Genomic DNA, 72089 nt, shown 5'->3' with positions numbered 1-72089 from the left:
GGCTGAGGGGATATCACAACACACTAGGAGAGGGAAAGACAAACTCCAGCTATAGACTATAGGCCTACTAAAATGAAATGACCTCACAAAGAGCTCACTTGTGTTCCACTGGAGGGGAGGGGATGTCTGTTACTGGCTGAGGGGATATCACAACACACTACGACAGGGAAAGACGAACTCCAGCTAGAGACTATAGACCTACTAAAATGAAATGACCCCAGAAAGAGCCCACCTGAGTTCCACTGGAGGGGAAGGGAGGTCTCTTACTGACTGAAGGGATATCACAACACACTAGGAGAGGGAAAGAAGAACTCCAGTTATAGACTATAGACCTACTAAAATGAAATGACCTCAGAAAGAGCTCACCTGAGTTCCAGTGGGGGTGAGGGGAGGTCTGTTACTGGCTGATGGGATATCACAACACACTAGGAGAGGGAAAGACGAACTCCACCTAGAGACTATAGACGTACTAAAATGAAAGGACCTCACAAAGAGCTCACCTGAGTTCCACTGGAGGGGAGGGGATGTCTGCTACTGGCTGAGGGGATATCACAACACACTAGGAGAGGAAAAGACGAACTCCAGCTATAGACTATAGACCTACTAAAATGTAATGACCTCAGAAAGAGCTCACCTGAGTTCCACTGGACGGGAATGGATGTCTCTTACTGGCTGAAGGGATATCACAACACACTAGGAGAGGGAAAGACGAACTCCAGCTTGAGAATATCGACCTGCTAAAATGAAATGACATAACAAAGAGCTCACCTGAGTTCCAGTGGAGGTGAGGGGAGGTCTGTTACTGGCTGAGGGGATATCACAACACACTAGGAGAGGGAAAGACGAACTCCAGCTAGAGACTATAGACCTACTAAAATGAAATGACATCACAAAGACTTCACCTGAGTTCCACTGGAGGTGAGGGGATGTCTGTTACTGGCTGAGGGGATATCACAACAAACTAAGAGAGAGGGAAAGACGAACTCCAGCTATAGACTATACACCTACTAAAATGAAATGACCTCAGAAACAGCTCACCTGAGTTCCAGTGGAAGTGAGGGGTTGTCTGTTACTGGCTGAGGGGATATCACAACACACTAGGAGAGGGAAAGACGAACTCCAGCTAGAGACTATAGACCTACTAAAATGAAATGACATCACAAAGAGCTCACCTGAGTTCCAATGAAGGTGAGGGGAAGTCTGTTACTGGCTGAGGGGATATCACAACACACTAGGAGAGGGAAAGACAAACTCCAGCTATAGACTATAGGCCTACTAAAATGAAATGACCTCACAAAGAGCTCACTTGTGTTCCACTGGAGGGGAGGGGATGTCTGTTACTGGCTGAGGGGATATCACAAAACACTTGGAGAGGGAAAGACAAACTCCAGCTAGAGACTATAGACCTACTAAAATGAAATGACCCCAGAAAGAGCCCACCTGAGTTCCACTGGAGGGGAAGGGAGGTCTCTTACTGACTGAAGGGACATCACAACACACTAGGAGAGGGAAAGAAGAACTCCAGTTATAGACTATAGGCCTACTAAAACGAAATGACCTCACAAAGAGCTCACTTGAGTTCCACTGGAGGAGAGGAGATGTCTGTTACTGGCTGAGGGGATATCACAAAACACTTGGAGAGGGAAAGACGAATTCCAGCTAGAGACTATAGACCTACTAAAATGAAATGACCCCAGAAAGAGCTCACCTGAGTTCCACTGGACGGGAATGGATGTCTCTTACTGGCTGAAGGGATATCACAACACACTAGGAGAGGGAAAGACGAACTCCAGCTAGAGACTATAGACGTACTAAAATGAAATGACCTCAGAAAGAGCTTACCAAAGTTCTACTGGAGGGGAGGGGATGTCTGTTACTGGCTTAGGTGATATCACAACACACTAGGAGAGGGAAAGACGAACTCCAGGTATAGACTATAGACCTACTAAATTGAAATGACCTCAGAAAGAGCTCACCTGAGTTCCAGTGGAGGTGAGGGGAGGTCTGTTACTGGCTGAGGGGATATCACAACACACTAGGAGAGTGAAAGACGAACTCCAGCTAGAGACTATAGACCTACTAAAATGAAATGACATCACAAAGAGCTCACCTGAGTTCTACTGGAGGGGAGGGGATGTCTGTTACGGGCTGAGGTGATATCACAACACACTAGGAGAGGAAAAGACGAACTCCAGCTTGAGCCTATGAACCTACTAAAATGAAATGACATCACAAAGAGCTCACCTGAGTTCCACTGGAGAGGTGGGGATGTCTGCTACTGGCTGAGGGGATATCACAAAACACTAGGAGAGGAAAAGACGAACTCCAGCTAGAGCCTATAGACCTACTAAAATGAAATGAGATCACAAAGAGCTCACCTGAGTTCCAGTGGAGGGGAGGGGATGTCTGCTACTGGCTGAGGGGATATCACAAAACACTAGGAGAGGAAAAGACGAACTCCAGCTAGGGCCTATAAAGGTAAAGGTATCCCCTGTGCAAGCACCGAGTCATGTCTGACCCTTGGGGTGACGCCCTCTAGCGTTTTCATGGCAGACTCAATACAGGGTGGTTTGCCAGTGCCTTCCCCAGTCATGACCGTTTACCCCCCAGCAGCAAGCTGGGTACTCATTTTACCGACCTCGGAAGGATGGAAGGCTGAGTCAACCTTGAGCCGGCTGCTGGGATCGAACTCCCAACCTCATGAGCAAAGCTTTCAGGCGGCTGCCTTACCACTCTGCGCCACAAGAGGCTCCAGAGGCTCTGCGCCACAAGAACTCCAGTTATAGACTATAGGCCTACTAAAACGAAATGACCTCACAAAGAGCTCACTTGAGTTCCACTGGAGGAGAGGAGATGTCTGTTACTGGCTGAGGGGATATCACAAAACACTTGGAGAGGGAAAGACGAATTCCAGCTAGAGACTATAGACCTACTAAAATGAAATGACCCCAGAAAGAGCTCACCTGAGTTCCAGTGGACGGGAATGGATGTCTCTTACTGGCTGAAGGGATATCACAACACACTAGGAGAGGGAAAGACGAACTCCAGCTAGAGACTATAGACGTACTAAAATGAAATGACCTCAGAAAGAGCTTACCAAAGTTCTACTGGAGGGGAGGGGATGTCTGTTACTGGCTTAGGTGATATCACAACACACTAGGAGAGGGAAAGACGAACTCCAGGTATAGACTATAGACCTACTAAATTGAAATGACCTCAGAAAGAGCTCACCTGAGTTCCAGTGGAGGTGAGGGGAGGTCTGTTACTGGCTGAGGGGATATCACAACACACTAGGAGAGTGAAAGACGAACTCCAGCTAGAGACTATAGACCTACTAAAATGAAATGACATCACAAAGAGCTCACCTGAGTTCTACTGGAGGGGAGGGGATGTCTGTTACAGGCTGAGGTGATATCACAACACACTAGGAGAGGAAAAGACGAACTCCAGCTTGAGCCTATAGACCTACTAAAATGTAATGACCTCAGAAAGAGCTTACCAGAGTTCTACTGGAGGGGAGGGGTTGTCTGTTACTGGCTGAGGGGATATCACAACACACTAGGAGAGGAAAAGACGAACTCCAGCTATAGACTATAGACCTACTAAAATGAAATGTCCTCAGAAAGAGCTCACCTGAGTTCCACTGGTGGGGAGGGGAGGTCTGTTACTGGCTGAGGGTATATCACAAACAAACTAGGAGAGGGAAAGACGAACTCCAGCTAGTGTCTATAGACCTACTAAAATGAAAGGACCTCACAAAGAGCTCACCTGAGTTCCACTGGAGGTGAGGGGAAGTCTGTTACTGGCTGAGGGGATATCACAACACACTAGGAGAGGGAAAGACGAACTCCAGCTAGAGAATATCGACCTGCTAAAATGAAATGACATAACAAAGAGCTCACCTGAGTTCCAGTGGAGGTGAGGGGAGGTCTGTTACTGGCTGAGGGGATATCACAACACACTAGGAGAGGGAAAGACGAACTCCAGCTAGAGACTATAGACCTACTAAAATGAAATGACATCACAAAGAGCTCACCTGAGTTCCACTGGAGGTGAGGGGATGTCTGTTACTGGCTGAGGGGATATCACCACAAACTAAGAGAGAGGGAAAGACGAACTCCAGCTATAGACTATACACCTACTAAAATGAAATGACCTCAGAAACAGCTCACCTGAGTTCCACTGGAAGTGAGGGGCTGTCTGTTACTGGCTGAGGGGATATCACAACACACTAGGAGAGGGAAAGACGAACTCCAGCTAGAGACTATAGACCTACTAAAATGAAATGACATCACAAAGAGCTCACCTGAGTTCCAATGGAGGTGAGGGGAAGTCTGTTACTGGCTGAGGGGATATCACAACACACTAGGAGAGGGAAAGACAAACTCCAGCTATAGACTATAGGCCTACTAAAATGAAATGACCTCACAAAGAGCTCACTTGTGTTCCACTGGAGGGGAGGGGATGTCTGTTACTGGCTGAGGGGATATCACAACACACTACGACAGGGAAAGACGAACTCCAGCTAGAGACTATAGACCTACTAAAATGAAATGACCCCAGAAAGAGCCCACCTGAGTTCCACTGGAGGGGAAGGGAGGTCTCTTACTGACTGAAGGGACATCACAACACACTAGGAGAGGGAAAGAAGAACTCCAGTTATAGACTATAGGCCTACTAAAACCAAATGACCTCACAAAGAGCTCACTTGAGTTCCACTGGAGGAGAGGAGATGTCTGTTACTGGCTGAGGGGATATCACAAAACACTTGGAGAGGGAAAGACGAATTCCAGCTAGAGACTATAGACCTACTAAAATGAAATGACCCCAGAAAGAGCTCACCTGAGTTCCACTGGACGGGAATGGATGTCTCTTACTGGCTGAAGGGATATCACAACACACTAGGAGAGGGAAAGACGAACTCCAGCTAGAGACTATAGACGTACTAAAATGAAATGACCTCAGAAAGAGCTTACCAAAGTTCTACTGGAGGGGAGGGGATGTCTGTTACTGGCTTAGGTGATATCACAACACACTAGGAGAGGGAAAGACGAATTCCAGCTAGAGACTATAGACCTACTAAAATGAAATGACCCCAGAAAGAGCTCACCTGAGTTCCACTGGACGGAAATGGATGTCTCTTACTGGCTGAAGGGATATCACAACACACTAGGAGAGGGAAAGACGAACTCCAGCTAGAGACTATAGACGTACTAAAATGAAATGACCTCAGAAAGAGCTTACCAAAGTTCTACTGGAGGGGAGGGGATGTCTGTTACTGGCTTAGGTGATATCACAACACACTAGGAGAGGGAAAGACGAACTCCAGGTATAGACTATAGACCTACTAAATTGAAATGACCTCAGAAAGAGCTCACCTGAGTTCCAGTGGAGGTGAGGGGAGGTCTGTTACTGGCTGAGGGGATATCACAACACACTAGGAGAGTGAAAGACGAACTCCAGCTAGAGACTATAGACCTACTAAAATGAAATGACATCACAAAGAGCTCACCTGAGTTCTACTGGAGGGGAGGGGATGTCTGTTACGGGCTGAGGTGATATCACAACACACTAGGAGAGGAAAAGACGAACTCCAGCTTGAGCCTATGAACCTACTAAAATGAAATGACATCACAAAGAGCTCACCTGAGTTCCACTGGAGAGGTGGGGATGTCTGCTACTGGCTGAGGGGATATCACAAAACACTAGGAGAGGAAAAGACGAACTCCAGCTAGAGCCTATAGACCTACTAAAATGAAATGAGATCACAAAGAGCTCACCTGAGTTCCAGTGGAGGGGAGGGGATGTCTGCTACTGGCTGAGGGGATATCACAAAACACTAGGAGAGGAAAAGACGAACTCCAGCTAGGGCCTATAAAGGTAAAGGTATCCCCTGTGCAAGCACCGAGTCATGTCTGACCCTTGGGGTGACGCCCTCTAGCGTTTTCATGGCAGACTCAATACAGGGTGGTTTGCCAGTGCCTTCCCCAGTCATGACCGTTTACCCCCCAGCAGCAAGCTGGGTACTCATTTTACCGACCTCGGAAGGATGGAAGGCTGAGTCAACCTTGAGCCGGCTGCTGGGATCGAACTCCCAACCTCATGAGCAAAGCTTTCAGGCGGCTGCCTTACCACTCTGCGCCACAAGAGGCTCCAGAGGCTCTGCGCCACAAGAACTCCAGTTATAGACTATAGGCCTACTAAAACGAAATGACCTCACAAAGAGCTCACTTGAGTTCCACTGGAGGAGAGGAGATGTCTGTTACTGGCTGAGGGGATATCACAAAACACTTGGAGAGGGAAAGACGAATTCCAGCTAGAGACTATAGACCTACTAAAATGAAATGACCCCAGAAAGAGCTCACCTGAGTTCCAGTGGACGGGAATGGATGTCTCTTACTGGCTGAAGGGATATCACAACACACTAGGAGAGGGAAAGACGAACTCCAGCTAGAGACTATAGACCTACTAAAATGAAAGGACCTCACAAAGAGCTCACCTGAGTTCCACTGGAGGTGAGGGGAAGTCTGTTACTGGCTGAGGGGATATCACAACACACTAGGAGAGGGAAAGACGAACTCCAGCTAGAGAATATCGACCTGCTAAAATGAAATGACATAACAAAGAGCTCACCTGAGTTCCAGTGGAGGTGAGGGGAGGTCTGTTACTGGCTGAGGGGATATCACAACACACTAGGAGAGGGAAAGACGAACTCCAGCTAGAGACTATAGACCTACTAAAATGAAATGACATCACAAAGAGCTCACCTGAGTTCCACTGGAGGTGAGGGGATGTCTGTTACTGGCTGAGGGGATATCACCACAAACTAAGAGAGAGGGAAAGACGAACTCCAGCTATAGACTATACACCTACTAAAATGAAATGACCTCAGAAACAGCTCACCTGAGTTCCACTGGAAGTGAGGGGCTGTCTGTTACTGGCTGAGGGGATATCACAACACACTAGGAGAGGGAAAGACGAACTCCAGCTAGAGACTATAGACCTACTAAAATGAAATGACATCACAAAGAGCTCACCTGAGTTCCAATGGAGGTGAGGGGAAGTCTGTTACTGGCTGAGGGGATATCACAACACACTAGGAGAGGGAAAGACAAACTCCAGCTATAGACTATAGGCCTACTAAAATGAAATGACCTCACAAAGAGCTCACTTGTGTTCCACTGGAGGGGAGGGGATGTCTGTTACTGGCTGAGGGGATATCACAACACACTACGACAGGGAAAGACGAACTCCAGCTAGAGACTATAGACCTACTAAAATGAAATGACCCCAGAAAGAGCCCACCTGAGTTCCACTGGAGGGGAAGGGAGGTCTCTTACTGACTGAAGGGACATCACAACACACTAGGAGAGGGAAAGAAGAACTCCAGTTATAGACTATAGGCCTACTAAAACCAAATGACCTCACAAAGAGCTCACTTGAGTTCCACTGGAGGAGAGGAGATGTCTGTTACTGGCTGAGGGGATATCACAAAACACTTGGAGAGGGAAAGACGAATTCCAGCTAGAGACTATAGACCTACTAAAATGAAATGACCCCAGAAAGAGCTCACCTGAGTTCCACTGGACGGGAATGGATGTCTCTTACTGGCTGAAGGGATATCACAACACACTAGGAGAGGGAAAGACGAACTCCAGCTAGAGACTATAGACGTACTAAAATGAAATGACCTCAGAAAGAGCTTACCAAAGTTCTACTGGAGGGGAGGGGATGTCTGTTACTGGCTTAGGTGATATCACAACACACTAGGAGAGGGAAAGACGAATTCCAGCTAGAGACTATAGACCTACTAAAATGAAATGACCCCAGAAAGAGCTCACCTGAGTTCCACTGGACGGAAATGGATGTCTCTTACTGGCTGAAGGGATATCACAACACACTAGGAGAGGGAAAGACGAACTCCAGCTAGAGACTATAGACGTACTAAAATGAAATGACCTCAGAAAGAGCTTACCAAAGTTCTACTGGAGGGGAGGGGATGTCTGTTACTGGCTTAGGTGATATCACAACACACTAGGAGAGGGAAAGACGAACTCCAGGTATAGACTATAGACCTACTAAATTGAAATGACCTCAGAAAGAGCTCACCTGAGTTCCAGTGGAGGTGAGGGGAGGTCTGTTACTGGCTGAGGGGATATCACAACACACTAGGAGAGTGAAAGACGAACTCCAGCTAGAGACTATAGACCTACTAAAATGAAATGACATCACAAAGAGCTCACCTGAGTTCTACTGGAGGGGAGGGGATGTCTGTTACGGGCTGAGGTGATATCACAACACACTAGGAGAGGAAAAGACGAACTCCAGCTTGAGCCTATGAACCTACTAAAATGAAATGACATCACAAAGAGCTCACCTGAGTTCCACTGGAGAGGTGGGGATGTCTGCTACTGGCTGAGGGGATATCACAAAACACTAGGAGAGGAAAAGACGAACTCCAGCTAGAGCCTATAGACCTACTAAAATGAAATGAGATCACAAAGAGCTCACCTGAGTTCCAGTGGAGGGGAGGGGATGTCTGCTACTGGCTGAGGGGATATCACAAAACACTAGGAGAGGAAAAGACGAACTCCAGCTAGGGCCTATAAAGGTAAAGGTATCCCCTGTGCAAGCACCGAGTCATGTCTGACCCTTGGGGTGACGCCCTCTAGCGTTTTCATGGCAGACTCAATACAGGGTGGTTTGCCAGTGCCTTCCCCAGTCATGACCGTTTACCCCCCAGCAGCAAGCTGGGTACTCATTTTACCGACCTCGGAAGGATGGAAGGCTGAGTCAACCTTGAGCCGGCTGCTGGGATCGAACTCCCAACCTCATGAGCAAAGCTTTCAGGCGGCTGCCTTACCACTCTGCGCCACAAGAGGCTCCAGAGGCTCTGCGCCACAAGAACTCCAGTTATAGACTATAGGCCTACTAAAACGAAATGACCTCACAAAGAGCTCACTTGAGTTCCACTGGAGGAGAGGAGATGTCTGTTACTGGCTGAGGGGATATCACAAAACACTTGGAGAGGGAAAGACGAATTCCAGCTAGAGACTATAGACCTACTAAAATGAAATGACCCCAGAAAGAGCTCACCTGAGTTCCAGTGGACGGGAATGGATGTCTCTTACTGGCTGAAGGGATATCACAACACACTAGGAGAGGGAAAGACGAACTCCAGCTAGAGACTATAGACGTACTAAAATGAAAAGACCTCAGAAAGAGCTTACCAAAGTTCTACTGGAGGGGAGGGGATGTCTGTTACTGGCTTAGGTGATATCACAACACACTAGGAGAGGGAAAGACGAACTCCAGGTATAGACTATAGACCTACTAAATTGAAATGACCTCAGAAAGAGCTCACCTGAGTTCCAGTGGAGGTGAGGGGAGGTCTGTTACTGGCTGAGGGGATATCACAACACACTAGGAGAGTGAAAGACGAACTCCAGCTAGAGACTATAGACCTACTAAAATGAAATGACATCACAAAGAGCTCACCTGAGTTCTACTGGAGGGGAGGGGATGTCTGTTACGGGCTTAGGTGATATCACAACACACTAGGAGAGGAAAAGACGAACTCCAGCTTGAGCCTATAGACCTACTAAAATGTAATGACCTCAGAAAGAGCTTACCAGAGTTCTACTGGAGGGGAGGGGTTGTCTGTTACTGGCTGAGGTGATATCACAACACACTAGGAGAGGAAAAGACGAACTCCAGCTATAGACTATAGACCTACTAAAATGAAATGTCCTCAGAAAGAGCTCACCTGAGTTCCACTGGTGGGGAGGGGAGGTCTGTTACTGGCTGAGGGTATATCACAAACAAACTAGGAGAGGGAAAGACGAACTCCAGCTAGTGTCTATAGACCTACTAAAATGAAAGGACCTCACAAAGAGCTCACCTGAGTTCCACTGGTGGGGAGGGGAGGTCTGTTACTGGCTGAGGGTATATCACAAACAAACTAGGAGAGGGAAAGACGAACTCCAGCTAGTGTCTATAGACCTACTAAAATGAAAGGACCTCACAAAGAGCTCACCTGAGTTCCACTGGAGGTGAGGGGAAGTCTGTTACTGGCTGAGGGGATATCACAACACACTAGGAGAGGGAAAGACGAACTCCAGCTAGAGAATATCGACCTGCTAAAATGAAATGACATAACAAAGAGCTCACCTGAGTTCCAGTGGAGGTGAGGGGAGGTCTGTTACTGGCTGAGGGGATATCACAACACACTAGGAGAGGGAAAGACGAACTCCAGCTAGAGACTATAGACCTACTAAAATGAAATGACATCACAAAGAGCTCACCTGAGTTCTACTGGAGGTGAGGGGATGTCTGTTACTGGCTGAGGGGATATCACCACAAACTAAGAGAGAGGGAAAGACGAACTCCAGCTATAGACTATACACCTACTAAAATGAAATGACCTCAGAAACAGCTCACCTGAGTTCCACTGGAAGTGAGGGGCTGTCTGTTACTGGCTGAGGGGATATCACAACACACTAGGAGAGGGAAAGACGAACTCCAGCTAGAGACTATAGACCTACTAAAATGAAATGACATCACAAAGAGCTCACCTGAGTTCCAATGGAGGTGAGGGGAAGTCTGTTACTGGCTGAGGGGATATCACAACACACTAGGAGAGGGAAAGACAAACTCCAGCTATAGACTATAGGCCTACTAAAATGAAATGACCTCACAAAGAGCTCACTTGTGTTCCACTGGAGGGGAGGGGATGTCTGTTACTGGCTGAGGGGATATCACAACACACTACGACAGGGAAAGACGAACTCCAGCTAGAGACTATAGACCTACTAAAATGAAATGACCCCAGAAAGAGCCCACCTGAGTTCCACTGGAGGGGAAGGGAGGTCTCTTACTGACTGAAGGGACATCACAACACACTAGGAGAGGGAAAGAAGAACTCCAGTTATAGACTATAGGCCTACTAAAACCAAATGACCTCACAAAGAGCTCACTTGAGTTCCACTGGAGGAGAGGAGATGTCTGTTACTGGCTGAGGGGATATCACAAAACACTTGGAGAGGGAAAGACGAATTCCAGCTAGAGACTATAGACCTACTAAAATGAAATGACCCCAGAAAGAGCTCACCTGAGTTCCACTGGACGGGAATGGATGTCTCTTACTGGCTGAAGGGATATCACAACACACTAGGAGAGGGAAAGACGAACTCCAGCTAGAGACTATAGACGTACTAAAATGAAATGACCTCAGAAAGAGCTTACCAAAGTTCTACTGGAGGGGAGGGGATGTCTGTTACTGGCTTAGGTGATATCACAACACACTAGGAGAGGGAAAGACGAATTCCAGCTAGAGACTATAGACCTACTAAAATGAAATGACCCCAGAAAGAGCTCACCTGAGTTCCACTGGACGGAAATGGATGTCTCTTACTGGCTGAAGGGATATCACAACACACTAGGAGAGGGAAAGACGAACTCCAGCTAGAGACTATAGACGTACTAAAATGAAATGACCTCAGAAAGAGCTTACCAAAGTTCTACTGGAGGGGAGGGGATGTCTGTTACTGGCTTAGGTGATATCACAACACACTAGGAGAGGGAAAGACGAACTCCAGGTATAGACTATAGACCTACTAAATTGAAATGACCTCAGAAAGAGCTCACCTGAGTTCCAGTGGAGGTGAGGGGAGGTCTGTTACTGGCTGAGGGGATATCACAACACACTAGGAGAGTGAAAGACGAACTCCAGCTAGAGACTATAGACCTACTAAAATGAAATGACATCACAAAGAGCTCACCTGAGTTCTACTGGAGGGGAGGGGATGTCTGTTACGGGCTGAGGTGATATCACAACACACTAGGAGAGGAAAAGACGAACTCCAGCTTGAGCCTATGAACCTACTAAAATGAAATGACATCACAAAGAGCTCACCTGAGTTCCACTGGAGAGGTGGGGATGTCTGCTACTGGCTGAGGGGATATCACAAAACACTAGGAGAGGAAAAGACGAACTCCAGCTAGAGCCTATAGACCTACTAAAATGAAATGACATCACAAAGAGCTCACCTGAGTTCCAGTGGAGGGGAGGGGATGTCTGCTACTGGCTGAGGGGATATCACAAAACACTAGGCGAGGAAAAGACGAACTCCAGCTAGAGCCTATAGACCTACTAAAATGTAATGACCTCAGAAAGAGCTTACCAGAGTTCTACTGGAGGGGATGGGTTGTCTGTTACTGGCTGAGGTGATATCACAACACACTAGGAGAGGGAAAGACGAAATCCAGCTATAGACTATAGACCTACTAAAATGAAATGACCCCAGAAAGAGCTCACCTGAGTTCCACTGGACGGGAATGGATGTCTCTTACTGGCTGAAGGGATATCACAACACACTAGGAGAGGGAAAGACGAACTCCACCTAGAGACTATAGACGTACTAAAATGAAAGGACCTCAGAAAGAGCTCACCTGAGTTCCAGTGGAGGGGAGGGGATGTCTGTTACTGGCTGAGGGGATATCACAACACACTAGGAGAGGGAAAGACGAATTCTAGCTAGAGAATATAGACCTGCTAAAATGAAATGACATAACAAAGAGCTCACCTGAGTTCCACTGGAGGTGAGGGGATGTCTGTTACTGGCTGAGGGGATATCACAACACACTAGGAGAGGGAAAGACGAATTCCAGCTAGAGAAGATAGACCAACTAAAATGTAATGACCTCAGAAAGAGCTTACCAGAGTTCTACTGGAGGGGAGGGGTTGTCTGTTCCTTGCTGAGGTGATATCACAACACACTAGGAGAGGGAAAGACGAAATCCAGCTATAGACTATAGACCTACTAAAATGAAATGACCTCAGAAAGAGCTCACCTGAGTTCCACTGGTGGGGAGGGGAGGTCTGTTACTGGCTGAGGGTATATCACAAACAAACTAGGAGAGGGAAAGACGAACTCCAGCTAGAGTCTATAGGCCTACTAAAATGAAAGGACCTCACAAAGAGCTCACTTGAGTTCCACTGGAGGTGAGGGGAAGTCTGTTACTGGCTGAGGGGATATCACAACACACTAGGAGAGGGAAAGACGAACTCCAGCTAGAGACTATAGACCTACTAAAATGAAATGACGCCAGAAAGAGCTCACCTGAGTTCCACTGGAGGGGAAGGGATGTCTCTTACTGGCTGAGGGGATATCACAACACACTAGGAGAGGGAAAGACGAACTCCAGCTAGAGAATATCGACCTGCTAAAATGAAATGACATAACAAAGAGCTCACCTGAGTTCCAGTGGAGGTGAGGGGAGGTCTGTTACTGCCTGAGTGGATATCACAACACACTAGGAGAGGGAAAGACGAACTCCAGCTAGAGACTATAGACCTACTAAAATGAAATGACATCACAAAGAGCTCACCTGAGTTCCACTGGAGGTGAGGGGATGTCTGTTACTGGCTGAGGGGATATCGCAACAAACTGAGAGGGAAATACGAACTCCAGCTATAGACTATACACCTACTAAAATGAAATGACCTCAGAAAGAGCTCACCTGAGTTCCACTGGTCAGAAGGGGAGGTCTGTTACTGGCTGAGGGTATATCACAACAAACTAGGAGAGGGAAAGACGAACTCCAGCTAGAGAATATAGACCTGCTAAAATGAAATGACATAACAAAGAGCTCACCTGAGTTCCACTGGAGGTGAGGGGATGTCTGTTACTGGCTGAGGGGATATCACAACAAACTAAGAGAGAGGGAAAGACGAACTCCAGCTATAGACTATAGACCTACTAAAATGAAATGACCTCAGAAAGAGCTCACCTGAGTTCCACTGGTGGGGAGGGGAGGTCTGTTACTGGCTGAGGGGATATCACAACACACTAGGAGAGGTAAAGACGAACTCCAGCTAGAGACTATAGACCTACTAAAATGAAATGACATCACAAAGAGCTCACCTGAGTTCCACTGGAGGTGAGTGGAGGTCTGTTACTGGCTGAGGGGATATCACAACACACTAGGAGAGGTAAAGACGAACTCCAGCTAGAGACTATAGACCTACTAAAATGAAATGACCCCAGAAAGAGCTCACCTGAGTTCCACTGGAGGGGAAGGGATGTCTCTTACTGGCTGAGGGGATATCACAACACACTAGGAGAGGGAAAGACGAACTCCAGCTAGAGAATATCGACCTGCTAAAATGAAATGACATAACAAAGAGCTCACCTGAGTTCCAGTGGAGGTGAGGGGATGTCTGTTACTGGCTGAGGGGATATCACAACACACTAGGAGAGGGAAAGACGAATTCCAGCTAGAGAATATAGACCTACTAAAATGTAATGACCTCAGAAAGAGCTTACCAGAGTTCTACTGGAGGGGAGGGGTTGTCTGTTACTGGCTGAGGTGATATCACAACACACTAGGAGAGGGAAAGACGAAATCCAGCTATAGACTATAGACCTACTAAAATGAAATGACCTCAGAAAGAGCTCACCTGAGTTCCACTGGTGGGGAGGGGAGGTCTGTTACTGGCTGAGGGTATATCACAAAAAAACTAGGAGAGGGAAAGACGAACTCCAGCTAGAGTCTATAGGCCTACTAAAATGAAAGGACCTCACAAAGAGCTCACCTGAGTTCCACTGGAGGTGAGGGGAAGTCTGTTACTGGCTGAGGGGATATCACAACACACTAGGAGAGGGAAAGACGAACTCCAGCTAGAGACTATAGACCTACTAAAATGACATGACGCCAGAAAGAGCTCACCTGAGTTCCACTGGAGGGGAAGGGATGTCTCTTACTGGCTGAGGGGATATCACAACACACTAGGAGAGGGAAAGACGAACTCCAGCTAGAGAATATCGACCTGCTAAAATGAAATGACATCACAAAGAGCTCACCTGAGTTCCACTGGAGGTGAGGGGATGTCTGTTACTGGCTGAGGGGATATCGCAACAAACTGAGAGGGAAATACGAACTCCAGCTATAGACTATACACCTACTAAAATGAAATGACCTCAGAAAGAGCTCACCTGAGTTCCACTGGTCAGAAGGGGAGGTCTGTTACTGGCTGAGGGTATATCACAACAAACTAGGAGAGGGAAAGACGAACTCCAGCTAGAGAATATAGACCTGCTAAAATGAAATGACATAACAAAGAGCTCACCTGAGTTCCACTGGAGGTGAGGGGATGTCTGTTACTGGCTGAGGGGATATCACAACAAACTAAGAGAGAGGGAAAGACGAACTCCAGCTATAGACTATAGACCTACTAAAATGAAATGACCTCAGAAAGAGCTCACCTGAGTTCCACTGGTGGGGAGGGGAGGTCTGTTACTGGCTGAGGGTATATCACAAACAAACTAGGAGAGGGAAAGACGAACTCCATCTAGAGTCTATAGACCTACTAAAATGAAAGGACCTCACAAAGAGCTCACCTGAGTTCCACTGGAGGTGAGGGGAAGTCTGTTACTGGCTGAGGGGATATCACAACACACTAGGAGAGGTAAAGACGAACTCCAGCTAGAGACTATAGACCTACTAAAATGAAATGACATCACAAAGAGCTCACCAGAGTTCCACTGGAGGTGAGTGGAGGTCTGTTACTGGCTGAGGGGATATCACAACACACTAGGAGAGGTAAAGACGAACTCCAGCTAGAGACTATAGACCTACTAAAATGAAATGACCCCAGAAAGAGCTCACCTGAGTTCCACTGGAGGGGAAGGGATGTCTCTTACTGGCTGAGGGGATATCACAACACACTAGGAGAGGGAAAGACGAACTCCAGCTAGAGAATATCGACCTGCTAAAATGAAATGACATAACAAAGAGCTCACCTGAGTTCCAGTGGAGGTGAGGGGAGGTCTGTTACTGCCTGAGTGGATATCACAACACACTAGGAGAGGGAAAGACGAACTCCAGCTAAAGACTATAGACCTACTAAAATGAAATGACATCACAAAGAGCTCACCTGAGTTCCACTGGAGGTGAGGGGATGTCTGTTACTGGCTGAGGGGATATCACAACAAACTGAGAGGGAAAGACGAACTCCAGCTATAGACTATAAACCTACTAAAATGAAATGACCTCAGAAACAGCTCACCTGAGTTCCAGTGGAGGTGAGGGGAGGTCTGTTACTGGCTGAGGGGATATCACAACAAACTAATAGAGAGGGAAAGACGAACTCCAGCTAGAGAATATAGACCTGCTAAAATGAAATGACATAACAAAGAGCTCACCTGAGTTCCACTGGAGGTGAGGGGATGTCTGTTACTGGCTGAGGGGATATCACAACAAACTAAGAGAGAGGGAAAGACGAACTCCAGCTATAGACTATAGACCTACTAAAATGAAATGACCTCAGAAAGAGCTCACCTGAGTTCCACTGGTGGGGAGGGGAGGTCTGTTACTGGCTGAGGGTATATCACAAACAAACTAGGAGAGGGAAAGACGAACTCCATCTAGAGTCTATAGACCTACTAAAATGAAAGGACCTCACAAAGAGCTCACCTGAGTTCCACTGGAGGTGAGGGGAAGTCTGTTACTGGCTGAGGGGATATCACAACACACTAGGAGAGGGAAAGACGAACTCCAGCTAGAGACTATAGACCTACTAAAATGAAATGACCCCAGAAAGAGCTCACCTAAGTTCCACTGGAGGGGAAGGGATGTCTCTTACTGGCTGAGGGGATATCACAACACACTAGGAGAGGGAAAGACGAACTCCAGATAGAGAATATCGACCTGCTAAAATGAAATGACATAACAAAGAGCTCACCTGAGTTCCAGTGGAGTTGAGGGGAGGTCTGTTACTGGCTGAGGGGATATCACAACACACTAGGAGAGGTAAAGACGAACTCCAGCTAGAGACTATAGACCTACTAAAATGAAATGACATCACAAAGAGCTTACCTGAGTTCCACTGGAGGTGAGGGGAGGTCTGTTACTGCCTGAGTGGATATCACAACACACTAGGAGAGGAAAAGACGAACTCCAGCTAGAGCCTATGAACCTACTAAAATGAAATGACATCACAAAGAGCTTACCAGAGTTCTACTGGAGGGGAGGGGATGTCTGTTACTGGCTGCGGTGATATCACAACACACTAGGAGAGGGAAAGACGAAATCCAGCTAGAGACTATAGACCTACTAAAATGAAATGACCCCAGAAAGAGCTCACCTGAGTTCCACTGGAGGGGAAGGGATGTCTCTTACTGGCTGAGGGGATATCACAACACACTAGGAGAGGGAAAGACGAACTCCAGCTAGAGAATATCGACCTGCTAAAATGAAATGACATAACAAAGAGCTCACCTGAGTTCCAGTGGAGGTGAGGGGAGGTCTGTTACTGCCTGAGTGGATATCACAACACACTAGGAGAGGGAAAGACGAACTCCAGCTAGAGACTATAGACCTACTAAAATGAAATGACATCACAAAGAGCTCACCTGAGTTCCACTGGAGGTGAGGGGATGTCTGTTACTGGCTGAGGGGATATCACAACAAACTAGGAGAGGGAAAGACGAACTCCAGCTAGAGACTATAGACCTACTAAAATGAAATGACCTCAGAAAGAGCTCACCTGAGTTCCACTGGAGGGGAGGGGATGTCTGTTACTGGTTGAGGGGATATCACAACACACTACGACAGGGAAAGACGAACTCCAGCTAGAGCTTATAGACCTACTAAAATGAAATGACCCAAGAAAGAGCCCACCTGAGTTCCACTGGAGGGGAAGGGAGGTCTCTTACTGGCTGAAGGGACATCACAACACACTAGGAGAGGGAATGAAGAACTCCAGCTATAGACTATAGGCCTACTAAAACGAAATGACCTCACAAAGAGCTCACTTGAGTTCCACTGGAGGGGAGGGGATGTCTGTTACTGCCTGAGGGGATATCACAAAACACTTGGAGAGGGAAAGACGAATTCCAGCTAGAGACTATAGACCTATTAAAATGAAATGACCCCAGAAAGAGCTCACCTGAGTTCCACTGGACGGGAATGGATGTCTCTTACTGCCTAAAGGGATATCACAACACACTAGGAGAGGGAAAGACGAACTCCAGCTAGAGACTATAGACGTACTAAAATGAAATGACATCACAAAGAGCTCACCTGAGTTCCACTGGAGGGGAGGGGATGTCTGCTACTGGCTGAAGAGATATCACAACACACTAGGAGAGGGAAAGACGAACTGCAGCTAGAGCCTATAGACCTACTAAAATGAAATGACATCACAAAGAGCTCACCTGAGTTCCACTGGAGGGGAGGGGATGTCTGCTACTGGCTGAGGGGATATCACAAAACACTAGGAGAGGAAAAGACGAACTCCAGCTAGAGCCTATAGACCTACTAAAATGTAATGACCTCAGAAAGAGCTTACCAGAGTTCTACTGGAGGGGAGGGGATGTCTGTTACTGGCTGCGGTGATATCACAACACACTAGGAGAGGGAAAGACGAAATCCAGCTAGAGACTATAGACCTACTAAAATGAAATGACCCCAGAAAGAGCTCACCTGAGTTCCACTGGAGGGGAAGGGATGTCTCTTACTGGCTGAGGGGATATCACAACACACTAGGAGAGGGAAAGACGAACTCCAGCTAGAGAATATCGACCTGCTAAAATGAAATGACATAACAAAGAGCTCACCTGAGTTCCAGTGGAGGTGAGGGGAGGTCTGTTACTGCCTGAGTGGATATCACAACACACTAGGAGAGGGAAAGACGAACTCCAGCTAGAGACTATAGACCTACTAAAATGAAATGACATCACAAAGAGCTCACCTGAGTTCCACTGGAGGTGAGGGGATGTCTGTTACTGGCTGAGGGGATATCACAACAAACTAGGAGAGGGAAAGACGAACTCCAGCTAGAGACTATAGACCTACTAAAATGAAATGACCTCAGAAAGAGCTCACCTGAGTTCCACTGGAGGGGAGGGGATGTCTGTTACTGGTTGAGGGGATATCACAACACACTACGACAGGGAAAGACGAACTCCAGCTAGAGCTTATAGACCTACTAAAATGAAATGACCCAAGAAAGAGCCCACCTGAGTTCCACTGGAGGGGAAGGGAGGTCTCTTACTGGCTGAAGGGACATCACAACACACTAGGAGAGGGAATGAAGAACTCCAGCTATAGACTATAGGCCTACTAAAACGAAATGACCTCACAAAGAGCTCACTTGAGTTCCACTGGAGGGGAGGGGATGTCTGTTACTGCCTGAGGGGATATCACAAAACACTTGGAGAGGGAAAGACGAATTCCAGCTAGAGACTATAGACCTATTAAAATGAAATGACCCCAGAAAGAGCTCACCTGAGTTCCACTGGACGGGAATGGATGTCTCTTACTGGCTAAAGGGATATCACAACACACTAGGAGAGGGAAAGACGAACTCCAGCTAGAGACTATAGACGTACTAAAATGAAATGACATCACAAAGAGCTCACCTGAGTTCCACTGGAGGGGAGGGGATGTCTGCTACTGGCTGAAGAGATATCACAACACACTAGGAGAGGGAAAGACGAACTGCAGCTAGAGCCTATAGACCTACTAAAATGAAATGACATCACAAAGAGCTCACCTGAGTTCCACTGGAGGGGAGGGGATGTCTGCTACTGGCTGAGGGGATATCACAAAACACTAGGAGAGGAAAAGACGAACACCAGCTAGAGCCTATAGACCTACTAAAATGTAATGACCTCAGAAAGAGCTTACCAGAGTTCTACTGGAGGGGAGGGGATGTCTGTTACTGGCTGCGGTGATATCACAACACACTAGGAGAGGGAAAGACGAAATCCAGCTAGAGACTATAGACCTACTAAAATGAAATGACCCCAGAAAGAGCTCACCTGAGTTCCACTGGAGGGGAAGGGATGTCTCTTACTGGCTGAGGGGATATCACAACACACTAGGAGAGGGAAAGACGAACTCCAGCTAGAGAATATCGACCTGCTAAAATGAAATGACATAACAAAGAGCTCACCTGAGTTCCAGTGGAGGTGAGGGGAGGTCTGTTACTGCCTGAGTGGATATCACAACACACTAGGAGAGGGAAAGACGAACTCCAGCTAGAGACTATAGACCTACTAAAATGAAATGACATCACAAAGAGCTCACCTGAGTTCCACTGGAGGTGAGGGGATGTCTGTTACTGGCTGAGGGGATATCACAACAAACTAGGAGAGGGAAAGACGAACTCCAGCTAGAGACTATAGACCTACTAAAATGAAATGACCTCAGAAAGAGCTCACCTGAGTTCCACTGGTGGGGAGGGGAGGTCTGTTACTGGCTGAGGATATATCACAAACAAACTAGGAGAGGGAAAGACGAACTCCAGCTAGAGTCTATAGACCTACTAAAATGAAAGGACCTCACAAAGAGCTCACCTGAGTTCCACTGGAGGTGAGGGGAAGTCTGTTACTGGCTGAGGGGATATCACAACACACTAGGAGAGGTAAAGACGAACTCCAGCTAGAGACTATAGACCTACTAAAATGAAATGACATCACAAAGAGCTCACCTGAGTTCCACTGGAGGTGAGTGGAGGTCTGTTACTGGCTGAGGGGATATCACAACACACTAGGAGAGGTAAAGACGAACTCCAGCTAGAGACTATAGACCTACTAAAATGAAATGACCCCAGAAAGAGCTCACCTGAGTTCCACTGGAGGGGAAGGGATGTCTCTTACTGGCTGAGGGGATATCACAACACACTAGGAGAGGGAAAGACGAACTCCAGCTAGAGAATATCGACCTGCTAAAATGAAATGACATAACAAAGAGCTCACCTGAGTTCCAGTGGAGGTGAGGGGAGGTCTGTTACTGCCTGAGTGGATATCACAACACACTAGGAGAGGGAAAGACGAACTCCAGCTAGAGACTATAGACCTACTAAAATGAAATGACATCACAAAGAGCTCACCTGAGTTCCAGTGGAGGTGAGGGGAGGTCTGTTACTGGCTGAGGGGATATCACAACAAACTAAAAGAGAGGGAAAGACGAACTCCAGCTATAGACTATAGACCTACTAAAATGAAATGACCTCAGAAAGAGCTCACCTGAGTTCCACTGGTCAGGAGGGGAGGTCTGTTACTGGCTGAGGGTATATCACAACAAACTAGGAGAGGGAAAGACGAACTCCAGCTAGAGAATATAGACCTGCTAAAATGAAATGACATAACAAAGAGCTCACCTGAGTTCCACTGGAGGTGAGGGGATGTCTGTTACTGGCTGAGGGGATATCACAACAAACTAAGAGAGAGGGAAAGACGAACTCCAGCTATAGACTATAGACCTACTAAAATGAAATGACCTCAGAAAGAACTCACCTGAGTTCCACTGGTGGGGAGGGGAGGTCTGTTACTGGCTGAGGGTATATCACAAACAAACTAGGAGAGGGAAAGACGAACTCCATCTAGAGTCTATAGACCTACTAAAATGAAAGGACCTCACAAAGAGCTCACCTGAGTTCCACTGGAGGTGAGGGGAAGTCTGTTACTGGCTGAGGGGATATCACAACACACTAGGAGAGGGAAAGACGAACTCCAGCTAGAGACTATAGACCTACTAAAATGAAATGACCCCAGAAAGAGCTCACCTAAGTTCCACTGGAGGGGAAGGGATGTCTCTTACTGGCTGAGGGGATATCACAACACACTAGGAGAGGGAAAGACGAACTCCAGATAGAGAATATCGACCTGCTAAAATGAAATGACATAACAAAGAGCTCACCTGAGTTCCAGTGGAGGTGAGGGGAGGTCTGTTACTGGCTGAGGGGATATCACAACACACTAGGAGAGGTAAAGACGAACTCCAGCTAGAGACTATAGACCTACTAAAATGAAATGACATCACAAAGAGCTTACCTGAGTTCCACTGGAGGGGAGGGGATGTCTGTTACGGGCTGAGGTGATATCACAACACACTAGGAGAGGAAAAGACGAACTCCAGCTAGAGCCTATGAACCTACTAAAATGAAATGACATCACAAAGAGCTCACCTGAGTTCCACTGGAGGGGAGGGGATGTCTGTTACTGGTTGAGGGGATATCACAACACACTACGACAGGGAAAGACGAACTCCAGCTAGAGCTTATAGACCTACTAAAATGAAATGACCCAAGAAAGAGCCCACCTGAGTTCCACTGGAGGGGAAGGGAGGTCTCTTACTGGCTGAAGGGACATCACAACACACTAGGAGAGGGAATGAAGAACTCCAGCTATAGACTATAGGCCTACTAAAATGAAATGACCTCACAAAGAGCTCACTTGAGTTCCACTGGAGGGGAGGGGATGTCTGTTACTGGCTGAGGAGATATCACAAAACACTAGGAGAGGAAAAGACGAACTCCAGCTAGAGCCTATAGACCTACTAAAATGTAATGACCTCAGAAAGAGCTTACCAGAGTTCTACTGGAGGGGAGGGGTTGTCTGTTACTGGCTGCGGTGATATCACAACACACTAGGAGAGGGAAAGACGAAATCCAGATAGAGTCTATAGACCTACTAAAATGAAATGACCCCAGAAAGAGCTCACCTGAGTTCCACTGGAGGGGAAGGGATGTCTCTTACTGGCTGAGGGGATATCACAACACAATAGGAGAGGGAAAGACGAACTCCAGCTAGAGAATATCGACCTGCTAAAATGAAATGACATAACAAAGAGCTCACCTGAGTTCCAGTGGAGGTGAGGGGAGGTCTGTTACTGCCTGAGTGGATATCACAACACACTAGGAGAGGGAAAGACGAACTCCAGCTAGAGACTATAGACCTACTAAAATGAAATGACATCACAAAGAGCTCACCTGAATTCCACTGGAGGTGAGGGGATGTCTGTTACTGGCTGAGGGGATATCACAACAAACTAGGAGAGGGAAAGACGAACTCCAGCTATAGACTAGAGACCTACTAAAATGAAATGACCTCAGAAAGAGCTCACCTGAGTTCCACTGGTGGGGAGGGGAGTTCTGTTACTGGCTGAGGGTATATCACAAACAAACTAGGAGAGGGAAAGACGAACTCCATCTAGAGTCTATAGACCTACTAAAATGAAAGGACCTCACAAAGAGCTCACCTGAGTTCCACTGGAGGTGAGGGGAAGTCTGTTACTGGCTGAGGGGATATCACAACACACTAGGAGAGGGAAAGACGAACTCCAGCTAGAGACTATAGACCTACTAAAATGAAATGACCCCAGAAAGAGCTCACCTGAGTTCCACTGGAGGGGAAGGGATGTCTCTTACTGGCTGAGGGGATATCACAACACACTAGGAGAGGGAAAGACAAACTCCAGCTAGAGAATATCGACCTGCTAAAATGAAATGACATAACAAAGAGCTCACCTGAGTTCCAGTGGAGGTGAGGGGAGGTCTGTTACTGGCTGAGGGGATATCACAACACACTAGGAGAGGGAAAGACGAACTCCAGCTAGAGACTATAGACCTACTAAAATGAAATGACATCACAAAGAGCTCACCTGAGTTCCACTGGAGGGGAGGGGATGTCTGTTACGGGCTGAGGAGATATCAGAACACACTAGGAGAGCGAAAGACGAACTCCAGCTAGAGACTATAGACCTACTAAAATGAAATGACATAACAAAGAGCTCACTTGTGTTCCAGTGGAGGAGAGGGGATGACTGTTACTGGCTGAGGTGATATCACAACACACTAGGAGAGGGAAAGACGAACTCCAGCTAGAGACTATAGACCTACAAAAATGAAATGACATCACAAAGAGCTCACCTGAGTTCCTCTGGAGGGGAGGGGATGTCTGTTACTGGCTGAGGGGATATCACAACACACTAGGAGAGGGAAAGACGAACTCCAGCTATAGACTATAGACCTACTAAAATGAAATGACCTCAGAAAGAGCTCACCTGAGTTCCACTGGTGGTGAGGGGATGTCTGTTACTGGCTTAGGGGATATCACAACAAACTAAGAGAGAGGGAAAGACAAACTCCAGCTAGAGACTATAGACCTACTAAAATGAAATGACATAACAAAGAGATCACCTGAGTTCCACTGGAGGTGACGGGATGTCTATTACTGGCTGAGGGGATATCACAACACACTAGGAGAGGGGAAGACGAACTCCAGCTAGAGACTGTAGACCTACTGAAATGAAATGACATCACAAAGAGTTCACCTGAGTTCCACTGAAGGGGAGGGGATGTCTGTTACTGGCTGAGGGGATATCACAACACACTAGGAGAGGGAAAGACGAACTCCAGCTAGAGACTCTAGACCTACTAAAATGAAATGACATAACAAAGAGCTCACTTGTGTTCCAGTGGAGGAGAGGGGATGTCTGTTACTGGCTGAGGTGGTATCACAACACAATAGGAGAGGGGAAGACGAACTCCAGCTAGGGACTATAGACCTACAAGAATGATATGACCCCAGAAAGAGCTTACCTGAGTTCTACGGGAGGGGAGGGGATGTCTGTTACTGGCTGAGGTGATATCACAACACACTAGGAGATGGAAAGACGAACTCCAGCTATAGACTATAGACCTACTAAAATGAAATGACATCACAAAGAGCTCACCTGAGTAAAACTGAAGGGGAAGGGATGTCTGTTACTGGCTGAGAGGATATTACAAAACACTAGGAGCGGGAAAGACGAACTCCAGCTAGAGCCTATAGACCTACTAAAATGTAATGACATCACAAAGAGCTCACCTAAGTTCCACTGGAGGGGAGGGAATGTCTGTTACTGGCTGAGGTGATATCACAACACACTAGGAGATGGAAAGACGAACTCCAGCTATAGACTATAGACCTACTAAAATGAAATGACATCACAAAGAGCTCAATTGAGTTCCAGTGGAGGAGAGGGGATGTCTGTTACTGGCTGAGGTGATATCACAACACACTAGGAGAGGGGAAGACGAATTCCAGCTAGAGACTATAGACCTACTAAAATGAAATGACATCACAAAGAGCTCACTTGAGTTCTAGTGGAGGAGAGGGGATATCTGTTACTGGCTGAGGAGATATCACAACACACTAGGAGAGGGGAAGACGAAATCCAGCTAGAGACTATAGACCTACTAAAATGTAATGACCTCAGAAAGAGCTTACCTGAGTTCTACTGGAGGGGAGGGGATGTCTGTTACTGGCTGAGGTGATATCACAACACACTAGGAGAGGGGAAGACGAACTCCAGCTAGAGACTATAGACCTACTAAAATGTAATGACCTCAGAAAGAGCTTACCTGAGTTCCACTGGAGGGGAAGGGATGTCTGTTACTGGCTGAGATGATATCACAACACACTAGGAGAGGGGAAGACGAACTCCAGCTAGAGACTATAGACCTACTAAAATGTAATGACCTCAGAAAGAGCTTACCTGAGTTCTACTGGAGGGGAGGGGATGTCTGTTACTGGCTGAGGTGATATCACAACACACTAGGAGAGGGAAAGACGAACTCCATCTATAGACTATAGACCTACTAAAATGAAATGATATCACAAAGAGCTCACTTGAGTTCCAGTGGAGGAGAGGGTATGTCTGTTACTGGCTGAGGGGTTATCACAACACACTAGGAGAGGGGGAGACGAACTCCAGCTACAGACTATAGACCTACTAAAATGTAATGACCTCAGAAAAATCTTACCTGAGTTCTACTGGAGGGGAGGGGATGTCTGTTACTGGCTGAGGTGATATCACAACACACTAGGAGAGAAAAAGAGGAACTCCAGCTAGAGACTATAGACCTACTAAAATGAAATGACATCACAAAGAGCTCACCTGAGTTCCACTGGAGGGGAGGGGATGTGTGTTACTGGCTCAGGTGATATCACAACACACTAGGAGAGGGGAAGACGAACTCCAGCTAGAGACTATAGACCTACTAAAATGAAATGACATCACAAAGAGCTCACTTGAGTTCTAGTGGAGGAGAGGGGATGTCTGTTACTGGCTGAGGTGATATCACAACACACTAGGAGAGGGGAAGACGAACTCCAGCTAGAGACTATAGACCTACTAAAATGTAATGACCTCAGAAAGAGCTTACCTGAGTTCTACTGGAGGGGAAGGGATGTCTGTTACTGGCTGAGGTGATATCACAACACACTAGGAGAGGGGAAGACGAACTCCAGCTAGAGACTATAGACCTACTAAAATGTAATGACCTCAGAAAGAGCTTACCTGAGTTCCACTGGAGGGGAGGGGATGTCTGTTACTGGCTGAGGTGATAACACAACACACTAGGAGAGGGGAAGACGAACTTCAGCTAGCGACTATAGACCTACTAAAATGTAATGACCTCAGAAAGAGCTTACCTGAGTTCTACTGGAGGGGAGGGGATGTCTGTTACTGGCTGAGGTGATATCACAACACACTAGGAGAGGGAAAGACGAACTCCAGCTATAGACTATAGACCTACTAAAATGAAATGATATCACAAAGAGCTCACCTGAGTTCCACTGGAGGGGCGGGGATGTCTGTTACTGGCTGAGGGGATATCACAACAAACTAAGAGAGAGGGAAAGACTAACTCCACCTATAGACTATAGACCTACTAAAATGAAATGACATCACAAAGAGCTCACCTGAGTTCTACTGGAGGGGAGGGGATGTCTGTTACTGGCTGAGGTGATATCACAACACACTAGGAGAGGGAAAGACGAACTCCATCTATAGACTATAGACCTACTAAAATGAAATGATATCACAAAGAGCTCACCTGAGTTCCACTGGAGGGGCGGGGATGTCTGTTACTGGCTGAGGCGATATCACAACAAACTAAGAGAGAGGGAAAGACGAACTCCACCTATAGACTATAGACCTACTAAAATGAAATGACCTCAGAATGAGCTCACCTGAGTTCCACTGGAGGTGAGTGGAGGTCTGTTACTGGCTGAGGGGATATCACAACAAACTAAGAGAGAGGGAAAGAGGAACTCCAGCTAGAGACTATAGACCTACTAAAATGAAATGACATCACAAAGAGCTCACTTGAGTTCCAGTGGAGGTGAGGGGATGTCTGTTACTGGCTGAGGTGATATCACAACACACTAGGAGAGGTTAAGACGAACTCCAGCTAGAGACTATAGACCTACTAAAATGGAATGACATCACAAAGAGCTCACCTGAGTTCCACTGGAGGGGAGGGTATGTCTGTTACTGGCTAAGGGGATATCACAACACACTAGGAGAGGGGAAGACGAACTCCAGCTAGAGACTTGTAGACCTACTGAAATGAAATGACATCACAAAGAGTTCACCTGAGTTCCACTGAAGGGGAGGGGATGTCTTTTACTGGCTGAGGTGATATCACAACACACTAGGAGATGGAAAGACGAACTCCAGCTAGAGACTATAGACCTACTAAAATGAAATGACATTACAAAGCGCTCACTTGTGTTCCAGTGGAGGAGAGGGGATGTCTGTTACTGGCTGAGGGGATATCACAACACTCTAGGAGAGGGAAAGAAGAACTCCAGCTAGAGACTATAGGCCTACTAAAATGAAATGACATAACAAAGAGCTCACTTGAGTTCCAGTGGAGGAGAGGGGATGTCTGTTACTGGCTGAGGTGATATCACAACACATTAGGAGAGGGGAAGACGAACTCCAGCTAGAGACTATAGACCTACTAAAATGAAACGACATCACAAAGAGCTCACCTGAGTTCCACTGGAGGGGAGGGGATGTCTGCTACTTGCTGAGGGGATATCACAACACACTAGGAGAGGGAAAGACGAACTCCAGCTAGAGACTATAGACCTACTAAAATGAAATGACCTCAGAAAGAGCTCACCTGAGTTCCACTGGAGATGAGGGGAGGTCTGTTACTGGCTGAGGGGATATCACAACAAACTAAGGGAGAGGGAAAGACGAACTCCAGCTATAGACTATAGACCTACTAAAATGAAATAACCTCAGAAAGATCTCACCTGAGTTCCACTGGAGGTGACGGGAGGTCTCTTACGGGCTGAAGGGATATCACAACATACCCTGAGAGGGAAAGACGAACTCCAGCTAGAGAATATAGACCTACTAAAATGAAATGACATCACAAAGAGCTCACCTGAATAACACTGAATGGGAGGGGATGTCTGTTACTGGCTGAGGGGATATCACAACACACTAGGAGAGGGAAGGACGAACTCCAGCTAGAGACTATAGACCTACTAAAATGAAATGACATTACAAAGCGCTCACCTGAGTAAAACTGAAGGGGAAGGGATGTCTGTTACTGGCTGAGAGGATATTACAAAACACTAGGAGCGGGAAAGACGAACTCCAGCTAGAGCCTATAGACCTACTAAAATGTAATGACTTCACAAAGAGCTCACCTAAGTTCCACTGGAGGGGAGGGAATGTCTGTTACTGGCTGAGGTGATATCACAACACACTAGGAGATGGAAAGACGAACTCCAGCTATAGACTATAGACCTACTAAAATGAAATGACATCACAAAGAGCTCAATTGAGTTCCAGTGGAGGAGAGGGGATGTCTGTTACTGGCTGAGGTGATATCACAACACACTAGGAGAGGGGAAGACGAATTCCAGCTAGAGACTATAGACCTACTAAAATGAAATGACATCACAAAGAGCTCACTTGAGTTCTAGTAGAGGAGAGGGGATATCTGTTACTGGCTGAGGAGATATCACAACACACTAGGAGAGGGGAAGACGAACTCCAGCTAGAGACTATAGACCTACTAAAATGTAATGACCTCAGAAAGAGCTTACCTGAGTTCTACTGGAGGGGAGGGGATGTCTGTTACTGGCTGAGGTGATATCACAACACACTAGGAGAGGGGAAGACGAACTCCAGCTAGAGACTATAGACCTACTAAAATGTAATGACCTCAGAAAGAGCTTACCTGAGTTCCACTGGAGGGGAAGGGATGTCTGTTACTGGCTGAGGTGATATCACAACACACTAGGAGAGGGGAAGACGAACTCCAGCTAGAGACTATAGACCTACTAAAATGTAATGACCTCAGAAAGAGCTCACCTGAGTTCCACTGGTGGTGAGGGGATGTCTGTTACTGGCTTAGGGGATATCACAACAAACTAAGAGAGAGGGAAAGACGAACTCCATCTATAGACTATAGACCTACTAAAATGAAATGACATAACAAAGAGATCACCTGAGTTCCACTGGAGGTGACGGGATGTCTATTACTGGCTGAGGGGATATCACAACACACTAGGAGAGGGGAAGACGAACTCCAGCTAGAGACTGTAGACCTACTGAAATGAAATGACATCACAAAGAGTTCACCTGAGTTCCACTGAAGGGGAGGGGATGTCTGTTACTGTCTGAGGGGATATCACAACACACTAGGAGAGGGAAAGACGAACTCCAGCTAGAGACTATAGACCTACTAAAATGAAATGACATAACAAAGAGCTCACTTGTGTTCCAGTGGAGGAGAGGGGATGTCTGTTACTGGCTGAGGTGATATCACAACACACTAGGAGAGGGGAAGACGAACTCCAGCTAGAGAATATAGACCTGCTAAAATAAAATGACATAACAAAGAGCTCACCTGAGTTCCACTGGAGGGGAGGGGATGTCTGTTACTGGCTTAGGTGATATCACAACCCACTAGGAGAGGGAAAGACAAACTCCAGCTAGAGACTATAGACCTACTAAAATGAAATGACATCACAAAGAGCTCACCTGAGTTCCACTGGAGGGGAGGGGATGTCTGTTACGGGCTGAGGAGATATCAGAACACACTAGGAGAGCGAAAGACGAACTCCAGCTAGAGACTATAGACCTACTAAAATGAAATGACATAACAAAGAGCTCACTTGTGTTCCAGTGGAGGAGAGGGGATGACTGTTACTGCCTGAGGTGATATCACAACACACTAGGAGAGGGAAAGACGAACTCCAGCTAGAGACTATAGACCTACAAAAATGAAATGATATCACAAAGAGCTCACCTGAGTTCCACTGGAGGGGCGGGGATGTCTGTTACTGGCTGAGGGGGTATCACAACAAACTAAGAGAGAGGGAAAGACGAACTCCACTTATAGACTATAGACCTACTAAAATGAAATGACCTCAGAATGAGCTCACCTGAGTTCCACTGGAGGTGAGTGGAGGTCTGTTACTGGCTGAGGGGATATCACAACAAACTAAGAGAGAGGGAAAGAGGAACTCCAGCTAGAGACTATAGACCTACTAAAATGAAATGACATCACAAAGAGCTCACTTGAGTTCCAGTGGAGGTGAGGGGATGTCTGTTACTGGCTGAGGTGATATCACAACACACTAGGAGAGGTTAAGACGAACTCCAGCTAGAGACTATAGACCTACTAAAATGGAATGACATCACAAAGAGCTCACCTGAGTTCCACTGGAGGGGAGGGTATGTCTGTTACTGGCTAAGGGGATATCACAACACACTAGGAGAGGGGAAGACGAACTCCAGCTAGAGACTTGTAGACCTACTGAAATGAAATGACATCACAAAGAGTTCACCTGAGTTCCACTGAAGGGGAGGGGATGTCTTTTACTGGCTGAGGGGATATCACAACACACTAGGAGAGGGAAAGACGAACTCCAGCTAGAGACTATAGACCTACTAAAATGAAATGACATTACAAAGCGCTCACTTGTGTTCCAGTGGAGGAGAGGGGATGTCTGTTACTGGCTGAGGGGATATCACAACACTCTAGGAGAGGGAAAGAAGAACTCCAGCTAGAGACTATAGGCCTACTAAAATGAAATGACATAACAAAGAGCTCACTTGAGTTCCAGTGGAGGAGAGGGGATGTCTGTTACTGGCTGAGGTGATATCACAACACACTAGGAGAGGGGAAGACGAACTCCAGCTAGAGACTATAGACCTACTAAAATGAAACGACATCACAAAGAGCTCACCTGAGTTCCACTGGAGATGAGGGGAGGTCTGTTACTGGCTGAGGGGATATCACAACAAACTAAGGGAGAGGGAAAGACGAACTCCAGCTAGAGACTATAGACCTACTAAAATGAAATGACCTCAGAAAGATCTCACCTGAGTTCCACTGGAGGTGACGGGAGGTCTGTTACTGTCTGAGGGGATATCACAACACACTCGGAGAGGGAAAGACGAACTCCAGCTAGAGACTATAGGCCTACTAAAATGAAATGATCTCACTAAGAGCTCACTTGAGTTCCACTGGAGGGGAGGGGATGTCTGTTACTGGCTGAAGGTATATCACAACACACTAGGATAGAGGAAGACTAACTCCAGCTAGAGACTATAGACCTACTAAAATGTAATGACCTAAGAAAGAGCTCACCTGAGTTCCACTGGAGGGGAGGGGATGTCTGCTACTGGCTGAGGGGATATCACAAAAAACAGAGTTGCACTTACCTGTAACTGTTGTTCATCGAGTGGTCTTCTGTGCAGTCACACATGGGTTCTGCGGAATCGCAGGCCTGCCACGGAGAGGAACTCGCAAGCTTTTATACATATAAAATTCTAGAAGCTCCCAAGAGTGCTCACCCCTGGGTGAGGGTGACTTTCTCGCCCAAAGTCACATGATATGGGAGGGGTTAGCACTCTCCCCTCAGTTCTCCTTCCTGCCGCCGGAACAGGCAAATCAATCCATTATCAGCGGCCCACAGCAGGGAAGGAGGGAGGGTTGTGTGACTGCACAGAAGACCACTCGATGAACAACAGTTACAGGTAAGTGCAACCCTGTTTTCATCTTCGTGGCTTCTGTGCAGTCCCACATGAGACTAGCAAGATCACGCACCCTGGAGGTGGGTGTGGGCTTACATAGCAGAAAATGGATTGAATCCACTCTACCCACAGAACCTCTCTCCAGGAGTTGACATCTATAACATAGTGGTGGACAAATGTGGATCATTGATCAGGTCACTCCACTGCGGATGTCTATTAGAGGCAATCCAGGCAAGAAGACTGCAGAAAAAAACTCTGAGAACATGTAATTCAGAGAGATACCAATAGGGCCATCTACTTCAGGCAAAGCTTGTCAGTTTATGGAAACATCATTCAACATGATAATATCTGTACTGAGGCCCTTCTACACATTCATGGATCAGTAAGGCAAGTAAGGATTTCTACATTGCCTGGATCAGCCCATTCCATTATTTATTTGTTTGGTTTTTTTAAGGGTAGGGCCCTGGGAACATATCCCATACACAGAGCCCTCTCTGCTTCAGAACCAGGTGTCAAGTCAGGAGTAACTTAGAAATCACTTGGGGAAGAAAACCATGTTTGGTTTTAATACTACTCATCTCGATGAAATCTTAGAGAAGAGAGGGCCATCAGATAAGGTAGACGTTTCCTCCAACCTTCAGCCCGAATCCATGGCCATCCAAAAAGGATGTACTGTAATACATAAATCTGTCAATCAATGAATCAAAGAAAAGGGCAGATTCACAAATGCACTTTTAACGGGTGAGTTGCTAACATCTTGCTATCCTGATCTGGAAACATTTCCATCTACACCAACAGAACAAGTAGAGGAGGGTTTGTGGTTTACCACCCACGCCCTCAAGATCCTAAATATTAACCCCCAGCCAGGAATAGCAGACGAACTATCAGTTGGAATTGCCTGACCACTAGGTGATGGTGGAGGTCTCTATGCAGGAATTCTGGTCCTGTCAGACAGGCAATGAACCTGTATCCTCGCAGTAGGAAACACACTCCACTTGGTCTACAGGTTGCTTCAGAAATGCAGTGTACACTGTCCAGTTAGAACTTTCAAATACCATATCTAGGAACCCTGCAAGGGAAGAAGAAGGTTAATGAAGAATGGAAAGGTTTCCCCAGTGGGTTGTGAACCCGCTGATACCCCAGAGCACAACATGCATTGATTCCAGCAGCAATTGAGTACCTTGTACTGCTTCTTGCAGCAAAAAAGGAACTATGTTTGGAGTGTCCATTATTGACACTCATATGTGACCGCAATCATTGCTCAATCTTCCCTGTATCAATCCAATTCAGTATATGTGCTGAGGCTAGCACCAAAGCACACTGAGGTTTCCCATCATGTAGATGACAGAGACATGTTGTACAGAACCTGAGCACTGTAACATAATCTCAGGTATCCTGTTTCCACCATAGTAATTCATATAGGTTTATGTCATGGAGTCATCTGTAGGCAAACAGGACCTGCTGTTCTTGAATCCTGCACAACAAAGAATCAAAGACACATTAATAGCTCTGAATTTTGAGTCTTATTAATAGTCTAAATTGATGTTCTGACCCGGTACTCAGACAATAATAGTACAACGCTTTCCACAGTAATATAACAAGGCATCTGTGAAGATTTCATAGTCACAGTATCAAGGTATCCTCTACTAGAGATTCAATGTGATGAGTGTAAGATTATGATCTTAAAGATCCTGCTTCAAATCCCCACTCTGCCATGGAAATTTGCAGAGTGACTCTTTCTCAACTTATCCTACCTCACAGGGTCACTGTGAGGAGAAAGTGGAAGATCACTATATCAGAGCCCTCAGGAGAGTCAAGGAAATAGTGAGTTTCAACTGAAGGTGTTCCTTAAAGATTCTACTTTTTTGTTTTTGTTTTTTGTTTTTTTGTTGTTTTTTCCCTCACCCAGGGGGGTGGAAATCTGTTTTCCAGAGGGATAGCCTCAGTAGTCCTTTCAATGGAAAAACATTGTGGAATAGATCCATAAATGCCACATTTCAGTAGGGAATGAGCACAGATGCTGCAGACCAACAACCTGGACAGCATGCCCAAGGCTCACTGAAGACTGGATTCAAAATACAAAAGGGAACCTGCCTGACCATCCAGTCACTGAAATAGGGATACACATAGCAACTATATAGCCTGATGTGAGCCACTATAGTTGCAATATAAGTTGGGAATAACCAAGTTGCAGACACTAGACCAAAAAGCAACACATTATAAACATAATAAAAAGCATTATGTAGAAATGCAGGAATGGATGTAAGAAGCCAGTGCCCTTAAGAGTGATTATGGCAAACCATAAGCTTCTTGACCAATGAGGGAGACTCTTGTTCATGACATATGAACTCCTCAATCTCTCTGTACTTAGTATGTCACCCAACATACAGGATAGCTGTTTCACCTACACTCTTTAGGACTATTATATACATAAAGGTAAAGGTATCCCCTGTGCAAGCACCGAGCCATGTCTGACCCCTGGGGTGACGCCATCCAGCGTTCGCCCAGCAGACAACACAGGGTGGTTTGCCACTCCCTTCCCCAGTCATTACTGTTTTACCGCACAGCAAGCTGGGTACTCATTTTACCAACCTCGGAAGGATGGATACACACACTATATATATACATACATATATATATCACATGTATACACAAATGTATACACATGTATACACAACTACACAGGTATACAGCAACACTGTCTCTAAGGATGGCTGCCACTTCATCGATCAGGAATGGTGGATGCCAAACGGAGGCTACACCAAGTGCTCTGCATCATAAATATACAAATACAAAAACAAGATTATTATTATCATCACTGTTTCCCAAACATGGGAACAATAGGATAAGTTTCCAGAAAATATACAAAGGACCCCCAATGCTGGGGCTGCAGATTCCCTGGGGATTAAGTAGAATTTCCATTCATAGCATCCCCTTACTCTCTATTTTGAGGGGTGCACAGCTGCATTTGAGTGGGCGGGATTGGTTGGTAGATCTGATCAGGATAAAAGAAGATCCTGACTATGGGAACCTGCATGCTCACCGTTGCCAATATTTTGGCTGTCAATATGAATTTCTTTATGTGCCCAAGCATCTCATATGTCTGAGCACTAAATGTTTACCATCAAAAGGAAAAAAAACCCCAGGTTTAGACCTTATTCAGGGAACCACGGGGAATGATTAGCCAAGAATGATGATGCATTACAATATAGGCTGGCATTACCGTATTGTGGCTTTTTGCCCCCTTTCCTGAAGCATTCAATTGCCACTCTCCACATTTGAGTTGCACTGCCACTATGCCAGTGGATCCCCTATGCGTCATAAAATTTATTTTCCTTCCCTCAGTTTCAAAAAGCGGGGAGGGAGGAAGGTGACAACAGATCTAATCATTGCTGGTTGTACATCCAAAAGATGGAGGTGGCTCTGAGATGCTTAATTTAAAACAATCCAAAATAAGAACAGCCTTTCCTCCTGAGTCTAAACATCCTGTTTTTCTGCTAATGCAGGTGTGATGTCTGTTACTGGCTGAGGTGATATCACAACACACTAGGAGATGGAAAGACGAACTCCAGCTATAGACTATAGACCTACTAAAATGAAATGACATCACAAAGAGCTCAATTGAGTTCCAGTGGAGGAGAGGGGATGTCTGTTACTGGCTGAGGTGATATCACAACACACTAGGAGAGGGGAAGACGAATTCCAGCTAGAGACTATAGACCTACTAAAATGAAATGACATCACAAAGAGCTCACTTGAGTTCTAGTAGAGGAGAGGGGATATCTGTTACTGGCTGAGGAGATATCACAACACACTAGGAGAGGGGAAGACGAACTCCAGCTAGAGACTATAGACCTACTAAAATGTAATGACCTCAGAAAGAGCTTACCTGAGTTCTACTGGAGGGGAGGGGATGTCTGTTACTGGCTGAGGTGATATCACAACACACTAGGAGAGGGGAAGACGAACTCCAGCTAGAGACTATAGACCTACTAAAATGTAATGACCTCAGAAAGAGCTTACCTGAGTTCCACTGGAGGGGAAGGGATGTCTGTTACTGGCTGAGGTGATATCACAACACACTAGGAGAGGGGAAGACGAACTCCAGCTAGAGACTATAGACCTACTAAAATGTAATGACCTCAGAAAGAGCTCACCTGAGTTCCACTGGTGGTGAGGGGATGTCTGTTACTGGCTTAGGGGATATCACAACAAACTAAGAGAGAGGGAAAGACGAACTCCATCTATAGACTATAGACCTACTAAAATGAAATGACATAACAAAGAGATCACCTGAGTTCCACTGGAGGTGACGGGATGTCTATTACTGGCTGAGGGGATATCACAACACACTAGGAGAGGGGAAGACGAACTCCAGCTAGAGACTGTAGACCTACTGAAATGAAATGACATCACAAAGAGTTCACCTGAGTTCCACTGAAGGGGAGGGGATGTCTGTTACTGGCTGAGGGGATATCACAACACACTAGGAGAGGGAAAGACGAACTCCAGCTAGAGACTATAGACCTACTAAAATGAAATGACATAACAAAGAGCTCACTTGTGTTCCAGTGGAGGAGAGGGGATGTCTGTTACTGGCTGAGGTGATATCACAACACACTAGGAGAGGGGAAGACGAACTCCAGCTAGAGAATATAGACCTGCTAAAATAAAATGACATAACAAAGAGCTCACCTGAGTTCCACTGGAGGGGAGGGGATGTCTGTTACTGGCTTAGGTGATATCACAACCCACTAGGAGAGGGAAAGACAAACTCCAGCTATAGACTATAGACCTACTAAAATGAAATGACATCACAAAGAGCTCAATTGAGTTCCAGTGGAGGAGAGGGGATGTCTGTTACTGGCTGAGGTGATATCACAACACACTAGGAGAGGGGAAGACGAATTCCAGCTAGAGACTATAGACCTACTAAAATGAAATGACATCACAAAGAGCTCACTTGAGTTCTAGTGGAGGAGAGGGGATATCTGTTACTGGCTGAGGAGATATCACAACACACTAGGAGAGGGGAAGACGAACTCCAGCTAGAGACTATAGACCTACTAAAATGTAATGACCTCAGAAAGAGCTTACCTGAGTTCTACTGGAGGGGAGGGGATGTCTGTTACTGGCTGAGGTGATATCACAACACACTAGGAGAGGGGAAGACGAACTCCAGCTAGAGACTATAGACCTACTAAAATGTAATGACCTCAGAAAGAGCTTACCTGAGTTCCACTGGAGGGGAAGGGATGTCTGTTACTGGCTGAGGTGATATCACAACACACTAGGAGAGGGGAAGACGAACTCCAGCTAGAGACTATAGACCTACTAAAATGTAATGACCTCAGAAAGAGCTTACCTGAGTTCTACTGGAGGGGAGGGGATGTCTGTTACTGGCTGAGGTGATATCACAACACACTAGGAGAGGGAAAGACGAACTCCAGCTATAGACTATAGACCTACTAAAATGAAATGATATCACAAAGAGCTCACCTGAGTTCCACTGCAGGGGCGGGGATGTCTGTTACTGGCTGAGGGGATATCACAACAAACTAAGAAAGAGGGAAAGACGAACTCCACCTATAGACTATAGACCTACTAAAATGAAATGACATCACAAAGAGCTCACCTGAGTTCTACTGGAGGGGAGGGGATGTCTGTTACTGGCTGAGGTGATATCACAACACACTAGGAGAGGGAAAGACGAACTCCATCTATAGACTATAGACCTACTAAAATGAAATGATATCACAAAGAGCTCACCTGAGTTCCACTGGAGGGGCGGGGATGTCTGTTACTGGCTGAGGGGATATCACAACAAACTAAGAGAGAGGGAAAGACGAACTCCACCTATAGACTATAGACCTACTAAAATGAAATGACATCACAAAGAGCTCACCTCTACTGGAGGGGAGGGGATGTCTGTTACTGGCTGAGGTGATATCACAACACACTAGGAGAGGGAAAGACGAACTCCATCTATAGACTATAGACCTACTAAAATGAAATGATATCACAAAGAGCTCACCTGAGTTCCACTGGAGGGGCGGGGATGTCTGTTACTGGCTGAGGGGGTATCACAACAAACTAAGAGAGAGGGAAAGACGAACTCCACTTATAGACTATAGACCTACTAAAATGAAATGACCTCAGAATGAGCTCACCTGAGTTCCACTGGAGGTGAGTGGAGGTCTGTTACTGGCTGAGGGGATATCACAACAAACTAAGAGAGAGGGAAAGAGGAACTCCAGCTAGAGACTATAGACCTACTAAAATGAAATGACATCACAAAGAGCTCACTTGAGTTCCAGTGGAGGTGAGGGGATGTCTGTTACTGGCTGAGGTGATATCACAACACACTAGGAGAGGTTAAGACGAACTCCAGCTAGAGACTATAGACCTACTAAAATGGAATGACATCACAAAGAGCTCACCTGAGTTCCACTGGAGGGGAGGGTATGTCTGTTACTGGCTAAGGGGATATCACAACACACTAGGAGAGGGGAAGACGAACTCCAGCTAGAGACTTGTAGACCTACTGAAATGAAATGACATCACAAAGAGTTCACCTGAGTTCTACTGAAGGGGAGGGGATGTCTTTTACTGGCTGAGGGGATATCACAACACACTAGGAGAGGGAAAGACGAACTCCAGCTAGAGACTATAGACCTACTAAAATGAAATGACATTACAAAGCGCTCACTTGTGTTCCAGTGGAGGAGAGGGGATGTCTGTTACTGGCTGAGGGGATATCACAACACTCTAGGAGAGGGAAAGAAGAACTCCAGCTAGAGACTATAGGCCTACTAAAATGAAATGACATAACAAAGAGCTCACTTGAGTTCCAGTGGAGGAGAGGGGATGTCTGTTACTGGCTGAGGTGATATCACAACACACTAGGAGAGGGGAAGACGAACTCCAGCTAGAGACTATAGACCTACTAAAATGAAACGACATCACAAAGAGCTCACCTGAGTTCCACTGGAGATGAGGGGAGGTCTGTTACTGGCTGAGGGGATATCACAACAAACTAAGGGAGAGGGAAAGACGAACTCCAGCTAGAGACTATAGACCTACTAAAATGAAATGACCTCAGAAAGATCTCACCTGAGTTCCACTGGAGGTGACGGGAGGTCTGTTACTGTCTGAGGGGATATCACAACACACTCGGAGAGGGAAAGACGAACTCCAGCTAGAGACTATAGGCCTACTAAAATGAAATGATCTCACTAAGAGCTCACTTGAGTTCCACTGGAGGGGAGGGGATGTCTGTTACTGGCTGAAGGTATATCACAACACACTAGGATAGAGGAAGACTAACTCCAGCTAGAGACTATAGACCTACTAAAATGTAATGACCTAAGAAAGAGCTCACCTGAGTTCCACTGGAGGGGAGGGGATGTCTGCTACTGGCTGAGGGGATATCACAAAAAACAGAGTTGCACTTACCTGTAACTGTTGTTCATCGAGTGGTCTTCTGTGCAGTCACACATGGGTTCTGCGGAATCGCAGGCCTGCCACGGAGAGGAACTCGCAAGCTTTTATACATATAAAATTCTAGAAGCTCCCAAGAGTGCTCACCCCTGGGTGAGGGTGACTTTCTCGCCCAAAGTCACATGATATGGGAGGGGTTAGCACTCTCCCCTCAGTTCTCTTTCCTGCCGCCGGAACAGGCAAATCAATCCATTATCAGCGGCCCACAGCAGGGAAGGAGGGAGGGTTGTGTGACTGCACAGAAGACCACTCGATGAACAACAGTTACAGGTAAGTGCAACCCTGTTTTCATCTTCGTGGCTTCTGTGCAGTCCCACATGAGACTAGCAAGATCACGCACCCTGGAGGTGGGTGTGGGCTTACATAGCAGAAAATGGATTGAATCCACTCTACCCACAGAACCTCTCTCCAGGAGTTGACATCTATAACATAGTGGTGGACAAATGTGGATCATTGATCAGGTCACTCCACTGCGGATGTCTATTAGAGGCAATCCAGGCAAGAAGACTGCAGAAAAAAACTCTGAGAACATGTAATTCAGAGAGATACCAATAGGGCCATCTACTTCAGGCAAAGCTTGTCAGTTTATGGAAACATCATTCAACATGATAATATCTGTACTGAGGCCCTTCTACACATTCATGGATCAGTAAGGCAAGTAAGGATTTCTACATTGCCTGGATCAGCCCATTCCATTATTTATTTGTTTGGTTTTTTTAAGGGTAGGGCCCTGGGAACATATCCCATACACAGAGCCCTCTCTGCTTCAGAACCAGGTGTCAAGTCAGGAGTAACTTAGAAATCACTTGGGGAAGAAAACCATGTTTGGTTTTAATACTACTCATCTCGATGAAATCTTAGAGAAGAGAGGGCCATCAGATAAGGTAGACGTTTCCTCCAACCTTCAGCCCGAATCCATGGCCATCCAAAAAGGATGTACTGTAATACATAAATCTGTCAATCAATGAATCAAAGAAAAGGGCAGATTCACAAATGCACTTTTAACGGGTGAGTTGCTAACATCTTGCTATCCTGATCTGGAAACATTTCCATCTACACCAACAGAACAAGTAGAGGAGGGTTTGTGGTTTACCACCCACGCCCTCAAGATCCTAAATATTAACCCCCAGCCAGGAATAGCAGACGAACTATCAGTTGGAATTGCCTGACCACTAGGTGATGGTGGAGGTCTCTATGCAGGAATTCTGGTCCTGTCAGACAGGCAATGAACCTGTATCCTCGCAGTAGGAAACACACTCCACTTGGTCTACAGGTTGCTTCAGAAATGCAGTGTACACTGTCCAGTTAGAACTTTCAAATACCATATCTAGGAACCCTGCAAGGGAAGAAGAAGGTTAATGAAGAATGGAAAGGTTTCCCCAGTGGGTTGTGAACCCGCTGATACCCCAGAGCACAACATGCATTGATTCCAGCAGCAATTGAGTACCTTGTACTGCTTCTTGCAGCAAAAAAGGAACTATGTTTGGAGTGTCCATTATTGACACTCATATGTGACCGCAATCATTGCTCAATCTTCCCTGTATCAATCCAATTCAGTATATGTGCTGAGGCTAGCACCAAAGCACACTGAGGTTTCCCATCATGTAGATGACAGAGACATGTTGTACAGAACCTGAGCACTGTAACATAATCTCAGGTATCCTGTTTCCACCATAGTAATTCATATAGGTTTATGTCATGGAGTCATCTGTAGGCAAACAGGACCTGCTGTTCTTGAATCCTGCACAACAAAGAATCAAAGACACATTAATAGCTCTGAATTTTGAGTCTTATTAATAGTCTAAATTGATGTTCTGACCCGGTACTCAGACAATAATAGTACAACGCTTTCCACAGTAATATAACAAGGCATCTGTGAAGATTTCATAGTCACAGTATCAAGGTATCCTCTACTAGAGATTCAATGTGATGAGTGTAAGATTATGATCTTAAAGATCCTGCTTCAAATCCCCACTCTGCCATGGAAATTTGCAGAGTGACTCTTTCTCAACTTATCCTACCTCACAGGGTCACTGTGAGGAGAAAGTGGAAGATCACTATATCAGAGCCCTCAGGAGAGTCAAGGAAATAGTGAGTTTCAACTGAAGGTGTTCCTTAAAGATTCTACTTTTTTGTTTTTGTTTTTTGTTTTTTTGTTGTTTTTTCCCTCACCCAGGGGGGTGGAAATCTGTTTTCCAGAGGGATAGCCTCAGTAGTCCTTTCAATGGAAAAACATTGTGGAATAGATCCATAAATGCCACATTTCAGTAGGGAATGAGCACAGATGCTGCAGACCAACAACCTGGACAGCATGCCCAAGGCTCACTGAAGACTGGATTCAAAATACAAAAGGGAACCTGCCTGACCATCCAGTCACTGAAATAGGGATACACATAGCAACTATATAGCCTGATGTGAGCCACTATAGTTGCAATATAAGTTGGGAATAACCAAGTTGCAGACACTAGACCAAAAAGCAACACATTATAAACATAATAAAAAGCATTATGTAGAAATGCAGGAATGGATGTAAGAAGCCAGTGCCCTTAAGAGTGATTATGGCAAACCATAAGCTTCTTGACCAATGAGGGAGACTCTTGTTCATGACATATGAACTCCTCAATCTCTCTGTACTTAGTATGTCACCCAACATACAGGATAGCTGTTTCACCTACACTCTTTAGGACTATTATATACATAAAGGTAAAGGTATCCCCTGTGCAAGCACCGAGCCATGTCTGACCCCTGGGGTGACGCCATCCAGCGTTCGCCCAGCAGACAACACAGGGTGGTTTGCCACTCCCTTCCCCAGTCATTACTGTTTTACCGCACAGCAAGCTGGGTACTCATTTTACCAACCTCGGAAGGATGGATACACACACTATATATATACATACATATATATATCACATGTATACACAAATGTATACACATGTATACACAACTACACAGGTATACAGCAACACTGTCTCTAAGGATGGCTGCCACTTCATCGATCAGGAATGGTGGATGCCAAACGGAGGCTACACCAAGTGCTCTGCATCATAAATATACAAATACAAAAACAAGATTATTATTATCATCACTGTTTCCCAAACATGGGAACAATAGGATAAGTTTCCAGAAAATATACAAAGGACCCCCAATGCTGGGGCTGCAGATTCCCTGGGGATTAAGTAGAATTTCCATTCATAGCATCCCCTTACTCTCTATTTTGAGGGGTGCACAGCTGCATTTGAGTGGGCGGGATTGGTTGGTAGATCTGATCAGGATAAAAGAAGATCCTGACTATGGGAACCTGCATGCTCACCGTTGCCAATATTTTGGCTGTCAATATGAATTTCTTTATGTGCCCAAGCATCTCATATGTCTGAGCACTAAATGTTTACCATCAAAAGGAAAAAAAACCCCAGGTTTAGACCTTATTCAGGGAACCACGGGGAATGATTAGCCAAGAATGATGATGCATTACAATATAGGCTGGCATTACCGTATTGTGGCTTTTTGCCCCCTTTCCTGAAGCATTCAATTGCCACTCTCCACATTTGAGTTGCACTGCCACTATGCCAGTGGATCCCCTATGCGTCATAAAATTTATTTTCCTTCCCTCAGTTTCAAAAAGCGGGGAGGGAGGAAGGTGACAACAGATCTAATCATTGCTGGTTGTACATCCAAAAGATGGAGGTGGCTCTGAGATGCTTAATTTAAAACAATCCAAAATAAGAACAGCCTTTCCTCCTGAGTCTAAACATCCTGTTTTTCTGCTAATGCAGGTGTGATGTCTGTTACTGGCTGAGGTGATATCACAACACACTAGGAGATGGAAAGACGAACTCCAGCTATAGACTATAGACCTACTAAAATGAAATGACATCACAAAGAGCTCAATTGAGTTCCAGTGGAGGAGAGGGGATGTCTGTTACTGGCTGAGGTGATATCACAACACACTAGGAGAGGGGAAGACGAATTCCAGCTAGAGACTATAGACCTACTAAAATGAAATGACATCACAAAGAGCTCACTTGAGTTCTAGTAGAGGAGAGGGGATATCTGTTACTGGCTGAGGAGATATCACAACACACTAGGAGAGGGGAAGACGAACTCCAGCTAGAGACTATAGACCTACTAAAATGTAATGACCTCAGAAAGAGCTTACCTGAGTTCTACTGGAGGGGAGGGGATGTCTGTTACTGGCTGAGGTGATATCACAACACACTAGGAGAGGGGAAGACGAACTCCAGCTAGAGACTATAGACCTACTAAAATGTAATGACCTCAGAAAGAGCTTACCTGAGTTCCACTGGAGGGGAAGGGATGTCTGTTACTGGCTGAGGTGATATCACAACACACTAGGAGAGGGGAAGACGAACTCCAGCTAGAGACTATAGACCTACTAAAATGTAATGACCTCAGAAAGAGCTCACCTGAGTTCCACTGGTGGTGAGGGGATGTCTGTTACTGGCTTAGGGGATATCACAACAAACTAAGAGAGAGGGAAAGACGAACTCCATCTATAGACTATAGACCTACTAAAATGAAATGACATAACAAAGAGATCACCTGAGTTCCACTGGAGGTGACGGGATGTCTATTACTGGCTGAGGGGATATCACAACACACTAGGAGAGGGGAAGACGAACTCCAGCTAGAGACTGTAGACCTACTGAAATGAAATGACATCACAAAGAGTTCACCTGAGTTCCACTGAAGGGGAGGGGATGTCTGTTACTGGCTGAGGGGATATCACAACACACTAGGAGAGGGAAAGACGAACTCCAGCTAGAGACTATAGACCTACTAAAATGAAATGACATAACAAAGAGCTCACTTGTGTTCCAGTGGAGGAGAGGGGATGTCTGTTACTGGCTGAGGTGATATCACAACACACTAGGAGAGGGGAAGACGAACTCCAGCTAGAGAATATAGACCTGCTAAAATAAAATGACATAACAAAGAGCTCACCTGAGTTCCACTGGAGGGGAGGGGATGTCTGTTACTGGCTTAGGTGATATCACAACCCACTAGGAGAGGGAAAGACAAACTCCAGCTATAGACTATAGACCTACTAAAATGAAATGACATCACAAAGAGCTCAATTGAGTTCCAGTGGAGGAGAGGGGATGTCTGTTACTGGCTGAGGTGATATCACAACACACTAGGAGAGGGGAAGACGAATTCCAGCTAGAGACTATAGACCTACTAAAATGAAATGACATCACAAAGAGCTCACTTGAGTTCTAGTGGAGGAGAGGGGATATCTGTTACTGGCTGAGGAGATATCACAACACACTAGGAGAGGGGAAGACGAACTCCAGCTAGAGACTATAGACCTACTAAAATGTAATGACCTCAGAAAGAGCTTACCTGAGTTCTACTGGAGGGGAGGGGATGTCTGTTACTGGCTGAGGTGATATCACAACACACTAGGAGAGGGGAAGACGAACTCCAGCTAGAGACTATAGACCTACTAAAATGTAATGACCTCAGAAAGAGCTTACCTGAGTTCCACTGGAGGGGAAGGGATGTCTGTTACTGGCTGAGGTGATATCACAACACACTAGGAGAGGGGAAGACGAACTCCAGCTAGAGACTATAGACCTACTAAAATGTAATGACCTCAGAAAGAGCTTACCTGAGTTCTACTGGAGGGGAGGGGATGTCTGTTACTGGCTGAGGTGATATCACAACACACTAGGAGAGGGAAAGACGAACTCCAGCTATAGACTATAGACCTACTAAAATGAAATGATATCACAAAGAGCTCACCTGAGTTCCACTGCAGGGGCGGGGATGTCTGTTACTGGCTGAGGGGATATCACAACAAACTAAGAAAGAGGGAAAGACGAACTCCACCTATAGACTATAGACCTACTAAAATGAAATGACATCACAAAGAGCTCACCTGAGTTCTACTGGAGGGGAGGGGATGTCTGTTACTGGCTGAGGTGATATCACAACACACTAGGAGAGGGAAAGACGAACTCCATCTATAGACTATAGACCTACTAAAATGAAATGATATCACAAAGAGCTCACCTGAGTTCCACTGGAGGGGCGGGGATGTCTGTTACTGGCTGAGGGGATATCACAACAAACTAAGAGAGAGGGAAAGACGAACTCCACCTATAGACTATAGACCTACTAAAATGAAATGACATCACAAAGAGCTCACCTCTACTGGAGGGGAGGGGATGTCTGTTACTGGCTGAGGTGATATCACAACACACTAGGAGAGGGAAAGACGAACTCCATCTATAGACTATAGACCTACTAAAATGAAATGATATCACAAAGAGCTCACCTGAGTTCCACTGGAGGGGCGGGGATGTCTGTTACTGGCTGAGGGGGTATCACAACAAACTAAGAGAGAGGGAAAGACGAACTCCACTTATAGACTATAGACCTACTAAAATGAAATGACCTCAGAATGAGCTCACCTGAGTTCCACTGGAGGTGAGTGGAGGTCTGTTACTGGCTGAGGGGATATCACAACAAACTAAGAGAGAGGGAAAGAGGAACTCCAGCTAGAGACTATAGACCTACTAAAATGAAATGACATCACAAAGAGCTCACTTGAGTTCCAGTGGAGGTGAGGGGATGTCTGTTACTGGCTGAGGTGATATCACAACACACTAGGAGAGGTTAAGACGAACTCCAGCTAGAGACTATAGACCTACTAAAATGGAATGACATCACAAAGAGCTCACCTGAGTTCCACTGGAGGGGAGGGTATGTCTGTTACTGGCTAAGGGGATATCACAACACACTAGGAGAGGGGAAGACGAACTCCAGCTAGAGACTTGTAGACCTACTGAAATGAAATGACATCACAAAGAGTTCACCTGAGTTCTACTGAAGGGGAGGGGATGTCTTTTACTGGCTGAGGGGATATCACAACACACTAGGAGAGGGAAAGACGAACTCCAGCTAGAGACTATAGACCTACTAAAATGAAATGACATTACAAAGCGCTCACTTGTGTTCCAGTGGAGGAGAGGGGATGTCTGTTACTGGCTGAGGGGATATCACAACACTCTAGGAGAGGGAAAGAAGAACTCCAGCTAGAGACTATAGGCCTACTAAAATGAAATGACATAACAAAGAGCTCACTTGAGTTCCAGTGGAGGAGAGGGGATGTCTGTTACTGGCTGAGGTGATATCACAACACACTAGGAGAGGGGAAGACGAACTCCAGCTAGAGACTATAGACCTACTAAAATGAAACGACATCACAAAGAGCTCACCTGAGTTCCACTGGAGATGAGGGGAGGTCTGTTACTGGCTGAGGGGATATCACAACAAACTAAGGGAGAGGGAAAGACGAACTCCAGCTAGAGACTATAGACCTACTAAAATGAAATGACCTCAGAAAGATCTCACCTGAGTTCCACTGGAGGTGACGGGAGGTCTGTTACTGTCTGAGGGGATATCACAACACACTCGGAGAGGGAAAGACGAACTCCAGCTAGAGACTATAGGCCTACTAAAATGAAATGATCTCACTAAGAGCTCACTTGAGTTCCACTGGAGGGGAGGGGATGTCTGTTACTGGCTGAAGGTATATCACAACACACTAGGATAGAGGAAGACTAACTCCAGCTAGAGACTATAGACCTACTAAAATGTAATGACCTAAGAAAGAGCTCACCTGAGTTCCACTGGAGGGGAGGGGATGTCTGCTACTGGCTGAGGGGATATCACAAAAAACAGAGTTGCACTTACCTGTAACTGTTGTTCATCGAGTGGTCTTCTGTGCAGTCACACATGGGTTCTGCGGAATCGCAGGCCTGCCACGGAGAGGAACTCGCAAGCTTTTATACATATAAAATTCTAGAAGCTCCCAAGAGTGCTCACCCCTGGGTGAGGGTGACTTTCTCGCCCAAAGTCACATGATATGGGAGGGGTTAGCACTCTCCCCTCAGTTCTCTTTCCTGCCGCCGGAACAGGCAAATCAATCCATTATCAGCGGCCCACAGCAGGGAAGGAGGGAGGGTTGTGTGACTGCACAGAAGACCACTCGATGAACAACAGTTACAGGTAAGTGCAACCCTGTTTTCATCTTCGTGGCTTCTGTGCAGTCCCACATGAGACTAGCAAGATCACGCACCCTGGAGGTGGGTGTGGGCTTACATAGCAGAAAATGGATTGAATCCACTCTACCCACAGAACCTCTCTCCAGGAGTTGACATCTATAACATAGTGGTGGACAAATGTGGATCATTGATCAGGTCACTCCACTGCGGATGTCTATTAGAGGCAATCCAGGCAAGAAGACTGCAGAAAAAAACTCTGAGAACATGTAATTCAGAGAGATACCAATAGGGCCATCTACTTCAGGCAAAGCTTGTCAGTTTATGGAAACATCATTCAACATGATAATATCTGTACTGAGGCCCTTCTACACATTCATGGATCAGTAAGGCAAGTAAGGATTTCTACATTGCCTGGATCAGCCCATTCCATTATTTATTTGTTTGGTTTTTTTAAGGGTAGGGCCCTGGGAACATATCCCATACACAGAGCCCTCTCTGCTTCAGAACCAGGTGTCAAGTCAGGAGTAACTTAGAAATCACTTGGGGAAGAAAACCATGTTTGGTTTTAATACTACTCATCTCGATGAAATCTTAGAGAAGAGAGGGCCATCAGATAAGGTAGACGTTTCCTCCAACCTTCAGCCCGAATCCATGGCCATCCAAAAAGGATGTACTGTAATACATAAATCTGTCAATCAATGAATCAAAGAAAAGGGCAGATTCACAAATGCACTTTTAACGGGTGAGTTGCTAACATCTTGCTATCCTGATCTGGAAACATTTCCATCTACACCAACAGAACAAGTAGAGGAGGGTTTGTGGTTTACCACCCACGCCCTCAAGATCCTAAATATTAACCCCCAGCCAGGAATAGCAGACGAACTATCAGTTGGAATTGCCTGACCACTAGGTGATGGTGGAGGTCTCTATGCAGGAATTCTGGTCCTGTCAGACAGGCAATGAACCTGTATCCTCGCAGTAGGAAACACACTCCACTTGGTCTACAGGTTGCTTCAGAAATGCAGTGTACACTGTCCAGTTAGAACTTTCAAATACCATATCTAGGAACCCTGCAAGGGAAGAAGAAGGTTAATGAAGAATGGAAAGGTTTCCCCAGTGGGTTGTGAACCCGCTGATACCCCAGAGCACAACATGCATTGATTCCAGCAGCAATTGAGTACCTTGTACTGCTTCTTGCAGCAAAAAAGGAACTATGTTTGGAGTGTCCATTATTGACACTCATATGTGACCGCAATCATTGCTCAATCTTCCCTGTATCAATCCAATTCAGTATATGTGCTGAGGCTAGCACCAAAGCACACTGAGGTTTCCCATCATGTAGATGACAGAGACATGTTGTACAGAACCTGAGCACTGTAACATAATCTCAGGTATCCTGTTTCCACCATAGTAATTCATATAGGTTTATGTCATGGAGTCATCTGTAGGCAAACAGGACCTGCTGTTCTTGAATCCTGCACAACAAAGAATCAAAGACACATTAATAGCTCTGAATTTTGAGTCTTATTAATAGTCTAAATTGATGTTCTGACCCGGTACTCAGACAATAATAGTACAACGCTTTCCACAGTAATATAACAAGGCATCTGTGAAGATTTCATAGTCACAGTATCAAGGTATCCTCTACTAGAGATTCAATGTGATGAGTGTAAGATTATGATCTTAAAGATCCTGCTTCAAATCCCCACTCTGCCATGGAAATTTGCAGAGTGACTCTTTCTCAACTTATCCTACCTCACAGGGTCACTGTGAGGAGAAAGTGGAAGATCACTATATCAGAGCCCTCAGGAGAGTCAAGGAAATAGTGAGTTTCAACTGAAGGTGTTCCTTAAAGATTCTACTTTTTTGTTTTTGTTTTTTGTTTTTTTGTTGTTTTTTCCCTCACCCAGGGGGGTGGAAATCTGTTTTCCAGAGGGATAGCCTCAGTAGTCCTTTCAATGGAAAAACATTGTGGAATAGATCCATAAATGCCACATTTCAGTAGGGAATGAGCACAGATGCTGCAGACCAACAACCTGGACAGCATGCCCAAGGCTCACTGAAGACTGGATTCAAAATACAAAAGGGAACCTGCCTGACCATCCAGTCACTGAAATAGGGATACACATAGCAACTATATAGCCTGATGTGAGCCACTATAGTTGCAATATAAGTTGGGAATAACCAAGTTGCAGACACTAGACCAAAAAGCAACACATTATAAACATAATAAAAAGCATTATGTAGAAATGCAGGAATGGATGTAAGAAGCCAGTGCCCTTAAGAGTGATTATGGCAAACCATAAGCTTCTTGACCAATGAGGGAGACTCTTGTTCATGACATATGAACTCCTCAATCTCTCTGTACTTAGTATGTCACCCAACATACAGGATAGCTGTTTCACCTACACTCTTTAGGACTATTATATACATAAAGGTAAAGGTATCCCCTGTGCAAGCACCGAGCCATGTCTGACCCCTGGGGTGACGCCATCCAGCGTTCGCCCAGCAGACAACACAGGGTGGTTTGCCACTCCCTTCCCCAGTCATTACTGTTTTACCGCACAGCAAGCTGGGTACTCATTTTACCAACCTCGGAAGGATGGATACACACACTATATATATACATACATATATATATCACATGTATACACAAATGTATACACATGTATACACAACTACACAGGTATACAGCAACACTGTCTCTAAGGATGGCTGCCACTTCATCGATCAGGAATGGTGGATGCCAAACGGAGGCTACACCAAGTGCTCTGCATCATAAATATACAAATACAAAAACAAGATTATTATTATCATCACTGTTTCCCAAACATGGGAACAATAGGATAAGTTTCCAGAAAATATACAAAGGACCCCCAATGCTGGGGCTGCAGATTCCCTGGGGATTAAGTAGAATTTCCATTCATAGCATCCCCTTACTCTCTATTTTGAGGGGTGCACAGCTGCATTTGAGTGGGCGGGATTGGTTGGTAGATCTGATCAGGATAAAAGAAGATCCTGACTATGGGAACCTGCATGCTCACCGTTGCCAATATTTTGGCTGTCAATATGAATTTCTTTATGTGCCCAAGCATCTCATATGTCTGAGCACTAAATGTTTACCATCAAAAGGAAAAAAAACCCCAGGTTTAGACCTTATTCAGGGAACCACGGGGAATGATTAGCCAAGAATGATGATGCATTACAATATAGGCTGGCATTACCGTATTGTGGCTTTTTGCCCCCTTTCCTGAAGCATTCAATTGCCACTCTCCACATTTGAGTTGCACTGCCACTATGCCAGTGGATCCCCTATGCGTCATAAAATATATTTTCCTTCCCTCAGTTTCAAAAAGCGGGGAGGGAGGAAGGTGACAACAGATCTAATCATTGCTGGTTGTACATCCAAAAGATGGAGGTGGCTCTGAGATGCTTAATTTAAAACAATCCAAAATAAGAACAGCCTTTCCTCCTGAGTCTAAACATCCTGTTTTTCTGCTAATGCAGGTGTGAATGCAAGTTTACTCAGGGCCTCTGTAGACAGAAGGCTATAATACCCTTGCTTTTATAAAAATCAGTTCTGAGATGATCTCAGATCCTTTGCCAGCAACTGTGTCAAAGATTCACTTGTAGTGGCAGCAGGTAACGGCATCTATATAGCCTAGGAACCCATGTCCAATCTCTTTCCCAATCTTTCCTGTGTGTTGGGAATGTGGGCAGAGCTGACGCTCAAAGTCGGGGACAGGGGGAGAGCACCATTGCCTGTCCCTTGGATTTCCCCACAGTCTGTAGTGACAAATCACAAAACTCTAGGAGAGGGAAAGACGAACTCCAGCTAGAGCCTATAGACCTACTAAAATGAAATGACCTCACAAAGAGCTCACTTCAGTTCCACTGGAGGGGAGGAGATGTCTGTTACTGGCTGAGGGGATATCACAACACACTAGGAGAGGGAAAGAAGAACTCCAGCTAGAGACTATAGACCTACTAAAATGAAATGACATCACAAAGAGCTCACCTGAGTTCCACTGGAGGGGAGGAGATGTCTGTTACTGGCTGGGGGGATACCACAACACACTAGGAGAGGGAAAAACGAACTCCAGCTAGAGACTATATACCTACTAAAATGAAATGACCTCACAAAGAGCTCACCAGTTCCACTGGAGGGGAGGAGATGTCTGTTACTGGCAGAGGGGATATCACAAAACACTAGGGGAGGGAAAGACGAACTCAAGCTAGAGCCTATAGACCTACTAAAATGAAATGACATCACAAAGAGCTCACCTGAGTTCCACTGGAGGGAAGGGGATGTCTGTTACTGGCTGAGGGGATATCACAACACACTAGGAGAGAGAAAGACGAACTCCAGCTAGAGACTATAGACCTACTAAAATGAAATGACCTCACAAAGAGCTCACTTCAGTTCCACTGGAGGGGAGGGGATGTCTGTTACTGGCTGAGGGGATATCACAAAATACTAGGGGAGGGAAAGCCGAACTCCAGCTAGAGCCTATAGACCTACTAAAATGAAATGACATCACAAAGAGCTCACCTGAGCTCCACTGGAGGGGAGGGGATGTCTGTTACTGGCTGAGGTATTATCACAACACACTAGGAGAGGGAAAGACGAACTCCAGTTAGAGACTATAGACCTACTAAAATGAAATGACATCACAAAGAGCTCACCTGAGTTCCACTGGAGGGGAGGGGATGTCTGTTACTGGCAGAAGTGATATCACAACACACTAGGAGAGGGAAAGACGAACTCCAGTTAGAGACTATAGACCTACTAAAATGAAATGACATCACAAAGAGCTCACCTGAGTTCCACTGGAGGGGAGGGGATGTCTGCTACTGGCTGAGGGGATATCACAAAACACTAGGAGAGGGAACTCCAGCTAGTCCCTATAGACCTACTAAAATGCAATGACCTTACAAAGAGCTCACCTGAGTTCCACTGGAGGAGAGGGGATGTCTGCTACTGGCTGAGGGGATATCACAACACACTAGGAGAGGGAAAGACGAACTCCAGCTAGAGACTATAGACATACTAAAATGAAATGACATCACAAAGAGCTCACCTGAGTTCCACTGGAGCGGAGGGGATGTCTGCTACTGGCTGAGGGGATATCACAAAACACTAGGAGAGGGAACTCCAGCTAGTCCCTATAGACCTACTAAAATGCAATGACCTTACAAAGAGCTCACCTGAGTTCCACTGGAGGAGAGGGGATGTCTGTTACTGGCTGAGGTGATATCACAACACACTAGGAGAGGGAAAGACGAACTCCAGCTACAGACTATAGACCTACTAAAATGAAATGACATCACAAAGAGCTCACCTGAGTTCCACTGGAGGGGAGGGGATGTCTGCTACTGGCTGAGGGGATATCACAACACACTAGGAGAGGGAAAGACGAACTCCAGCTAGAGACTATAGACCTACTAAAATGTAATGACCTCACAAAGAGCTTACCTGAGTTCCACTGGAGGGGAGGGGATGTCTGTTACCGGCTGAGGTGATATCACAACACACTAGGAGAGGGAAAGACGAACTCCAGCTAGAGACTATATACCTACTAAAATGAAATGACATCACAAAGAGGACACCTGAGTTCCACTGGAGGGGAGGGGATGTCTGCTACTGGCTGAGGGGATATCACAAAACACTAGGAGAGGGAAAGACGAACTCCAGCAAGTAACTATAGACCTACTAATATGAAATGACATCACGAAGAGCTCACCTGAGTTCCCCTGGAGTTGAGGGGAGGTCTGTTACTGGCTGAGGGGATATCACAACACACTAGTAGAGGGAAAGACAAACTCCAGCTAGAGACTACAGACCTATTAAAATGCAATGACCTTACAAAGAGCTCACCTGAGTTTCACTGGAGGTGAGGGGAAGTCTGTTACTGGCTGAGGGGATATCACAACACACTAGGAGAGGGAAAGACGAACTCCAGCTAGAGACTATAGACCTACTAAAATGAAATTACCTCACAAAGAGCTCACCTGAGTTCCACTGGAGGGAAGGGGATGTCTGTTACTGGCTGAGGGGATATCACAACACACTAGGAGAGGGAAAGACGAACTCCAGCTAGGGACTACAGACCTACTAAAATGGTATGACCCCAGAAAGAGCTCACCTGAGTTCCACTGGAGGGGAAGGGATGTCTCTTACTGGCTGAAGGGATATCACAACACACTAGGAGAGGGAAAGACGAACTCAAGCTAGAGAATATAGACCTACAAAAATGATATGACCCCAGAAAGAGCTCACCTGAGTTCCACTGGAGGGGAGGGAATGTCTGTTACTGGCTGAGGTGATATCACAACACACTAGGAGAGGGGAAGACGAACTCCAGCTAGGGACTATAGACCTACAAAAATGATATGACCCCAGAAAGAGCTTACCTGAGTTCTACTGGAGGGGAGGGGATGTCTGTTACTGGCTGAGGTGATATCACAACACACTAGGAGAGGGAAAGACGAACTCCAGCTAGAGACTATAGACCTATTAAAATGCAATGACCTTACAAAGAGCTCACCTGAGTTCCACTGGAGGGGAGGGGATGTATGTTACTGGCTGAGGGGATATCACAAAACACTAGGAGAGGGAAAGAAGAACTCCAGATAGAGACTATAGAGCTACTAAAATGAAATGACATCACAAAGAGCTCACCTGAGTTCCCCTGGAGGTGATGGGATGTCTGTTACTGGCTGAGGGGATATCACAACACACTAGGAGAGGGAAAGACGAACTCCAGCTAGAGACTATAGACCTACTAAAATGAAATGACCCCAGAAAGAGCTCACCTGAGTTCCACTGGAGGGGAGGGGATGTCTGCTACTGGCTGAGGGGATATCACAAAACACTAGGAGAGGGAAAGACGAACTCCAGCTAGAGAATATAGACCTGCTAAAACGAAATGACATAACAAAGAGCTCACCTGAGTTCCACTGGAGGTGAGGGGATGTCTGTTACTGGCTGAGGGGATATCACAACACACTAGGAGAGGGGAAGACGAACTCCAGCTAGAGAATATAGACCTGCTAAAATGAAATGACATAACAAAGAGCTCACCTGAGTTCCAGTGGAGGAGAGGGGATGTCTGTTACTGGCTGAGGTGATATCACAACACACTAGGAGAGGGGAAGACGAACTCCAGCTAGAGACTATAGACCTACTAAAATGCAATGACCTCAGAAAGAGCTTATCTGAGTTCTACTGGAGGGGAGGGGATGTCTGTTACTGGCTGAGGTGATATCACAACACACTAGGAGAGGAAAGACGAACTCCAGCTAGAGACTATAGACCTACTAAAATGAAATGACATCACAAAGAGCTCACCTGAGTTCCACTGGAGGGGAGGGGATGTCTGTTACTGGCTGAGGGGATATCACAACACACTAAGAGAGGGAAAGGCGAACTCCAGCTAGAGACTACAGACCTATTAAAATGCAATGACCTTACAAAGAGCTCACCTGAGTTCCACTGGAGGTGAGGGGAAGTCTGTTACTGGCTGAGGGGATATCACAACACACAAGGAGAGGGAAAGACGAAGTCCAACTAGAGACTATAGACCTACTAAAATGAAATTACCTCACAAAGAGCTCACCTGAGTTCCCCTGGAGGTGAGGGGAGGTCTGTTACTGGCTGAGGGGATATCACAACACACTAGGAGAGGGAAAGACGAACTCCAGCTAGGAACTATAGACCTACAAAAATGATATGACCCCAGAAAGAGCTTACCTGAGTTCTACTAGAGGGGAGGGGATGTCTGTTACTGGCTGAGGTGATATCACAACACACTAGGAGAGGGAAAGACGAACTCCAGCTAGAGACTATAGACCTATTAAAATGCAATGACCTTACAAAGAGCTCACCTGAGTTCCACTGGAGGGGAGGGGATGTATGTTACTAGCTGAGGGGATATCACAAAACACTAGGACAGGGAAAGAAGAACTCCAGATAGAGACTATAGAGCTACTAAAATGAAATGACATCACAAAGAGCTCACCTGAGTTCCCCTGGAGGTGATGGGATGTCTGTTACTGGCTGAGGGGATATCACAACACATTAGGAGAGGGAAAGACGAACTCTAGCTAGGGACTATAGACCTACTAAAATGAAATGACCCCAGAAAGAGCTCACCTGAGTTTGTAAGCCGTGACTTGATTGTAGATTGTAATCCGTGACTTCTTCGGGTAGTAAAAAAAAGCTCACCTGAGTTCCACTGGAGGGGAGGGGATGTCTACTACTGGCTGAGGTGATATCACAACACACTAGGAGAGTGAAAGGCGAACTCCAGCTAGAGACTACAGACCTATTAAAATGCAATGACCTTACAAAGAGCTCACCTGAGTTCCACTGGAGGTGAGGGGAAGTCTGTTACTGGCTGAGGGGATATCACAACACACTAGGAGAGGGAAAGACGAAGTCCAACTAGAGACTATAGACCTACTAAAATGAAATGACCTCACAAAGAGCTCACCTGAGTTCCCCTGGAGGTGAGGGGAGGTCTGTTACTGGCTGAGGGGATATCACAACACACTAGGAGAGGGAAAGACGAACTCCAGCTAGGGACTATAGACCTACTAAAATGATATGACCCCAGAAAGAGCTTACCTGAGTTCTACTGGAGGGGAGGGGATGTCTGTTACTGGCTGAGGGGATATCACAAAACACTAGGACAGGGAAAGAAGAACTCCAGATAGAGACTATAGAGCTACTAAAATGAAATGACATCACAAAGAGCTCACCTGAGTTCCCCAGGAGGTGATGGGATGTCTGTTACTGGCTGAGGGGATATCACAACACATTAGGAGAGGGAAAGACCAACTCTAGCTAGGGACTATAGACCTACTAAAATGAAATGACCCCAGAAAGAGCTCACCTGAGTTTGTAAGCCGTGACTTGATTGTAGATTGTAAGCCGTGACTTCTTCGGGTAGTAAAAAAAAGCTCACCTGAGTTCCACTGAAGGGGAGGGGATGTCTACTACTGGCTGAGGTGATATCACAACACACTAGGAGAGGGAAAGACGAACTCCAGCTAGAGACTACAGACCTATTAAAATGCAATGACCTTAAAAAGAGCTCACCTGAGTTCCACTGGAGGGGAAAGGATGTCTGCTACTGGCTGAAGGGATATCACAAAACACTAGGAGAGGGAAAGACGAACTCCAGCTAGTAACTATAGACCTACTAAAATGAAATGACATCACGAAGAGCTCACCTGAGTTCCCCTGGAGTTGAGGGGAGGTCTGTTACTGACTGAGGGGATATCACAACACACTAGTAGAGGGAAAGACAAACTCCAGCTAGAGACTACAGACCTATTAAAATGCAATGACCTTACAAAGAGCTCACCTGAGTTTCACTGGAGGTGAGGGGAAGTCTGTTACTGGCTGAGGGGATATCACAACACACTAGGAGAGGGAAAGACGAACTCCAGCTAGAGACTATAGACCTACTAAAATGAAATTACCTCACAAAGAGCTCACCTGAGTTCCACTGGAGGGAAGGGGATGTCTGTTACTGGCTGAGGGGATATCACAACACACTAGGAGAGGGAAAGACGAACTCCAGCTAGGGACTATAGACCTACTAAAATGGTATGACCCCAGAAAGAGCTCACCTGAGTTCCACTGGAGGGGAAGGGATGTCTCTTACTGGCTGAAGGGATATCACAACACACTAGGAGAGGGAAAGACGAACTCAAGCTAGAGAATATAGACCTGCGAAAATGAAATGACATAACAAAGAGCTCACCTGAGTTCCACTGGAGGGGAGGGAATGTCTGTTACTGGCTGAGGTGATATCACAACACACTAGGAGAGGGAAGACGAACTCCAGCTAAAGCCTATAGACCTACAAAAATGATATGACCCCAGAAAGAGCTTACCTGAGTTCTACTGGAGGGGAGGGGATGTCTGTTACTGGCTGAGGTGATATCACAACACACTAGGAGAGGGAAAGACGAACTCCAGCTAGAGACTATAGACCTATTAAAATGCAATGACCTTACAAAGAGCTCACCTGAGTTCCACTGGAGGGGAGGGGATGTATGTTACTGGCTGAGGGGATATCACAAAACACTAGGAGAGGGAAAGAAGAACTCCAGATAGAGACTATAGAGCTACTAAAATGAAATGACATCACAAAGAGCTCACCTGAGTTCCCCTGGAGTTGAGGGGAGGTCTGTTACTGGCTGAGGGGATATCACAACACACTAGTAGAGGGAAAGACGAACTCCAGCTAGAGACTACAGTCCTATTATAATTCAATGACCTTACCAAGAGCTCACCTGAGTTCCACTGGAGGTGAGGGGAAGTCTGTTACTGGCTGAGGGGATATCACAACACACTAGGAGAGGGAAAGACGAACTCCAGCTAGAGACTATAGACCTACTAAAATGAAATTACCTCACAAAGAGCTCACCTGAGTTCCACTGGAGGGAAGGGGATGTCTGTTACTGGCTGAGGGAATATCACAAAACACAAGGAGAGGGAAAGACGAACTCCAGCTAGTAACTATAGACCTACTAAAATGAAATGACATCACAAAGAGCTCACCTGAGTTCCCCTGGAGGTGAGGGGAGGTCTGTTACTGGCTGAGGGGATATCACAACACACTAGGAGAGGGAAAGACGAACTCCAGCTAGGGACTATAGACCTACTAAAATGGTATGACCCCAGAAAGAGCTCACCTGAGTTCCACTGGAGGGGAAGGGATGTCTCTTACTGGCTGAAGGGATATCACAACACACTAGGAGAGGGAAAGACGAACTCAAGCTAGAGAATATAGACCTGCGAAAATGAAATGACATAACAAAGAGCTCACCTGAGTTCCACTGGAGGGGAGGGGATGTCTGTTACTGGCTGAGGGGATATCACAACACACTAGGAGAGGGAAAGACGAACTCCAGCTACAGACTATAGACCTACTAAAATGAAATGACATCACAACGAGCTTACCTGAGTTCCACTGGAGGGGAGGGGATGTCACAAAACACTAGGAGAGGGAAAGAAGAACTCCAGATAGAGACTATAGACCTACTAAAATGAAATGACATCACTAAGAGCTCACCTGAGTTCCCCTGGAGGTGAGTGGATGTCTTTTACTGGCTGAGGGGATATCACAACACACTAGGAGAGGGAAAGGCGAACTCCAGCTAGAGCCTATAGACCTACTAAAATGCAATGACCTTACAAAGAGCTCACCTGAGTTCCTCTGGAGAGGAGGGGATGTCTGTTACTGGCTGAGGTGATATCACAACACACTAGGAGAGGGAAAGACGAACTCTAGCTAGGGACTATAGACCTACTAAAATGAAATGACCCCAGAAAGAGCTCACCTGAGTTTGTAAGCCGTGACTTGATTGTAAGCCGTGACTTGATTGTAGATTGTAAGCCGTGACTTCTTCGGGTAGTAAAAAAAAGCTCACCTGAGTTCCACTGGAGGGGAGGGGATGTCTACTACTGGCTGAGGTGATATCACAACACACTAGGAGAGTGAAAGGCGAACTCCAGCTAGAGACTACAGACCTATTAAAATGCAATGACCTTACAAAGAGCTCACCTGAGTTCCACTGGAGGTGAGGGGAAGTCTGTTACTGGCTGAGGGGATATCACAACACACTAGGAGAGGGAAAGACGAAGTCCAACTAGAGACTATAGACCTACTAAAATGAAATGACCTCACAAAGAGCTCACCTGAGTTTCCCTGGAGGTGAGGGGAGGTCTGTTACTGGCTGAGGGGATATCACAACACACTAGGAGAGGGAAAGACGAACTCCAGCTAGGGACTATAGACCTACTAAAATGATATGACCCCAGAAAGAGCTTACCTGAGTTCTACTGGAGGGGAGGGGATGTCTGTTACTGGCTTAGGTGATATCACAACACACTAGGAGAGGGAAAGACGAACTCCAGCTAGGGACTATAGACCTACTAAAATGAAATGACATCACAACGAGCTTACCTGAGTTCCACTGGAGGGGAGGGGATGTCACAAAACACTAGGAGAGGGAAAGAAGAACTCCAGATAGAGACTATAGACCTACTAAAATGAAATGACATCACTAAGAGCTCACCTGAGTTCCCCTGGAGGTGAGTGGATGTCTTTTACTGGCTGAGGTGATATCACAACACACTAGGAGAGGGAAAGACGAACTCCAGCTAGAGACTATAGACCTACTAAAATGAAAGGACCTCACAAAGAGCTCACCTGAGTTCTACTGGAGGTGAGGTGCTGTCTGTTACTGGCTGAGGGGATATCACAACACACTAGGAGAGGGAAAGACGAACTCCAGCTATAGACTATAGACCTACTAAAATGAAAGGACCTCACAAAGAGCTCACCTGAGTTCCACTGGAGGTAAGGGGAAGTCTGTTACTGGCTGAAGGGATATCACAACACACTAGGAGAGGGAAAGACGAACTCCAGCTAGCGACTATAGACCTACTAAAATGAAATGACATCACAAAGAGCTCACCTGAGTTCCACTTGAGGGGAGGGGATGTCTGTTACTGGCTGAGGTGATATCACAACACACTAGGAGAGGGAAAGACGAACTCCAGCTAGAGACTATAGACCTACTAAAATGAAATGACCTCACAAAGAGCTCACCTGAGTTCCACCGGAGGGGAAGGGATGTCTTTTACAGGCTAAGGGAACATAACAACACACTAGGAGTTAGAAAGGAATCCCACCACCAGCTAGAAACTATATGTAACCTATTCAGTTTAAACAACAAAATAAAAAATAATTTATTTTTATTTCAAAAAGGAGAGAGTTCAAATCTCTGGCACTGTAACACTTGCATTTATGGAAAGAACTATAACCCAATTTCCACAGATATCATCTTTGGAACAATATTCAGCACATCTAATAGCAACAATTCAGGCCTGCTGTCTTTGGGCAGACCAGGGCCTCAGTCTTTCTGCCTTCTGTCCAGGCAATCCCTTGAAGAAGCACCAGCTTGCAGCTGTGCTGTCATGGAAGATCTTCTGTTCTTCACAGAAGTCTCTGGTATCTTTGCACTCAGATGGAAGGCATCAGGATACAAATAGCAGCAGAGTTCCTTACCTAAAATATGAATAGATAGTTTTCAAACCAAGGAGTGCTTCTGAGGGGAGAGGGTTTTCCCTTATAGCTTCAGGCCTACAACCCTTCTGGGGAAATTGCGCCTTTTCTTCCTTATAAGGCAGTGGTTCCCAACCCCGGGTCTGCGGCCCAGGAGTGGGCCGTGAGAGCTTCGGCAGTGGGCCGCTGCTCCCTTTCCCGCCAAAGCGGCCGATTAACAGTGGGCCGGGAAGCTTCTTGCTGCGGGAGGGGGGGGAGAGGGAAGCACGGCCGCCGGCACGCCAGCAGCGCAAATATGCGCATGGTAGTTTGCACCCAGCGGGAGCGCAAACACGCATGCATGGCAACCGCGCGTGTTTGTGACCCCATCAGTCCACGCGTGTGCATTTGCATGAGGATGCCGCCCATGCGTGGGGCCCCGGGTCACCCTCTCCCCCCTCCCCTTGGCAACGGGCCGCAACCTGAAATAGTTTGCGGACCGCTGTTATAAGGAATAAACCAACCCTCTATCTCCCTCCGGTGGACTCAGGGCTACATCCATCCATACTTTATAAAGGAGGGTGTTGGAAGGAACTTGATTCTCACCAGCAGGGAAGAAATGGTTGATGAGGTAAAAGTTGTGGGCATGCTTGGTATGATTTTGGACTTTATTTTGGACTTTATGATCTTGGGGAAGAGAAAGGCTTTATGTAGTCACCCATAAAAGCTGCATTTCAGGAAAGCAAATTTGAACAAACTTAAAGTTATGTTGAGTAGAATCCCATGGTCAGAAAAACTGGAGAGGAAAGTCCAAGAAGTTTGGGAATTTCTCAGAAGTGAAATACTGAAGGCACAACCACAGATGTGTGAAGAAAACGGTTTATCCCCAACCCTTTTTTCTGGGTGCTTCCTTCCTTCCTTCTTTCCTTCCTCATAACCTTCCTTATTAATCCGGATGAGCTTGAAGGCAGCCATGTTTACTATGCCTGCTTCATTTGCCAGAAGGTGCTTTGGTTGTAGCTGTGCTCCTGAGTTTAAGGCTGACAGTGATAAGTATTTTTATTGTAATACAAGGCACCCTGAAGAATAGTCAGATGAAATCTGCATTGAAATATGCTTAAGCTTTGAAGGGAAGACCTAAGGAGACTTTCTGCCAGCCTCAGGAGCTGCCAAATTATCCCAAAGAATCTGAACTTCCTGCCAGCCTCTTACAGCTAATCTTGGTGGGTTTAATTTATTTTTCTTCCTTTAAGCTCTAAAATATCATAAGAGCTTGACACAGCATCAATTGCGGAGTTCCTAACCTGGTGTCATCTTGTCTCTTCGCACTGTGAAAGCAAAGAAAAACACTTGTTTGCTGAATTGGAACATAGTTTGTTGTCTTTTATTTGAAAGAAGATACATTATTTGGAAATTCACTAGATTGAGTGCTAAACACAAACGTGCTGGATTGTGGTATTGCCCTCTCTTCATCTAAAACCACAAAACAAATTCTAGTCAAATAACGCAACTGCTGTAATTCTGCCTTCCTCATCTCACTACACACTCAGCATTAAGCGATTGAGTTGGAATGTGGGAAGGTTGTCCTCACGCGTATAGCAGATGAAACACTGTAATCTTCTGCCTATTGACATTTGCAGGGTGACTCATTGATGTAACAGCCACAACACAATTTGTCATCTGTGCATATCAAAACCTGTCACACCGGCTGCTATCAGGCCCCTACCAGAACAGTTGCTGTTTCAGATGAATGACTGGAAAACTTGCATGGCCGTGCTGCACTGGAAAAGGGTCTAGGGTAGCAAACTTTGGGATGGGAAATTCTTAGATATCTTTGGGTGGCAACTAAGGAGGGCAGGGTTTCGGTGGGGAAGGGACCTTGGTGGGTTATAATGCCAGAGTTCCAAAGGAGTTGTTTTCACCAGGAGAAATGATCTCTGTAGACTAGAGTTCCTGTTGGAATATGCAAAATCTGTAGCGTGCATGATTGAACAGAATATGAGGAATTCCCTGTTCAGGGGGCATTGGATCACTGGAGCATATTTAGGTCAGGAACTTCCTGATTTTTTTTTCAAATAATCTCCTCTGTGTCTTGATTGGTTCAACTGGAGACTTCCTGCTACTTTGAGCACACTTCCTTCCTGCTTGTCCCTAAAACAAACTGACAGAATGAACTGAAAGTGCTACATCCTGGTGCTATATGCCTCTTTGCAAATTTAAACTCTGCCAAACAGTTCAGTCATAATTCCAGATTTTCCAGTCCCACCTGGAGGCTGGCAACATGAGCAGGGGTTCAAATGCTTTCTTCCATGGAGACTAAAGCTTAGCTTACACATTCAGAGAATAGAGTGGTGGAATGTCATGTCAGTAGAATGGACTGCAGACTGTGGGGGTAGATTTCAGTTCTGGGGGGCTTTCCGCACCGGGATCTTTGTAGCAAATTGGTTGCTGAATGAAAAATCGCCATTTAAAATAGTGGAATTCGTCATTATGCATACCTGACTTTGTAGTGGAATCCAGTTGCGTTTCCATCGTTTCCCACAAGCTTCCGGTCTCAGCAAAAATCGCTAGAAAGGAAGCGCTATTGCCAAGCTCGTCCCGCCCCTGGCCGTCAAGCAGCCAATGGGCAGCCGTTAGCATGCTCCCAAACAGCCCCTTTCCCTTTAAGAAAGTTTAAAAAAAAAAAAAACACACCCATTGCAACGAATCTGTGTTGATTCGTTGCAACGGAGAGACCCATCCAGCTGGCAGGTGTGTTTGAGCTGTCGTTTAATCGTTGCCACGCTCCCTCCGAGTGAAAAAAAAAATCCCCCCCCCTCTCACGGGCCCGATTTTCGGCCGAAAACAGTGTAAAAAATAAAGGGAAAATACATCAGCAAACGGGCTTCTCTGTTGTTTGTGCTTAGTGACTCTGGGGAGGGACTGAAGCCGGGGAAGCCTCTAAACAGAGGCTCGCTGGTGCGTTTATCCCCGCTCGCTCGGAGAAAAAAAAATGGCGATCGCTTCGCCGGAAGATCAGAGGAGAGAGCCAGGGGGAGGGACTTTGTAGAAATCGCAACAATGTTAACGCACAGGTCTTTTTCACTAGTGTTGCAGATTGGTTGCAGGAGTGTAGCGCTTTCCGGAGGGTGAATCCACTTTTGGGGATTTCCCTGAAAGCGCTACAACGAAGCGCTTTTTGCGGATCGGTTTCAGGTGTGTGGCAGATTGTCAACGACGTTGTGCATAACGGCAAATCAATAGCGTTTTCAATTGGCAACCATTGTGCGATTTTGAAGGCGTGCGAAAAGCCCCTGGATGTTCTTTCACAGCAAAAAGATTCCTTGTGAATAGAAAAGGAGTATCGTGAGAAGAACATGTCTACTCCTACTCTTGGCTTGATTTTCTGTTTGTGGGGATTTTTTTAACCTTCAAAACATCTGCTGCCTGTAATCTGGTGTCCCTTCTGTCATCTCAGCATTTTACCCTCCCCATCTCATTCTCTTTCTCTCCTGTGTAAATCACCTAAGATACAGGCAAGTGGCTTTTTAACATTCTCTCCAAATTGTCAGCATGTTGGTTTCTTTATATACTTCAGCAGCTCATCCCTTGTTTGCTTGTTCAGCATACCCAAGTGATGAGCAGAAGGACTCTTCAAAGGTTTGTTTGACTTTGAGAGCCAGCTTGGTGTAGTGGTTAGGAGTGCAGACTTCTAATCTGGCGAGCCGGGTTTGATTCCCCGCTCCTCCCCCACATGCAGCCAGTTGGGTAACCTTGGGCTTACCACAGTGCTAATAAAGCTGTTCTGACTGAGCAGTAATAGAAGGGATCTCTCAGCCTCACCTCCCTCACAAAGTGTCTGCTAGAGTTGAGCGCTCTGGTGCGCTTCCGTGAGCATCGCCCCTCCCATCTGTGCTGGGACGCTGGCCGCCTCCGGTGTTGGTGCTCTCCGAAGCAAATGATGCATGCCTAGTTGTCTGTTGTGGGGAGAGGAAAGGGAAAGTGTCTGTAAGCCACTTTGAGACTCCTTCAGGTAGAGAAAAGCAGCATATAAGAACCAACTCCTTCTCTTCCTCCTCTTCCTCCTCCTCCTCCCTCTTCTTTCCCAGGGGGAAGGGGGAGCTGAAGAAACCTTTGCCCATGTCTTGGCTTGAGAGGAAATCAGTGGCAGATTATTGGGATATTTGATTAATATAGTTGATTTTTCCCAGTTGTAGAAGCATGATACTGAGTGCAGTAGATACATCTTCCAAGTATATTGCAAAAAAGGTAAACTGACATTTATTCAGATAGCCCAAGTTCACATTCAGGTTGCAGTAAAAAGGAGAGAGAGAAGCCTAATCTAAAGAGTCCTTCCCCTTGTCCAGCATCGTCCGTGTGGATGTACGAGGGCACTGTCTCCATAGCAGAGACAGGTGTCTCCATGGAAGGCCATGTGGAGAAAAGGAGAGGACAAAATAAGATGAGGGGTTCAGAGGGCAGTTCCCAGGACAAGACAAAGAGAGGCACCCCATTCAAGGAGATAACACCTAAACATAATTAGTGAGGTAGCCCCACCCTACTCCAAGTCCAGGCATGCCAAGTTCCTCACTCCAACACATTTGGGGGGTGGGGTGATGGTGGAAAGTGTCATTAAGTCACAGCTGACTTACAAGGATCTCTTGAGTTTTCAAGGTAAGAAACATTGCCTGCTTCTGAGCAGTAACTCTGGACTTCTATGGTGGTCTCCTATCCAAGTACTAAGCAGGGCTGACTGTCAGCTTTTGAGATTTGATGAGTCCAGGTAACCTGGGCTACCTATGTCAGGTTAACTCTTACATACATCAAAATATAGGTCCCATGAAAAAATAATTCCTAACCATGCATGATGTGCTAAATTCCAGATCTGTTACAGCAAAAGTATAATTATATCAAGACTAATATTATTGCTGTAAGTAACCCCTGGAATAATGACTTGTCTGGACATGGGCCAAGGCAGCACATTGTACAAAAAGCCATTATATGGATGTCAGGCATACCCATAAGCAACAGAGCTGGAAGAATTGCCTGTGAGGAAGTACAGAATGGTAGGACAAGAAACGAATTAGCTGGCAGGGGGGACATCTGATCTGGGCCCACTCTGGTTTTACTAAATGATGCAGCAATTGTGTTTTTAATTCCTAAATTGGAACCTAATGTGTGTTCTCTTGCTTGATACAACACTGTGGTGCAGAAGATGGTGTTTAGGATTGGCACGCCTTCACTGCTAACTGGTGGGAATGGGTAGGGGGACGGAGGGTGACACTACATCTGTGGTTGCCAACCTCTAAGTTTGGCTTGGAAATCTCTCAGAACTGATCTCCAGACAACTGAGATCAATTTCCCTGGAAAAAATGGTTGCTTTGGAGGGTGGACGTCATGGCATTATATCCTGTCTAGGTCCCTCCCTTCCCCAAGTAGGATTCCCAGGGCTCCCCTGGCAACTGGCAGGGAATGGGGGGAGTAATGGGACCAGGAGGGAGGGCCAGTCAACATGCAGCAACAGGCCTGTCACTGCCTATGTGGATGTGATGTCATCATGTTGGGGATATTGAGGTGATGCTCTGGTATTTGAGCAAAAACTCAATAGTAATTTTCACTTCTAACATGTCTGACATGATGCTGCATGTCAGCCGGGTCTCTCTTTTTTGGCTGTCAAATCCCAGTCCCCCACAGCTAGCCCTGCCTCCACTGAAGGATCTACCAACTCTATTCCCAAATCTCCAGTAATTTCTCAAACCAAAGTTGACAATCCTATCTTCATCACAGTCCCCTTATGCAGTCAGGGAAGAGATCCTCTGTGCCATCTATTGAGCAGGGGCAGGAGATATTTTTAAGCGAATTGGACCAATAACATGACATCTGGGGGAAAACCCAGAAGTGCTAATACACTTCTGTAGGAGTGGTTTTACCACCAAGTTTCCAATGAGAGGAGAGATGTCACTTCTGTGTTTCCTCCTTTTTCTCTCTCCTGTTGCCTGGAAGCAGGAGGTTGTTGGCAAAATGGGCAGCCTGGCATTCCCAATGCCTCATTGGGCTTTGAAGTAGGATTGTCAGTAGGGTTATTGGGCCTCTCATTATGGTGGGAGACCTCCTGGCCACAAGCCTGTTGCCCACAACAGCTCCTAGAGATTACACAGGTGTCACAAACTGTGGCTGGCTCCGCTTGATCAGAAGCGACCCTCTTGAACAGAACTGCTCCAGACACATAGAAGCATAGAGTTGGAAGGGTCCTCCTGGGTCATCTAGTCCAACCCCCTGCACTATGCAGGACACTCACAACCCTATCGCTCATCCACTGTAACCTGCCACCCCATTGAATCTTCACAGAATCAGCCTCTCCATCAGTTGGCTATCCAGCCTCTGTTTAAAAATTTCCAAAGAAATTTTTAGCACATGTAGTGCTAAGGAGCGAGTCTTTATTGAAAGGATCCATAAGATGATGCGAAACACAGCATAGTGTGCAGGGGAGCATTGATAGAGACAAAGAGGGATGGGCCCTGGAGGGGTATTTATAAGGGGGTGATTCAGGCAGGAAGAGGGGTTCACACAAGAAAGATCATTGATCTAAAAAGGCCAAAGAGTTGGAGACATCTGGTCTGCCCTTGCTGTTGCTTGTGGCAGTAAATTTCCAGCCTCCCCTAAACAACCCAAGGTCTTAGGAAGATAAGAGTGAGTTCTCACAAAAGCCTCAGAGTTCTCACAAAAGCCTCTCGAAGTAATAAACCCGGCCGAGGAGGTGAGAGAAACTTCAGAGGAATGCAAGGAAATTCCTGAAGCCTTAACCCAAAGGATGGTGTGTGTGTGTGTGTGTGTGTGTGTGTGTGTGAGTGAAACTGCAAGCCTCCATATTAACTCTCCTGGCTCCAGCAGGAGAGAATATGACAACAGGATTGTTCTAGGAATCACCGGGAACTCTAAAGTTTTACCATAGAATTTCTGGTGATTCCTAGTTGTTGCTTCTGTGGTGTCCTGTCCCTTTCCCAAATAGGTCTTTATTTGCTAGACTTTAAACAGAGCTGGGCGACCTCCTGGAATGAGAACTGATCTCCATACTCCAAAGATCCATTCACCTGGAGAAAATGGCTCCCTTGGAGGGTTGACTGAATGGCTTCATACCCTGCTGTGGTCTCTCCCTAAACCCTGCCCTCTCCAGGATACACTCTCCAAATCTCCAGGCATTTTCTATCCTGGCACTGGCAACTAGCTACAACCAGCTTGGTGTAGTGGTTAAGAGCAAATTGGCTTCTTTTCTGGGGAGCCAGGTTTTATTCCGTGCTCCCCAGCATGCAGCCAGCTGGGTGATCTTGGGTTCGCCAGAGTACTGATAAAGCTGTTTTGACCAAGCAGAAATCCCAGGGCTCTCTCAGCCTCACCCACTTCACAGGGTGCCAGTTATAGGGAGAGGAAAGGGAAGGTGACTGTAAGCCACTTTAAGCCTCCTTCGGGTAGAGAAAGCAACATATAAGAACCAATTCTTCTTCTTCTTCTTCTTCTTCTTCAGTATAAATCAGGGCTCTCTCAGCCTCACCTACCTCACAGTACATTTGTTGTGGGGAGAGGAAAGGAAAGGCTGAAGTAATGACAGCCACGAGGCTTGCTTCTGTCTGTGCTAGGTCACTCTGGAGCTTTGGCAGCTCTCTCGAGCAGGCTAGGCTTTATTTGTTTTTCAGCTCAGGAGAACAGACTTCACAAAATACATCAGTGGACACAAAGGTTTGCAGAAGCTTAGTTATGTACACATTCCATTGTTATCAAATTTCAAGATGCTGTATAGCTTATGTTCACACAGGAAGGTTTCCTATGAGGTCAGCTATTTGCAGAAACCCTGTCTTTCTGATGATTAAACAGAGACCAGAGACTGACCTTTTGACCCTTCCTCAGCACCTGGGTTTGCCCAACAGCAAAGAGCAGAGACAAAATTAAGCAGATCTCTGCAGAAGGCAAATATAAGCTGCTTTGAGATTCTCTCCTGGTAGAGAAAAGTGGCATATAAAAAACTCTTCTTCTTTCTTCAAAGACCACATGAGCCTATAAATTGCCTTCCCTACTCAGGATGAGATGTTTGATAATCACTTGCTAGCAATTAGCTGTACTGGAGTCTTTGAAGTGAGAAAACAGAACTGAAAAGCAGTGTATTCTCAAACCACTGAGGAAGAGGCTAAGTATGATACTCTGCTGACTGCTTTAAGTAGATTATGTGCTCTTTGTGAACATGTTCGCCAATCACTGCAAAGTTTGGCAGTGTCAACCCAAAATGTTTACTTTGGCTTCTAGGGCTATAGCCAGCATTATGATCAGATTTACAACTCCCTTTTCACTTTTTAAAAGCTTTTTAGAAAGTTAAAGGTAAAGGTATCCCCTGTGCAAGCACCGAGTCATGTCTGACCCTTGGGGTGACGCCCTCTAGCGTTTTCATGGCAGACTCAATACGGGGTGGTTTGCCAGTGCCTTCCCCAGTCATGACCGTTTACCCCCCAGCAAGCTGGGTACTCATTTTACCAACCTCGGAAGGATGGAAGGCTGAGTCAACCTTGAGCCGGCTGCTGGGATTGAACTCCCAGCCTTATGGGCAAAGCTTTCAGACGGCTGCCTTACCACTCTGCGCCACAAGAGGCTCATTTTAGAAAGTTACTGTGTTTTAAATGAACATCAATATTCTACCTTTTAATATTGTAAATAAAACCTCCCCTCCCCCTTTTCCCCCCACTGCTTACCCTCTGGTTGTTCTCTGAGCAATCTATTGTTTTATATGTAACATTGGCTGGATTATAATGTGATATTTTGTTTTTCATTCTAATACAGATATGTTGTAACATTGGAACAAAATGGGTATTGAAGTTTTATGTCAGTTTCTCCCTGCAATTACACATTTGTGAAATCCTTTCTTTTCTGGAAAAAACCTCTTGTGGTGCAGGGTGGTAAGGCAGCCAACATACTGTCTGCAGCTCTGCCTATGAGGCTGGGAGTTCGATCCCAGCAGCCAGCTCAAGGTTCACTCAGCCTTCCATCCTTCCGAGGTCGGTAAAATGAGTACCCAGCTTGCTGGGGAGTAAAACGGTAATGACTGGGGAAGGGAATGGCAAACCACCCTGTATTGAGTCTGCCAAGAAAACGCTAGAGGGCGTCACCCCAAGGGTCAGGCATGACCCAGTGCTTGCACAGGGGATACCTTTACCTTTAAAGAGCCAGTTTGGTGTAGTGGTTAGGAGTGTGGACTTCTAATCTGGCATGCCAGGTTTGATTCTGCGCTCCAACTTGGAAGACCAACTTGGAAGTCCATATTGAATTGCCTAGGTATTGGGACCTCTCACCTATGAGGTGCTATACGGACCCACTAGACATAGCTCATGGCCCCTGCACATCAACAGCTTAAAGGTCTGGAACGGGTGAGAAGCAAACAAGGGCACCCTTCCCTCTCCAGCTGGAAAAGGGAAGATAGCTGTGGAAACAGTCAAGGACGATACAGAGGTGTCTCTGCATATCCTCATCATCACACTTTATTAATAACTCTCCTTTCCCAAAGGCTCAGGGTAGGTAGCAACATATAAATATAAGCAATAATAATTCAGTACAATTCCATATGAACATTATTACAATTTGGTGTAGTGGTTAGGAGTGTGGACTTCTAATCTGGCATGCTGGGTTTGATTCTGCACTCCCCCACATGCAGCCAGCTGTGTGACCTTGGGCTCGCCTTGGCATTGAAAAACTGTTCTGACCTAGCAGTGATATCAGAGCTCTCTCAGCCTCACCCACCCCACAGGGTGTCTGTTGTGGGGAGAGGAATGGGAAGGCGACTGTAAGCCGCTTTGAGCCTCCTTTGGGTAGGGAAAAGCGGCATATAAGAACCAACTCTTCTTCTTCTTCTACCTTTTCCTTTCCGGAATGGGTGGGCTTTGACGCTATATTCTTTTGTTGTTTCTTCATTCTCCCCCTTTCTCTTTCCCAGTGTGTTTTCTTTACAGGGTCATGATGTTACAACATTACTGTTATGAATCGGTGTATCCAGTTTGATGATCACAAGCAGAATACAATTTTAATTAGGATTTTGTGGGAATCTTCACTGGCCATTTCCTTAGTTTGATAAGGAGGACCTTTGAAAGGGCAGCAACTGTGCTGTTCTCCAAAATATATCCAGCCTCTTTTTTGCAATGTTATGATGTTTTAATGTTACTGCACATGTGCAAAAAAAGGAGATCCCGTCGCTGATGAAATAACTGACAACTTGGCCACACTTCAGAAGAAGAAGTCTGGGACACCTGGGGAGGATCAGATCCATATTCAAGAAAATAAATCGTTGAAATAAATGCATTTTTGTGGAAGTGGTGCAGGAAAGAGGTGTGAGGGATTCAATTCACCAGGAAACAGCAGCAACACTGAAGTGAAGAAAAGGTCAGAGAGATTTTTATTCTCCACAGGCTCCTAATATCCTTCATGATCTCGTGAGTATCTAGAGCCAGTATGATTTAGTGGTTAAGAGCAGCAGCTTCTAATCTGGTGAGCTCTGTTTTGATTCCCCACTCTTTCACACATGCAGCCAGCTGGGTGGCCTTTGCTAGTCGCAGCCCTGATAGTACTGTTCTTCTAATGTTGTGATGTGAATCTGTCTCCTTTTTTCATATCAAACTGAGCTGATATATAAGTTTGTCAATTCTAGCCTGGGAAGTTTGTTGATCTGGGAATGGTGTTCCAGAGAGGATAATCTGGGGATGTTTTCAGCTTGAATCTATGTACTATGATGTTTGCCCTCTGAAGCTTCCATTTTCTTCATGGGAACTGATCTCTGTAGTCTGGAGATAGGGCTGCCCGCTCCAGGATGGGAAATTCCTGGGGATTTGGGGGTGAAGCCTGGGAAGGACATAGACCTCAGTGGGGGACAATGCCACAGAGGGGCCATCATCAAAAGCATCCATTTTCTTCATGGGAACTGATCTCTATAATCTGGAGATAAATTGTAATTAGAGGACATCCTACCAGGAGGCTGGCATCCCTGTTTAGTGATCTGTTTTAATTCCAGGAGAACTCCAGGCCCTACTTGGAGGATGGCAAATCTACAACCAGCGGGAGGGGGCAGGAATATGGCGGGGGGTGCCATCAGTGTGATGTCATTTCTGTGGAAAACCTGGATTTTCTGAAATGATCCTGAGCATCCCAGGAAATAACAGTCGCTCCTTGAAACAAATAACCAGCGGTCCACCCGTTTCAAAGAGACTGTAGGAGACACAATTGGTTAAACTCTTTACAGGAATATCACAAGACAATCCCATTCCTGCAACCCACACAGCCGGCCAAATGCCATGTCAGCAAGGCCCTATCCACCAACAGTGCCCAGGGCTGCTGATCCAAAAGTCACCATAACCTTTGGATGCCTCATCATGGGGGCAACCACCTGGCCTCAGCTTGGCCTCTGTCCAGGGATCAGTCTGCATGATTTGCTAGGTGTGCATTTTCTCTTTCTGGTGCCAATCCACCATTTAAAAAATACAAAAGAATCCAGCAAATTTACAGTCCAGTAATTGGCAGCTGGAGTGCACAATCAAGCCTAGCAGATTAACCGTTTAAGTTGTAAATCAGGTATGTGATTTGCTCGGTTTGTGTAATTGTTTGAACTGTTAATTTTGGAGCAGCAAAATGGCACTCAAAAGAAACCAATTGAAGAGGGAACAGATTGCACCCAGTGCTAAAGATGGTATTAAAATAGCTACTCTAAACTCCTTTCCGATAGCTCTAAATTAATACCAAATATGATCTCATTATTGCAAACTATGGAATTGTTGTGTTCCAAAAAGAGAACTTTATTCATTTAGCACACATAGATCTAGCTTTTGTTGTTGTTGTTGTTGTAGGAATGCATGTTTCT

Source organism: Paroedura picta, chromosome 8 (assembly GCF_049243985.1).
Source record: "Paroedura picta isolate Pp20150507F chromosome 8, Ppicta_v3.0, whole genome shotgun sequence".
NCBI classification, from domain to species: domain Eukaryota; kingdom Metazoa; phylum Chordata; class Lepidosauria; order Squamata; family Gekkonidae; genus Paroedura; species Paroedura picta.
This window is presented reverse-complemented; position numbering follows the sequence as displayed.